The sequence below is a fragment of the Oncorhynchus nerka genome, unplaced genomic scaffold (genome assembly GCF_034236695.1).
Source record: "Oncorhynchus nerka isolate Pitt River unplaced genomic scaffold, Oner_Uvic_2.0 unplaced_scaffold_962, whole genome shotgun sequence".
In the NCBI taxonomy this organism is placed as follows: Eukaryota; Metazoa; Chordata; class Actinopteri; order Salmoniformes; family Salmonidae; genus Oncorhynchus; species Oncorhynchus nerka.
The window spans coordinates 185,691-254,810 of NW_027040353.1; the positions used below are offsets into that span (position 1 = coordinate 185,691).

Genomic DNA, 69,120 nt, shown 5'->3' on the forward strand with positions numbered 1-69,120 from the left:
GTACCCGGTGTTCGCGGGTCCGACAGTCAAGCAACCTGCTATCTGCCAATCACGGGAATGCCTGGAATGTTCTGATGCCGGGCATCCTGGTGGTTGGCGGAGTGGCGGGAGGGGGTTGGGCATTGGAAGTTAAGACCAGGTTCAGCCTTTGTTCTTCTCTCTTACATCTGGGCTTCACAAGAGAAGGTCACGGTTGGATTGTGGGTTATCTATTTGGCGTGTGCTACGGCCCAAACAGTAGCCTGTGTAAAGTTGGTTCAATAAACCGTCAATTCGCAAAAAGCTCAGGCCTCTGTCTGGACAATTGTTCATTTATGATCTAGTCAGGTCATTACATTGGTGTCAGAAGTAAAAACGTTGATACAAGTTAGCCAGCTAGCTAGCTGACTTATGTGGCTAGCTACCGTAGGTGAGAACGGGATTGAAAATGCTTCGAGGGAATCCGAAAGTGAAGGTGGAGGTAGGGGACGATTATGGCCAAGGAGGTGCGTGTGAATGGACGTCGGGGGTTCTGTCTGAGGAGATCGCCAGGGCGTCGGAGCGCAGAGGCCGCTTGAGGGAGGACGTTAGAGTGATGGTGGCTGAAGCGGGCATGAGTGCTTCGCCGAGTTTATTTCGCGGATTCTGGTGGGCGGACCGGTGGCGACGCTGACGCGGCGTGACGAGGAATCTGGGGCTCAGGATGTAAACAAACATGGCGGCGCCCAGTTCCCGGCTGCGTCCGTATCTGTTAAGACCCCGAAGTATTCCGGCAAGGCGGATTGGGAAGCTTTTCATGCTCAGTTTGAACTGTTAGCTCATTTTAGGGGGTGGTCGGATGAAGAAAGGGCACTGCAGTTGGCTTTATGCCTCACGGATGAAGCTCTGTCCTGTTTGATATTGATTAGCCCCGAGGACAGGCATGATTATGGTGCTCTAGTGGGAGCACTGAGGAGGCGCTATGGACAGTGTGTACAGCCCGGGCTACTGCGCTCCGAACTGAGGAATAGACGCAGGCAGCCTGGAGAGCCTCTACGGGTGCTAGCTAATGACATTGAGAGCCTCTCTCGGCGGGCATATGCTCACATGCCCCCTCCGTGCAGAGCGAGCTAGCACGGGACCAGTTCATACAGGCGCTCTCCCTACGGAGCTGCGCATACAGACCCAGCTGGCTCATCCTGAGTCATTGCAGACAGCCTTGGAGATGGCTTTGGAGAGGGAGCTGGTGTGGGCTGGGGCTTCAGCTGGGGCTTTGGTGGGGGTGCAGGGAGACACACCCTCTGTGCGAGCTGGGGGCAGAGCAGCCCGGAGCCGGAAAAGCCTGCTTGGGTGGCCGAAATGACAGAACTCATTCGGGCTGTGTCGCTACAGGCGGCACGAAACACAAGCCCTGGTCCCAGGGTCTGCTGGGGTTGTGGCCAGCCAGGCCATCTGCGCCGAGATTGCCCCATGTCCCCCAGAGCTCAGGGAAACGGCTCGGGGTCCGCATAGACCGGGTAGTGCGGACCCCTTGCTTTCTATCCCAACCACCATCATCTTCAGGAGGAGCCCACCGGCACAGACGGGGAAGCAAGGCTCCACTTCCCCCAGAAGCAGACGAGGGCAAGCGGAGGGAGCCTGTTGTTGTGGTGGGCCGGACCTGTGTTGGGGACTTTTGTCATGTCCCTGTCACTGTGGAGGGGGTGCCCTGCTCCGCCCTGGTGGACACTGGGTCCACAGTAACCCTGGTGAGGCCAGATATTGTGCCAGGTTGGACTCAGTGTGAGCCTACAACTGTGCAGCTCCGCACAGTCACAGGTGAGCTGGCACCCATGAAAGGGAAGGGAATAATGACTCTGACAGTAGGGGGCAGGACTGTGCGTCATCCTGTGTGGGTGGCGGCTGTGCAGGACCCTTGTATCCTGGGGTTGGACTTTCTTAGGAGCACAGGCTGCCAGTTAGACCTAAATAGGGGCACACTGAGCTTCCAGGGAGGGACGGAAGTCACCATGGCCCCCCCTAATGTCACATTCACTCAACCCAACAAACCCTTTACTCCAACAGTTAAAGCAGCAGAGACTCATGGCTGCGCCCCCTCCCCCACAGCTGTGTGTGACTTTTCCCCAGTCCCCCTGTCACCTACGGCGGTGTGTTACATTCCCCAGCTACCTCCATGACACAGCCCTCTGTGAGCCCGGGCCGCACCCCCCAGCCCAGCTACCCCAGATGGGAGAGGAGAGGACACTGTCTGCAGTGAGGGAGATATGGGGAGGAACTGTGTTGGTCTTGACCCTGAGCAGCAGGAACGGTTGTGGCAGTTGCTGTTTGAATTCAGAGACAGCTTTGCGTTGAGTGAGGAAGAGGTGGGTCAGACTCTTCTGGTGCAGCATGAGATCGACACAGGTGATGCTCGACCCATCAAGATGCGTCCCCGCCGTATCCCGCTGGCACGCCAGGAGGCGGCAGACAAGGCTGTGTTGGAGATGCAGCGGGCAGACTTCATTGAGCCCTCAGACAGCCCCTGGGCGGCGCCAGTCGTCATGGTTCCGAAGAAGGGGGCAAGCTGAGGTTCTGTGCGGACTACAGGCGGCTGAATGAGGTAACCAGGAAGGACTCATACCCCATACCACGATCGATGAGTCGCTGGACCTGGTTAGGGGTCCTCCTGGTTCTCCTCACTAGACCTCCGCAGTGGCTACTGGCAGGTGCCCCTCTCCCCAGAGGCCAGAGCCAAAACTGCGTTCTCCACTAACAGAGGACACTGGCAGTTCAAGGTCCTGTGCTTTGGCCTGTGCAACGCTCCAGCTACTTTTGAGCGTTTGATGGACAGGGTGCTGGATGGCATCCCCGACAGCAGTGTCTGGTATACCTCGATGACATCCTGGCCCATGGCAGCTCCTTCCAGTCAGCCCTGGGGCGCTACGGCGTGTGCTGGAGAGGGTGGCTGCCGCAGGTCTGAAGCTCCACCCGAGAAGTGCCACTTCATGAGGAGAGAGGTGTCCTTCTTGGGCCACCGAGTGGGGAAGGAGGGGATCAGCACCATGGAGGACAAGGTAGGGGCTGTCAGAGACTGGCCCACCCCACCGACCAGCGTCAGCTGAAGAGCTTCCTGGGCCTGGCCTCGTACTACAGGAGGTTTGTACGGGGCTTCTCAAGCATTGCTGCTCCACTGAACCGCCTGCTGCCGAAGGACAAGGCTTTCACTTGGACAGTGGAGTGTGAGGAGGCGTTCAACACCCTCAAACGTGCACTGATCGAGGCCCCGTGCTTGCCCCTGACCTCACCTTGCCCTTTATCCTGGACACAGACGCGAGCAATGTGGGCATGGGTGGGGTGCTGGCCCAGGTGGGGCCAGAGGGGGGGAGAGAGTGGTGGCGTACTTCAGCAAAACATTTGACAAACATGAGCGCCGCTACTGTGTCACCCGGCGGGAGCTCTTGGCTGTTGTGGCTTCCGTCAAACACTTCAAGTACTACCTGGGTGGTCTGCCCTTTACTGTAAGGACTGACCACTCTGCTCTCCAGTGGCTCATGTCTTTCAGAGAGCCAGAGGGGCAGGTGGCACGCTGGTTGGAGGAGCTTCAGCCGTATGACTTCACGGTGGTGCACAGGGCAGGGGCACGCCACTCCAACGCCGACGCCATGTCCCGTCGGCCCTGTACTGCAGACGGCTGCCGCCACTGTGAATGGAGAGAGGGACGGGGGAGAGAGAGCTGCGGGCAGAGGAGGGTGTCTGTGCCACAGTGTGTCGGGCGAGCGGGCCTGTCTGCTGTGAGCTGCAGACTGTCGACGTGGCTGAATGGCGGCAGCAGCAGGACGGGACACAGACCTACAGCCAGTGCTACAGTGGGTAGAGGAGCAGGTGAGGCCACCATGGGAAGAGGTGACAGCGCTCTCACTCGCGACCAAAGGGTTGTGGTCAAGTTTGAGAGACTGCGGCTGGCTGATGGCGTGCTACAGCGGGCATGGAAGGAGTCAGCTACGGGAGAGGAGAGGTGGCAGGTGGTGGTCCCAAAAGCATTGCGGGAGGCTGTGCTCCAGAGTACTCATGGGGGTGGGGACTGGACACTTTGGGGTCACAAAACACTGCGCCGTCTCCGTCAGGGCTTCTACTGGGGGCAGCACAAGAGGGATGTGGAGGACTTTTGTCGCCGCTGTGACAACTGCACAGCGAGAAAGGGCCCCAGGCCGCTCTCATGCTCAGCTCCAACAGTTCCCAGTGGGGGCTCCCATGGAGAGGGTGGGAGTGGATGTAGTTGGGCCGTTCCCCACCACAGACAGTGGAAACCGCTGGGTGCTCACGGCCATGGACTATTTCACAAAATGGCCCGAGGCCTATGCTCTGCCTGACCAGGAGGCAGAGACCATCGTCGACGCCCTGACAGCGGGGATGTTCAGCAGGTTTGGAGCTGCAGAGTCCATCCACAGCGACCAAGGCAGAAACTTTGAGTCCCGTGTGTTCGCCACCATGTGTGAGAGGCTGGGTATGCACAAGACCCGCACTACTCCTCTCCATCCTCAAAGTGATGGCCTTGTGGAGCGCTTCAACAAAACGCTTGGACAGCAGCTGGCCATCGTCTCTTCCAAACACCAGCGTGACTGGGACAAGCACCTGCCTATGGTCCTCATGGCATGCCGCTCCGCTGTCCAAGACTCCACCTCCTGCACGCCTGCCCTCCTCATGCTGGGGAGAGATCCGCACCCTGCGGAGATGGCGTTTGGTCGGCCCCTGGATAGCCCTCATGTTCCTCCGGGCCGGAGTATGCCCGGAGACTCCAGGACCGCCTGGAGACAGCCCACACCTTCGCCAGAGAGCAGCTGGTGAATGCAGGTGTGAGGCAGAAAAAGGAACTATGACGTGCACACCCGGGGAAGGCACTTTGTGGCTGGGGAGCTGGTCTGGGTCTACAGCCCCTAAGGAAAAAGGCAGATGCCCCAAGTTGGACAGTCACTGGGTGGGACCCTGCAGTGTCCTGGAGAGGGTAGGGAGGTTGTGTACGGGTGCAGCTTCCTCCCAGGGGAGAAAGGTGGCACTGCACCGGGACAGGTTAGCCCCATACAGAGGGGCCTCTTCTCCCCAAACCCCAGGAACCCCCACAATTCCCCTCTCTGGCAATGACATTCTCCAGGCACCCACCCTCAGGTGCCGCAGACAAGGCTCCAGACAGCCCACTCCCCCCCTCTCCCCCCCCTGTGTCACCGCGTGGTTCCCCAGAACCACGGACTGTATTACCCGTTCCCGCTTCCTTGTCCCCCATATCCCTGCCTTCATCCCCTGGTTCCCAGAGGGGCACTCTGCGACCATCACGGCCACGCAGGCAAAGGAGACCTCCGGGTCGCTTCAGAGACTTTGTTTGTTCCCTCGGGGACGAGGGACTTTGTGGTGGGGGGGCTGTGTAGCGACCCGCACAGACAGCTGTGTGTTATGTGCTAGGCTAGGAGGTGGTTGTGTTGTACTGACCAGTACCCGGTGTTCGCGGGGTCCGACATGTCAAGCAACCTGCTATCTGCCAATCACGGGAATGCCTGGAATGTTCTGATGCCGGGCATCCTGGTGGTTGGCGGAGTGGCGTGGAGGGGGGGTTGGGCATTGGAAGTTAAGACCAGGTTCAGCCTTTGTTCTCTCTCTCTTACATCTGGGCTTCACAAGAGAAGGTCACGGTTGGATTGTGGGTTATCTATTTGGCGTGTGCTACGGCCCAAACAGTAGCCTGTGTAAAGTTGGTTCAATAAACCGTCAATTCGCAAGCTCAGGCCTCTGTCTGGACAATTGTTCATTTATGATCTAGTCAGGTCATTACAATATGAACAAAGATGATGTTTCACTTTTTCTAATGTTGGGGTCACTCTAGGGGGAAAAAATCAGTTAAAGGGTTTTCTCTGTTGTTAAACATAGCGGTGGGTCATTTTTGACCCTTAGGACAACACAAGGGTTAAATCAGCTTGAAAATATATGGCAAGACTTGAGAATGACTGCTAGCAATGATCAACGACCAACTTGTCAGAACTTGAAGAATAATTCAAATTATAATGAGCAAATATCATACAATCCAGGTGTGCAAAACTCTTCAAGATTTACCCAGAAGAATCACAGCTGTGATGGCTGCCAAAGGTAACTATACAATGTAGTTACCCAGGGGTGTGAATACCTTTTAAATTAGATATTTCTATATTTGATTTTCGATAGAAGTGAGAAAAAAATCTAAAAACATGTTTTCACTTTGTTGTTATGAGGACATGCAACATGTTATGTAGATGGGTGAGCTTTTTTTCATTCAAGCAATTTTGATTTCAGTCTGTAACACAACAAAATGTGGATAAAGTCAAGGGGTATGTCTGCTTTCTGAAGGCAATATAGCTACGTGCACAGACACAACAGAGACGAAATACTTCCTTCAAGCTAGCTAACCAGTGTGGCTAGTTATAATTAATTCACATGGGATTAGCTAAACTGTGTTCGAATATCCATACTGTATACTACATACTTAATGAGTATATGCTACATACTATATACTATTAGTTAATTTGAGTATTCTGTAAACTAACGGAATCCTTTCAGGTGAGCGGGCTATGCCTGTCTTCCAGAAGTTGATACTGTTGCTATGCAACCTCTTGCCAGCTTGTTAGCATAACAAATTACTAGCTAGACATTTTACGAAGGGTGTGTTCGCAAATTAAATCTGGAGTTCGCTCTGGGAGTTTGTAAATTCAGAGTCAGATTGACTCTGTTTGTAAATTCAGAGCGTTGTCAGATTGACTGTTTGTAAATTCAGAGCGTTGTCAGATTGACTGTTTGTAAATTCAGAGCGTTGTCAGATTGACTCTGTTTGTAAATTCAGAGCGTTGTCAGATTGACTGTTTGTAAATTCAGAGCGTTTAGAGGGCACACTAGACACTCTGGTGGAGGATTAGAGTTGATGCGAGCGTTCTGACTTCACAACTGCAGTCAAACACCCAAGCTAACAGGCTAACATTGGCTAGCTACTTCCACACATCACTCTGACCATATTACATGCCCTAGCAGAGCTCGTTAGGCGGTTTTCATATTTTCGTTGGTGACTGTAACTGTGCTACTTTAATTGCACTTTTTTCCCCCAACGTTTACTGACACCTGCCATGTTGAGTGTTTGTAAATTCACCAGTTATTCTGGGCTCTGGCACACTCAGACGAGTGCTCTTGAAATCAGAGTAGATATTTAGGAACGCACCAAATTAACAATGTTCATTTAGAATGCACAATGACTATAGCACTTAGCTAAGCTAAGAATGCATTGAATAATCAAGTCAATAAACGCTGGCTAGTTAGTTAGATAGCGTATAGTTAATATACTGCCTGACAAGTTCAATGTATTAGTAGCCAACTAACGTTAGGTAGCTAGCTAACATACCGGTACATACTGCTGTAATGATATGCTATGAGGTTCGTAAGGATAGCGTAGCTAACAAATTGTCAGCCAAAATAACATGTAACTTATTTGAAAAGGTGTTACTTTATTACATTTCTTAACATTTGTCATTTTAGTTTAAGGAATTTATTTGTATCCACTCTCGTCGCACTTGGGCTGCATACTTTCCGCCATTTTCTTCATATCCGAAAGGGTGGTGAAGCCACGCCCATTTCCTGAAGAATTGTATTATGGGCCCAAAAAGTACAGAAATAGTGTCCATTGCGTATATACTTCGTATTTTTGTGAATGTAGCACTACATACGGGAACTTTTGGCATACTACCTATATTCATACTATGACCAATAAGCATAGTACATACTCAATTTACATCACAAATAGTATGGTTAGTGAGGTTGGTATGAGTATTACCTTAGTATCCTTATGCACTATATGATCCAGATTGTAGTATAGAAACTGATACAGACATACAAACAGACAGACAGAACTCACCTGAGAGGAGACAGCAAGAGATAACATGGATTATCTTCATTCTGGACAGTTACTCCTCAGTTACTATACTGTTGAAGTTACTTTACTATCACAGTTACTATACTGTTAAAGTTACTTTACTATCACAGTTACTATACTGTTAAAGTTACTTTACTATCACAATTACTATACTGTTAAAGTTACTTTACTGTTAAAGTTACTTTACTATTACAGTTACTATACTGTTAAAGTTACTTTACTACCACAGTTACTATATTGTTAAAGTTACTTTACTATTACAGTTACTATACTGTTAAAGTTACTTTACTACCACAGTTACTATACTGTTGAAGTTACTTTACTATACTACCAGCTAGTTCAAGTCCACAACAGCTTGTCTGTCAGCTACTCATCTATTTGACAGCAGGGTGTTTCTGAAATGCTCTTTCTTCCCCGACTCCTCTCTCTCTCTTCCTTTCTCTCGCTCTCTCTTCTTCTCTCTCTCTCTCTCTCGCTCTCTCTTCTTCTCTCTCTCTCTCTCTCTCTCTCTCTCTCTCTCTCTCGCTCTCTCTTCTTCTCTCTCTCTCTCTCTCTTCTTCTCTCTCTCTCTCTCTCTCTCTCTCTCTCTTCTTCTCTCTCTCTCTCTTCTTCTCTCTCTCTCTTCTCTCTCTCTCTCTCTCTCTCTTCTCTCTCTCTTCTCTCTCTCTCTCTCTTCTTCTCTCTCTCTCTCTCTTCTTCTCTATCTCTCTCTCTCTCTTTCTCTCAATGTCAGAGATATGATGGAGGTAGTAATGATTGTTGTGAAGAGGGGTGGGCATTAGCCTACACATCCTGTTGATTTCCATGTAGTGACCTCAGTGTCTGCAGGTCTTTATGTGCTGCAGAGGGAAACTGGTTCAAACCGGCCGGAGGTTAGACTTCTAAACCACCAGAGAACTCAGCTATCTGTGGTGACTAAGTTTTAAAACTGTCATCTTCTCTGTTCTAAAGTTACCATGTTTATTTCATCAGAGGAGGAACACATTGTTGAGATGATGACAATATAAAGTATCCATCAATATATTTTATGACATTTAATTGATCCAAATACAGTCATTGTAAATGATCAACTCTACAGATGAGTTTCTGAACAGAAGAAACATCCCTCCTCTACAACCCAACTCCCCCTTAATGAATGATGTCATCACATAACAGACAAGCTACTGAGATCTCAGTAAACCAACAGAACGACCTCCATATCGCCCCCTACAGTATGTTATCAGTACTGATGAATAAACATACTGTAATCTCGTCTCTCTCTCTCTATTGATCTAAGGGGACGAGGTTACAGTCTAATAAACTACGTGTTTCAACTCAGTCAATTCAGAAGTGAAATTCCATTCATGAATTGAAAAGTCCACATGGAAAATGATGGTCATCAATGATAAATTGAATTGTGATTATTTTAATGAATTGAATTGAATTCTATTCAATTGGACCCCAGCTCTGGTAACGATAACACTTCAGGTGACCTCTTCTCTTCAGAATACAGACCATAGAATTACATATTAGAACTTAATTACATAATATAACTTCATTACATATTCAAATGTAATTCCAACGATAGTCAGATGTTAATAGGATCTCTGTGCTACAGAGTCTATCAGGAGTCAGTAGTTGTGATACTGTTGAGGTTCTGGTCCGATGTTTAGAGTCGAGTGCTGAAAAGGTTGATTGGTAGAGGGCGGGGTCATGAGCAATGCAGTCTGGGTCAGCGGTAGACACGGGCGGCTGAGGGGCCACTGCATTGTGGGTGGAAGTTACATTTTCTTCATCCTCACCACCTTACTCATCATAACCTTTGAGACAGTGAGGAGAATCATGTCTGTTACCATTAGGTGAAGACAGAAACACACACACGCACCAACACACACTCTCTCTCTCACCTCTTCAGTGCTTCCTGTGTCTGCATTAGGCCTGCTAGAGATTGACCCTGTGAAACACACAATAGACTGTATATTATAACTATGTGTGTGTGTGTGTGTGTGTGTGTGTGTGTGTGATATTGAAGGCATCTCACCTAGAGCTTTTCTGCTTTGCCAGCGTCTGTAGAATATGAGGGGGATGACAGCGTTTTTTTACATCAGTAATTTTTCAATACTCTTTCCACCCCTGGTGTTTGGTTAGTAATTGGTTAGTGATTGATTAGTGATTGATTAGTCCAGTCTAACTGGCTGAAAACAGAACTCATCTGAGAGGATGCAGCAGGTGACAACATGGAGGATCATTGTTCTGACTCCCATGGAATCTACTCCCAAGACTCACACCACAGCACACTTCCTGCAATACTACAAATAATCAGATCACTTTAACTACAAAAATACACCAACTGTAAACTCTAAAGTACACCTACTGTAAACTCTAAAGTACACCTACTGTAAACTCTAAAGTACACCTACTGTAAACTCTAAAGTACACCTACTGTAAACTCTAAAGTACACCTACTGTAAACTCTAAAGTACACCTACTGTAAACTCTAAAGTACACCTACTGTAAACTCTAAAGTACACCTACTGTAAACTCTAAAGTACACCTACTGTAAACTCTAAAGTACACCTACTGTAAACTCTAAAGTACACCAACTGTAAACTCTAAAGTACACCTACTGTAAACTCTAAAGTACACCTACTGTAACCTCTAAAGTACACCTACTGTAAACTCTAAAGTACACCTACTGTAAACTCTAAAGTACACCAACTGTAAACTCTAAAGTACACCTACTGTAAACTCTAAAGTACACCTACTGTAAACTCTAAAGTACACCTACTGTAAACTCTAAAGTACACCTACTGTAAACTCTAAAGTACACCTACTGTAAACTCTAAAGTACACCTACTGTAAACTCTAAAGTACACCAACTGTAAACTCTAAAGTACACCTACTGTAAACTCTAAAGTACACCTACTGTAAACTCTAAAGTACACCTACTGTAAACTCTAAAGTACACCTACTGTAAACTCTAAAGTACACCTACTGTAAACTCTAAAGTACACCAACTGTAAACTCTAAAGTACACATACTGTAAACTCTAAAGTACACCTACTGTAAACTCTAAAGTACACCAACTGTAAACTCTAAAGTACACCTACTGTAAACTCTAAAGTACACCTACTGTAAACTCTAAAGTACACCTACTGTAAACTCTAAAGTACACCAACTGTAAACTCTAAAGTACACCTACTGTAAACTCTAAAGTACACCTACTGTAAACTCTAAAGTACACCAACTGTAAACTCTAAAGTACACCAACTGTAAACTCTAAAGTACACCCACTGTAAACTCTAAAGTACACCAACTGTAAACTCTAAAGTACACCAACTGTAAACTCTAAAGTACACCAACTGTAAACTCTAAAGTACACCCACTGTAAACTCTAAAGTACACCAACTGTAAACTCTAAAGTACACCAACTGTAAACTCTAAAGTACACCAACTGTAAACTCTAAAGTACACCAACTGTAAACTCTAAAGTACACCTACTGTAAACTCTAAAGTACACCTACTGTAAACTCTAACGTACACCTACTGTAAACTCTAAAGTACACCAACTGTAAACTCTAACGTACACCTACGTAAACTCTAACGTACACCTACTGTAAACTCTAACGTACACCTACTGTAAACTCTAACGTACACCTACTGTAAACTCTAACGTACACCAACTGTAAACTCTAAAGTACACCAACTGTAAACTCTAAAGTACACCTACTGTAAACTCTAAAGTACACCTACTGTAAACTCTAACGTACACCTACTGTAAACTCTAAAGTACACCAACTGTAAACTCTAACGTACACCTACTGTAAACTCTAACGTACACCTACTGTAAACTCTAACGTACACCTACTGTAAACTCTAACGTACACCTACTGTAAACTCTAACGTACACCAACTGTAAACTCTAACGTACACCTACTGTAAACTCTAACGTACACCAACTGTAAACTCTAACGTACACCTACTGTAAACTCTAAAGTACACCTACTGTAAACTCTAACGTACACCTACTGTAAACTCTAACGTACACCTACTGTAAACTCTAACGTACACCTACTGTAAACTCTAAAGTACACCTACTGTAAACTCTAACGTACACCTACTGTAAACTCTAACGTACACCTACTGTAAACTCTAAAGTACACCTACTGTAAACTCTAACGTACACCTACTGTAAACTCTAACGTACACCTACTGTAAACTCTAACGTACACCTACTGTAAACTCTAACGTACACCAACTGTAAACTCTAACGTACACCAACTGTAAACTCTAACGTACACCTACTGTAAACTCTAACGTACACCTACTGTAAACTCTAAAGTACACCTACTGTAAACTCTAACGTACACCTACTGTAAACTCTAACGTACACCTACTGTAAACTCTAACGTACACCTACTGTAAACTCTAAAGTACACCTACTGTTACCACAATAGCAATCTCGTTTAACCCAGAAATAAATGGGTGTAATTTGGTATCTCTTCTCTCTCTCTCTTTCTCTCGTTATTTTCTGCCTCATCTGTTGTCACATACATATGCGCAGTAACAGACACACACACGCGCACACGCACACACACACAGTCATGAGCTAATTTAGAAAGGAAGTATTTTTCAGGGCACCAGTGTCTGTGTTCGTTGTTGGGTGATATTCGTGAGTTGTGGTACACAGTGTTTTTATCAGTTTGGTTGACATGACCCAGTCTGCTGATAGCATCACAGGTCTGACTGTCATTAACAGAGGCTTTGCCTTGAATGGTGCCCTCTTCCTTACATACTGTATGGGCCTTGGTCTAAAGGGCTCGGGTCTAATATAGTGCACTATGTAGGGAATAGGACTCTGAGCTCAAAGTAGCAAAGGAAGTATAGGGAATAGGGCCCAGTGTCTGTGTGCACTATATAGGGAATATTCTGGTCAAAAGTAGTGCACTATATAGGGTTTGCCATTTGGGATGACGCCTGCCTGATAGCATCACATGGGACTGTCATTAAAGAGCAGAACAGTTGAAACTGCTTTGCCTGAATACTGCCCTCTAGTACTGTATGGGCCTTGGATTAATAGTCACATACTGCACTATGTAGGGAATAGGATCTTCCCTAGGGCACTATATAGCAAAGTAGCTGTCACTATATTTAGCCCTGGTCAAAAGTAGTGCACTATATAGAATAGGATGCCATTTGGGATAACTCTGGGGGCGGCAAAGCTGTTTGTGCTGAATACTGCCTCCTAGTGGATTAATAGTCACAACTGATCCACATTATCACCAAAGATCAGCTGTCACTTTTTTTAGTTAAGTAGCCAGAATATCATAATCTGTATGAGTCATCATCATCATCGCCACCTTCCTCACCACTCTCACCTGCTGTAGTAGCTGACATGTATACAGTGTTGAGTCATCAGCATACATAGACACAGGCTGCACACACACTGCTGTAGTAGCTGACGTGTATATAGTGTTGAGTCATCAGCATACATAGACACAGGCTGCACACACACTGCTGTAGTAGCTGACGTGTATATAGTGTTGAGTCATCAGCATACATAGACACAGGCTGCACACACACTGTAGTAGCTGACGTGTATATAGTGTTGAGTCATCAGCATACATAGACACAGGCTGCACACACACTGCTGTAGTAGCTGACGTGTATATAGTGTTGAGTCATCAGCATACATAGACACAGGCTGCTGTAGTAGCTGACGTGTATATAGTGTTGAGTCATCAGCATACATAGACACAGGCTGCACACACACTGCTGTAGTAGCTGACGTGTATATAGTGTTGAGTCATCAGCATACATAGACACAGGCTGCACACACACTGCTGTAGTAGCTGACGTGTACATAGTGTTGAGTCATCAGATACATAGACATCTTTCTACATCCTGTGTATAGCAAACTGTTCAGATCCATTTATCATAAGAAACACTGTTCAGAAATTTATTTACCTATAGCAAACTGTTATTACAAATGTATAGCAAATCATACAAAAATACATCCAAAATGTATAGAAAACTGTTCAGAAATATAATACATACATGACAAATGTATAGCAAACTGTTCAGAAATATAATAGATACATGACAAATGTATAGCAAACTGTTCAGAAATATAATACATACATGACAAATGTATAGCAAACTAAGTCTGGCTGTAGTTTTAGAAGATTCTGTCCAGGGTTAACGTTTTTCTTAAAAGTATTCCTTGAATATAAACTACATGATTTAAATATAAAACTAGTTCCTGTTTTGAAGGAGAAATAATGGTCCCTATATTGAGGTGAGGGATCTTCCATTTCAATGCATAAATAATTACACAGCAAAAGTTGATATTCTTTGCTCAATTAAACAGCTTTATATGAGTTTCTGGATAGTTCTCACTTACTGCATCAACAACAGGTGGCAACGATACATGTTGGGTATAATACTGAGTAAAGAGGAATGCTATGGGTTTAACATGAAAGCCTATATCTCCCATGGTTACTGTCCTAACAGTTACACCATACATATTCCCCAATCTAACAGTTACACCATACATAGTACCCAATCTAACAGTTACACCATACATATTCCCCAATCTAACAGTTACACCATACATAGTACCCAATCTAACAGTTACACCATACATATTCCCCAATCTAACAGTTACACCATACATAGTACCCAATCTAACAGTTACACCATACATAGTACCCAATCTAACAGTTACACCATACATAGTACCCAATCTAACAGTTACACCATACATAGTACCCAATCTAACAGTTACACCATACATAGTACCCAATCTAACAGTTACCCAATCTAACAGTTACATAGTACCCAATCTAACAGTTACACCATACATAGTTACACCATACCCAATCTAACAGTTACACCATACATAGTACCCAATCTAACAATTACACCATACATAGTACCCAATCTAACAGTTACACCATACATAGTACCCAATCTAACAGTTACACCATACATAGCCCAGATCCTACAGCAAGTCATACGTTCCAAACCATTTCTGTACATAAAGTTCACCTAGTTAGCTAACTCATACACACTAGCCGAAACACACAGCTCTCACTCACACTTCCCTCCACCCTGTTATTGTAGGCATCCTGGAAAAGTAAAGACCATTCAAGCATAGAAATGGAATCAGCATTGACTTGAATGGGAAGGTCCGTTCTATAGATTATATTTCTATACATTCCAATAGCGTTGTTTCTCTTCTAAACCAATGACTACTGGTATTATCACACTATGGGCATTATCACACTATGGGCATTATCACACTACGGGCATTATCACGCTACGGGCATTATCACGCTATGGGCATTATCACACTATGGGCATTATCACACTATGGGCATTATCACACTACGGGCATTATCACACTACGGGCATTATCACACTACGGGCATTATCACACTACGGGCATTATCACACTACGGGCATTATCACACTATGGGCATTATCACACTATGGGCATTATCACACTATGGGTATTGATCAGTGATCAGTGGCAATACTTTCTATTGATTTGATCAGAATCCAAAACCATGAAAACAACCCATGATACCTAAACCCCTAGAATAGATACATGAAAACAACCCATGATACCTAAACCCCTAGAATAGATACATGGCAGCAGAGGTCCAGAGTGACAGTTTCCTCAGTTCACTAGTGGTTCTGAAGTGGACTCACGAGGTCCAGAGTGACAGTTTCCTCAGTTCACTAGTGGTTCTGAAGTGGACTCACGAGGTCCAGAGTGACAGTTTCCTCAACTAAAGGTCAAGAGACACCGTAACGAAAGTTGGCCGTGCGCAGTAGGTCACCTGATGGGTGTCGTTTAACGATGGCGATTCAACACAGAATCGTCTGGAAAGGAACAGAAAATGGCGTTGATAAACGTTCTTTGGTCGATAGGGAGGACAGCCACATGTTGCCTTTCACTGTTCGTCTGCTCCGTCCGTTTTGTCCTGAAGACGTTCATAGTTTATAGCCATCAGGACTAGGATGGAAGCACCTGTGCGATGGTCTCCTTGGCACTCTGACTCAGTCTCTCCGGAAACGCAACCTCGTACTCCACCAGCAGGTCACCGCGGCGATCGGGCCGCTTGGGCAGAGGAAGCCCCTCCCCCGTGATGCGGCGTTTCATCCCAGGACGCACCACGTCCCCTGTCGTCACGGTTACTGTCCTGCCGTCCAACGTGGGGGCGATGACCGTGCAGCCGCACAGCGCCTGAAGAGGGGGGGGGGGGGAAGAGAGAGAGAGAGTGAGAGAGAGAGCGAGAGAGAGAGAGAAGAGGGGGCGGAGAGAGAGAAGAGGGGGCGGAGAGAGAGAAGGGGGAAGGGAGAGAGAGAAGAGGGGAGGAGAGAGAGGAAGAGGGGGAGGAGAGAGAGAAGAGGGGCGGAGAGAGAGAAGAGGGGCGGAGAGAGAGAAGAGGGGCGAGAGAGAAGAGGGGGCGGAGAGAGAAGAGGGGGGCGGGAGAGGCGGAGAGAGAGAAGAGGGGGCGGAGAGAGAAGAGGGGGGGAGAGAGAGAAGAGGGGGCGGAGAGAGAAGAGGGGGGGAGAGAGAGAAAGGGGGGAGAGAGAAGAGGGGAGAGAGATGTTACACTTCATCACTCTAGTCTACATACAAACAGTTGTCTGTAGGTTCAAGAATGAGTCATTCTAAGTGCTATCAATTTGTTTAGCGAGCACTTGGAGAGGATCGTGTAAAAATAAAGTATGTTTAGTTGAGTTAAAGTTCAGACCACTCTGCCTTACCTCTCTGAGGGAGACCTTGGCGGGGTAAACGATGTCAGAGCCGTCTCGCCGGAACACCGGGTGTGGCTTATCCTTGACCACGAACACCACGTCTGCCGGGATGTTAGTCGGCGTCTCGTCCCCCTCTTTAGGGAAGGTGACCTTCGTCCCCTCCTTCCATCCCTTCTTTATCTCCACCTCCAGGATCTTGTCCTCCATCCGGAGGGTCCGTCTGTCTGCGTTCAGCCGCTTGTGGGATATCTTCATTCTCTTAGTGCAGCCTGAGAGCACCTTTACAAAAGACCACCATGGAAACCAGGCTTTATGGTGTTATCCTACACAACTTTTTACATTTACATTTACATTTAAGTCATTTAGCAGACGCTCTTATCCAGAGCGACTTACAAATTGGTGCGTTCACCAATTTTTAAATTGTATGATGTGCTGTGTGTATATGGATACCTTGAATGGTCAAATAACATAAGTCAACCAACCAACCTCCTCTAAGGTTACCCTGAGGTCGTGGAGCACGGGTGGGTCCTGGTGCTTCTCAACCATCTGCCCCCCCATCCCCCCTCCCCCCATCCCTGTGCTGAAGGAACGGGGAACCCCCATGCCACCGCCCCCCATCCCGAAACGGGCGAAGGGATCGTCAGTGTCCATGTTGTCCCCGTCTGGGCCCCCACCGTTTCGGGGGAAGAACTGGTCGAAGGGGCTCCGGCCCCCGAAGAACTCGGCGAAGATGGCGTGGGGGTCGCCTTGGAAGGAGTAGCTGAAACTAGGGCCCCCGGGAACACCCCCTCCTCCTGGGGAGCCTCCTCCTTTCAACCCTGGAGAGGAGAGGGAGGAAGGGAGGGGGGGAAGGGGGAGGAGAGAGAGAGAGAGAGTTAAACATTTGTGGCTTTGGTCCAGACTTCTTTCAATATATGTTTTGTAAACATTTCCTATGTGCAGATGCACCCATGGTTGTGGAAACAATGAGTCTGTGTGGAGGGCTAGATGGGAGGAACGCTCTGTGTGTAGGGCTAGATGGGAGGAACGCTGTGTGTGGAGGGCTAGATGGGAGGAACGCTCTGTGTGTAGGGCTAGATGGGAGGAACGCTGTGTGTGGAGGGCTAGATGGGAGGAACGCTGTGTGTGTAGGGCTAGATGGGAGGAACGCTGTGTGTGTAGGGCTAGATGGGAGGAACGCTGTGTGTGGAGGGCTAGATGGGAGGAACGCTGTGTGTGTAGGGCTAGATGGGAGGAACGCTGTGTGTGTAGGGCTAGATGGGAGGAACGCTGTGTGTGTAGGGCTAGATGGGAGGAACGCTGTGTGTGTAGGGCTAGATGGGAGGAACGCTGTGTGTGTAGGGCTAGATGGGAGGAACGCTGTGTGTGTAGGGCTAGATGGGAGGAACGCTCTGTGTGTAGGGCTAGATGGGAGGAACGCTCTGTGTGTAGGGCTAGATGGGAGGAACGCTCTGTGTGTAGGGCTAGATGGGAGGAACGCTCTGTGTGTAGGGCTAGATGGGAGGAACGCTCTGTGTGGAGGGCTAGATGGGAGGAACGCTCTGTGTGGAGGGCTAGATGGGAGGAACGCTCTGTGTGTAGGGCTAGATGGGAGGAACGCTCTGTGTGTAGGGCTAGATGGGAGGAACGCTCTGTGTGTGGAGGGCTCTGTGTGTAGAGATAGGGAGGAACGCTCTGTGTGTAGAGATAGAAGGAGGGCTGTGTGTAGGAGATAAGACGGAGGAAGATAGAAGGGAGGAACGCTCTGTGTGTAGAGATAGAAGGGAGGAAGGCTCTGTGTGTAGAGATAGAAGGGAGGAAGGCTCTGTGTGTAGAGATAGAAGGGAGGAACGCTCTGTGTGTAGAGATAGAAGGGAGGAACGCTCTGTGTGTAGAGATAGAAGGGAGGAATGTGTAGGGCTAGAGGGACGGGAGGAACGCTCTGTGTGTAGAGATAGAAGGGAGGAACGCTCTGTGTGTAGAGATAGAAGGGAGGAACGCTCTGTGTGTGTGTAGTGTAGAGATAGAAGGAGGAACGCTCTGTGTGTAGAGATAGAAGGGAGGAACGCTCTGTGTAGAGATAGGAAGGGAGGAACGCTCTGTGTAGGAGGCGGGAGGAACGCTCTGTGTGTAGGGCTAGACGGGGAGGAACGCTCTGTGTGTAGGGCTCTGTGTAGAGATAGAAGGGAGGAACGCTGTGTGTGTAGAAGGGAGGGCTAGAAGGGAGGAACGCTCTGTGTGTAGGGCTAGACGGGAGGAACGCTCTGTGTGTAGGGCTAGACGGGAGGAACGCTCTGTGTGTAGGGCTAGACGGGAGGAACGCTCTGTGTGTAGGGCTAGACGGGAGGAACGCTCTGTGTGGAGGGCTAGACGGGAGGAACGCTCTGTGTGTAGGGATAGAGGGGCTAGGGCTAGACGGGAGGAACGCTCTGTGTGGAGGGCTAGACGGGAGGAACGCTCTGTGTGGAGGGCTAGACGGGAGGAACGCTCTGTGTGGAGGGCTAGACGGGAGGAACGCTCTGTGTGGAGGGCTAGACGGGAGGAACGCTCTGTGTGGAGGGCTAGACGGGAGGAACGCTCTGTGTGGAGGGCTAGACGGGAGGAACGCTCTGTGTGGAGGGCTAGACGGGAGGAACGCTCTGTGTGGAGGGCTAGATGGGAGGAACGCTCTGTGTGGAGGGCTAGATGGGAGGAACGCTCTGTGTGGAGGCTAGTGGGAGGAACGCTAGAAGGGAGGAACGCTCTGTGTGGAGGGCTAGATGGGAGGAACGCTCTGTGTGGGGACGCTCTGTGTGGAGGGCTAGATGGGAGGAACGCTCTGTGTGGAGGGAGATGGGAGAACGGGAGGAACGCTCTGTGTGGAGGGCTAGAGAGATGGAGGGCTAGATGGGAGGAACGCTCTGTGTGTAGGATAGAGGAGGAACGCTCTGTGTGTAGAGATAGAAGGGAGGAACGCTCTGTGTGTAGAGATAGAAGGGAGGAACGCTCTGTGTGTAGAGATAGAAGGGAGGAACGCTCTGTGTGTAGAGATAGAAGGGAGGAACACTGTGTGTAGGGCTAGAAGGGAGCAACGCTCTGTGTGTAGAGATAGAAGGGAGCAACGCTCTGTGTGTAGAGATAGAAGGGAGGAACACTGTGTGTAGAGATAGAAGGGAGGAACACTGTGTGTAGAGATAGAAGGGAGGAACGCTCTGTGTGTAGAGATAGAAGGGAGGAACACTGTGTGTAGAGATAGAAGGGAGGAACACTGTGTGTAGGGCTAGAAGGGAGGAACGCTCTGTGTGTAGGGCTAGAAGGGAGGAACACTGTGTGTATAGATAGAAGGGAGGCTGCCTCATAATAATGGCCAGAACAGAGCAAATGGAACGGCATCAGACACCTGGAAACAATGTGTCTGATGTATTTGATACCATTCCACCACTTCCGCTCCAGTCATAACCATGAGCCCATCCTCCCCAATTAAGGTGCCACCACCCTCCTGTGGTCTACAGTGTCTGTTGCTATACACGGAATGATGCAGCTTGACCATTGAGTTATCTAGACTGGTCTTTAAAGACAACTGATAAGAACACAGCAGCACCGTTGTAACCTAGTGTAACAGTATAATTTTAGTCCGTCCCCTCTGGGACCCTCTGCACACATCAACAACAGTCACCACAAAGCATCGCTACCCATCGCTCCAGAAAAGCCGCGGCCCTTGCAGAGCAAGGAACCACTACTTCAAGGTCTCAGAGCAAGTGACGTCACCGATTGAAACGCTATTAGCGCGCACCACCGCTAACTAGCTAGCCATTTCACATACACAGCCACACTATCTGTCGTTTGAGAAACTTGCTGACAGGCCAGCGCCAAACTGTCAAAGTCAAACTCTCCGCCCCGCGGTGACGTCAGCGCCCGAACCTTCCAGTAGTGGGCGCGCACCTCTCCCTCGCCGCTCCGCTCTTGGCGTGCAGTGTTATTGTATCTATCCGTTTTTTCCCCCTCCTCCATTCTTATGATTGTGCTGCAAGGGATTCTTGTTGGAACTCGCGAATCCCTTGCAGCACAATCATAAGAATGGAGAATGGGGGAAAACTGATAGATGCGATAAACCTGCTGTCTTGCCCTTTCTCGTTATAAAATATAGCTCACATAGGCTAAGAAATGTAGGCTTATAAACTGTTGCTCACACAGGCCGAGGAGGGAAGGTTTATGAGCTATTGCTTGGTTTGTTATAAGCATATAGCGTTTGTTTTTGGAACTTCTGTGGCCCAAAGCGTTAGAACACTAGAAATACAACGATTTCAGCAACACTGAAGAATAGTAGATTATCAGAGGAAAAGAGGCAGGTTCTTGAGACAGATCTTGAAATGCCTTTTCGCCGTAATACTCATCCAAATGTCCAGCGACAATGATTCAGCTTTACATCTTTATAATCGCAGCTTTGAAATCGTTTCCGATAGGCCTCCCTAACTAAAAGTACTTCGGAAAACAACGTGTATTTATTCATCACTTTTAATAATAACAAGTTGTGTCTGGTCAATAGAACACGTACCTTCTTCACCGAATCGGTCGTAAATGTCCTTTTTCTTTGGGTCGCTCAGAACGTCATAAGCTTCAGCTATTTCTTTAAACTTGTCCTCGGCTTTGGGAGACTTGTTTTTATCCGGGTGGTAACGCAGAGCCTGCTTGCGATAAGCCTTCTTGATCTCGTCCTCCGTCGCCCCTTTCTGTATGCCCAGAACATTATAGTAGTCTTTACCCATTTTCACCATGTAGCTGTCGGTGTGTTAATTCCGAATAACTGCGAGAAATAGTTTAAAGCTCCCTTGCTTGAGCCTGTGCTGACTGCCAATCAGATTCGCACAAGGTAGACGGGTAGTTCTCTTTAAATGCGCTGGTCCGGTTGCAGGTAGTATATCTATGGAATGGTATATAAACGTATTAAAACCTAACCTGAACTGTACACTTACTGTTGAAGAACGCTACCGTTCTGCCAGCTCCGCTTGGGACCCATTCTAGTTTATACCCGCGCAGAAAGTTCGAGAATTTTCTAGCAGCATCAGGAAGAGTCTGAACGCAGTTCAACTCCTATCGGACGAAAGTTCCTGGGACCGATCACGCCTAACAGAGCGTCACTGAGTTTGACAGTTCGACAGGACACGCCTCTGTGGTCGAGCCGAAACTCAACCCATTATTTTTATTTCTACTTTGCACATTCTTCCATTGCAAATCTACCATTCCAGTGTTTTACTTGCTATATTGTATTTACTTTGCCACCATGGCCTTTTTTTTTACTCACATCGTATATAGACTTGTTTATACTCACTGGATGTATCAAACGATTCGTGTTAGTGAACAGAATGTTTCACAATGTGTCTGCAAACTGCGCAGAGGAAAACCTATATGGATCCCCTGAACAAAACTGATTCCCTCATAATGTGGTTTGTCTGTCGCGTTTGTTGGAACTATAGGTGTAGTCCTCGCTATGCTTCAGGTTTATAGGTACTATGCGTTAGGTTGAGCCCTGTCCTTTCTCTATTTAAATAATGACGTTATTTCAACTTTTACTAGCCTCTTCTTGGTCAAATTCCCACAAAGAGGTCCAGGCCTGTCCTTGGCAAACAGCCTTGCTGCTTTTGAAAACCATCGCTGACACATTATGCCCAATATAACAGTCAGTAATCTACGAAGTCAAATAGCTCATCTGTAAAGTCAGTATGTAGCTTGTCCCTGGTGTTGATAATGTAAGATTTACTAATATAATCACCCGCTAATACAATTTACCCCGCATCTCCCATTTGTCCAAACGAATCACTCCATTTTTGAATCTACTCCCCCATTGGCTACAGTACGGGAAGTACGGCATATCTACTTAGCTTTCCGACCCATTGATTGGACGCGATATTAAATAGGTAACCATTGGACTTCCCAATCATTGGACCAATTGGGTACCTGAAAGCCATCACTGCTTCCTCTTGCTCTGATTGGAAGGCACGACCCGTCGCTCACCTTGGATGAGAGCGAGCACAAACTGCCAAGATGAAGCATTACGAGGTAAGATAGTATCCGTTGTAACTCGAAACCTTTCATCGGGATTCTGTACATTATATTTCTAGCTGTTTCATTACCGGTGTTGTAAGATTGTCAGTTCGTTTCCCGACGGTCAGATTTAGGATGGTAGGAAACGCTGGAGAACAGAGACGAGCTCACGCGGATGTCAAAGCCTCCAGCCCGGGTGGTGTGGTGTGCTTGTGGACTCTCTGGTCGAAGTTGTAGTCTACTTGCCTGCAATTCACATATCATGGACATAGTCTATCACTTCTACTTTCACAATAAACAGAAAACCAACCAACCAAACAGATGGGTTACTGGTTTATGTATCTATTTACCAGTCGTTGTTTTCTCACAATGCATAAACTAGGCTGTGCCACCGCTGGTGGATTGGAACGCTGAAGAGTTCTTATCTCGGCATTGTTGCTTCATTGCGGGGCAGCGAGACTATCATTGCAGGTGAACAGTCAAGTGCGCAACAAATCGAACCTTGTGGGGAGTGTCGTGTCGTACAATAATGTAGCCTCTTGGGTAGAAGTGTTGACCGTTACACTACTTTACTGTATGAACATAAGAGGCCACTGCGTCTCATATCAGACTGACTGACAGTCTGTTGATTTGTTGATCTGCATATAGGAGAGTAAAGTGATGACACAACTAGGCCTAGCTTAAATCTAAACTCCTATTGCACATAGCCTCGTCGACTTTTCGTTTTCCAATCACAAATACGAGACAAAGTTATATGGTGAGCAAGAAAGGCTGCAAAGATGTATATTTAATCATATCAAAGCCCACTGGTTACTGTGTTAAATTCATAGCAAACAGGCAATAATGGCAGTTACTATGTCCTCTGAAACACATGACCACCTTCACTCTCATGGCTGTATAGGCAGACAGATCCATAGACATTTACCTCTACATGTGTTGTGTCCTTGTGGCTCTCAGACCCAACACACACAGATCTAGGAGCAGATTAACCCCCACTAAACCTAACCTTAGCCATTTGGGGGTAATCGCATACAACCTGATTTTTATATCAGTGTCTAGAGGGGAGTTAATCCTCCTACAGTCAGATTTTAAAACCGCTTTCTAGACTGCAGGCGAGCTAGCTACAGCAGGTGTTGTCATGGCTACCAGGACTGAAGCTACCGTGTGCCGACCAAACCCAATGGACAGGATGTGAAGGAGCCAGTTTGGGGAGTTGTGTAGAGTTAAAGTGCCCCGACCAGTGGGTTCCCGCCCCTCCCCATGTCTCCTCCCCATGTCTCCTCCCCATGTCTCCTCCTCCTCGTACAAGATATTTCAACTCATTTACATTACATTTAAGTCATTTAGCAGACGCTCTTATCCAGAGCGACTTACAAATTGGTGCTTTCACCTTATGACATCCAGTGGAACAGTAGTGCATCTAAATCTTTTAAGGGGGGTGAGAAGGATTACTTTATCCTATCCTAGGTATTCGATCCAATACTTTGAGAGTTTGCCCTCTAGCCTATCTAGAGTTGTAGATGGGTTAACGTTTGCAGCTATTGGACTATTCCATTGGTCTGTGTTAAAGCCAGTAAAGCTCAGTCAAGCAAATGATATATTTGAAATAGTACTTCAACCCAGGTCTGTCTGATGCCTCTCTGCACTGGGAGGTTTTCATTCCATGAACGTTTTCTCTTTCTAATGTAGTAATTGAGGGACAGAACAGCTATAAAGGAGCTGGGAGCCGCTCGCCTGCTACAATGTAACCCCGTGTTCTGCCAGAAAGGTCCAGAACTCTTGGAGGCCGTGGTAAAGCTAACATACCAGCAGGCTACAGTAATATCTAGATTAGTCTGCAGGAAGCCCAATATAGACATGTTATTGCACTGGTAAGAGGTGCATTTGACTATAGAATAAATGTTGGGCCCGTATCAATGCGTCATTGGCCATCAGGGAAGGATTGCTAACAATCAACCAGATCACTGTCTGCATTACTGTCTGCATTCATCTTGAATCCAAATGATCTCCAATGAATACATTCATCACAACACAAAATCACTGCTGATGTAGTTATATCACATATCCACAAGGTGGAGGCAAAGCACTGTAATAGTAAATATAGACCAAGGCATGACACCTGTTGCCTCGCTGCACTGACAACACACATTGGGTGAAGATGGACACTCAATCCACCATACCACAGATCTAGGATCAGATTACCATACGCACAATGCTAATATTAACCATTCGGGTGGTAGAATATACCTGACTGTAGATCAGTTGCTAGTCCACTACATCATCATCAGGTCTGTCTATAGAGAACGTTGTGCTAAGCTCACAGTGCATTTCTGTGCTTAAACAACCAGTAAATAACATTAATCATTAACACTGACCTGTGTGTCAGTGAGAAGAACGGTGTGGAGATGCCAGGAGCCAGAGTCCAGTAGACTGGAGATACACCGTCTGTCAACCTGTAGAGAGGGAGGGGACCTATTAGTGCACTATAATGAGCTGGAGTGTTCTACGAATCCCTCTGTTTCTGTCAACCTGTAGAGAGGGAGGGAACCTATTAGTGCACTATAATGAGCTGGAGTGTTCTACGAATCCCTCTGTTTCTGTCAACCTGTAGAGAGGGAGGGAACCTATTAGTGCACTATAATGAGCTGGAGTGTTCTACGAATCCCTCTGTTTCTGTCAACCTGTAGAGAGGGAGGGAACCTATTAGTGCACTATAATGAGCTGGAGTGTTCTACGAATCCCTCTGTTTCTGTCAACCTGTAGAGAGGGAGGGAACCTATTAGTGCACTATAATGAGCTGGAGTGTTCTACGAATCCCTCTGTTTCTGTCAACCTGTAGAGAAGGAGGGAACCTATTAGTGCACTATAATGAGCTGGAGTGTTCTACGAATCCCTCTGTTTCTGTCAACCTGTAGAGAGGGAGGGAACCTATTAGTGCACTATAATGAGCTGGAGTGTTCTACGAATCCCTCTGTCTTCCCCACTCAGTCATGGCAGCACAGCACTCCTCCAACCTGCACTACTACCTGGGTCTTGAATTTAGCTAGTTCCAATGCTGTCCTACTCTAGAGCTCCACGTTTTACCCCACGTTTTACCCCAGCCCTACCATAACACTACCCTAACACTACCACAACACTACCCCAGCCCTACCATAACACTACCATAACACTACTCCAGCCCTACCATAACACTACCATAACACTACCATAACACTACCATAACACTACCCCAGCCCTACCATAACACTACCATAACACTACCATAACACTACCATAACACTACCATAACACTACCATAACACTACCATAACACTACCATAACACTACCCCAGCCCTACCATAACACTACCATAACACTACTCCAGCCCTACCATAACACTACCATAACACTACCATAACACTACCCCAGCCCTACCATAACACTACCATAACACTACCATAACACTACCATAACACTACCATAACACTACCATAACACTACCATAACACTACCATAACACTACCCCAGCCCTACCATAACACTACCATAACACTACTCCAGCCCTACCATAACACTACCATAACACTACCATAACACTACCATAACACTACCATAACACTACCATAACACTACCATAACACTACCATAACACTACCATAACACTACCATAACACTACCATAACACTACCATAACACTACCATAACACTACCATAACACTACCCATAACACTACCAACACTACCATAACACTACCATAACACTACCATAACACATAACACTACCATAACACTACTCCAGCCCTACCATAACACTACCATAACACTACCCCAGCCCTACCATAACACTACCATAACACTACCATAACACTACCATAACACTACCATAACACTACCATAACACTACCATAACACTACCATAACACTACCCCAGCCCTACCATAACACTACCATAACACTACCATAACACTACCATAACACTACCATAACACTACCATAACAGCCCTACCATAACACTACCATAACACTACCATAACACTACCATAACACTACCATAACACTACTCCAGCCCTACCATAACACTACCATAACACTACCATAACACTACCCCAGCCCTACCATAACACTACCCCAGCCCTACCATAACACTACCCCAACACTACCATAACACTACCATAACACTACTCCAGCCCTACCATAACACTACCATAACACTACTCCAGCCCTACCATAACACTACCATAACACTACCCCAGCCCTACCATAACACTACCCCAACACTACCATAACACTACCATAACACTACCATAACACTACCCCAACACTACCATAACACTACCATAACACTACCATAACACTACCATAACACTACCATAACACTACCATAACACTACCATAACACTACCATAACACTACCCCAGCCCTACCATAACACTACCATAACACTACTCCAGCCCTACCATAACACTACCATAACACTACTCCAGCCCTACCATAACACTACCATAACACTACTCCAGCCCTACCATAACACTACCCCAACACTACCATAACACTACCATAACACTACTCCAGCCCTACCATAACACTACCCCAACACTACCATAACACTACCATAACACTACTCCAGCCCTACCATAACACTACCCCAGCCCTACCATAACACACTACCCCAGCCCTACCATAACACTACCATAACACTACCATAACACTACCACAACACTACCATAACACTACCATAACACTACCATAACACTACCACAACACTACCATAACACTACCATAACACTACCACAACACTACCCCAGCCCTACCATAACACTACCATAACACTACCCCAGCCCTACCATAACACTACCATAACACTACTCCAGCCCTACCATAACACTACCCCAGCCCTACCATAACACACTACCCCAGCCCTACCATAACACTACCCCAGCCCTACCATAACACTACCATAACACTACCATAACACTACCATAACATATAGACTGGGGTAGATGGAATGGGGGGGTTTAAATAGCTAGAGAAATCCTAGCCATGTCTGGCTTGGTGTGTGTGGACTACAAAGCATCATTTTATGGGCAGTTCTACAGTATTAGAATTGCGTAGACTCAGATTTTTCACTTTAAAATGTATATCAAACAAAAACAATTGATTTCACAGTTTATAAAACCATACAACTCTACAGAGCCTTGCAAAAGTATTCACCCCCTGGCGGTTTTCCTATTTTGTTGCCTTACAACCTGTAATTTTAAATAGATTTTTATTTGGATTTCATGTAATGGAAATACACAAAATAGTCCAAATTGGTGAAGTGAAATTTAAAAAATTACTTGTTTAAAAAAAAATCCAAAATGTAAAAGTGTTGTGTGTGTGTGTGTGTGTGTGTGTGTGTGTATATATATGTATTCACCCCCTCTGCTATGAAGCCCCTAAATAAGACCTGGTGCAACTAATTACCTTCAGAAGTCACATAATTAATTTAATCAAGTCTACTTGTGTGCAATCTAAGTGTCACATGATCTCAGTGTGTGTATGTGTGTGTATATATATATATATATATATCTGTTCTGAAAGGTCCCAGAGTCTGCAACACCACTAAGGGGCGGCACCATCAAGACCAGGGTTCTCTCCAAACAGGTCAGGGACAAAGTGGTTTAGAAGTACAGATCAGGGTTGGGTTCTAAAAAAAAATATCCAAAACTTTGAACATCCCACGGAGCACCATTAAATCCATTATTAACAAATTGAAAGAATATGGCACCACAACAAACCTGCCGAGAGAGGGCCGCCCACCAAAACTCACAGACCAGGCAAGTAGGGCATTAACCAGAGAGGCAACAAAGAGACCAAAGATAACCCTGAAGGAGCTGCAAAGCCCCACAGCAGAGATTGTAGTATCTGTCCATAGGACCACTTTAAGCTGTACACCCCACAGAGAGGGGCTTCATGGAAGAGTGGCCACAAGAAAATAAGCAAACACATTTGACGTTCCCCAAAAAGGCATGTGGGAGACTCCCAAACATATGGAAGAAGGTCCTCTGGTCAGATGAAACTAAATGGAGCTTTTTGGCCATCAAGGAAAACGCTATGTCTGGCGCAAACCCACCACCTCTCGTCACTCTGAGAACACACACTTCCACAAGGCTCTGGATGCACAAGGACTCTACTTTGACTCATTTACACAGTAAATAAAATAAGTATTTGCTGGAAAAACTGTACATATGCAAAGTTTGGTAACAGAATTGGAGTAAAATCTCCCTGAGTTGTAAACACTGTATCTGCACAGTTCTTCCTGTAAAGGTGTTTTGTCAAATGTTCTGACATTTGTAAAAGTGGTCCTTTGTGCATCGTGTTCTATGGTTTGTTATCTTTGAGATCAATGGTTTTTGTTTGGATGTGAGGGTTAAGGGTATAGGGTGACGCTTCCCGGACATTATTGGAGGGCTTGAACGGAGGAGAAATCCCCTAACTAAGCCATGAGGGGAGGGGGAGGGAGGGTGTGGAGGTGATGAGGGCAGGGGGAGGGTTGCTTACGCAGAGCTTTTTATTTAGCTGTGGGGGCTGACGACACATACTTCCTTCTAGACTGGGGAGGGGGTGCTCCAGGGTATCTTAGTGGGGGGGGGTTCAAAATCAACTCAACACAGGAATGCATCAACTTTTCTTACTGTTCTATAAACTTTGCTCCCTGCTGTACATGACTTCACAGGGGAGCAGGGCTGTGTGGGGGTGGGGTTAAATAAAGCTACCAGCGTGCCAGGGAGGAAGGAATGAGAGGGGGGGGGGGGTGACAGAATGATAGAAAGGAGGGAGGGATGGGAGGGAAAACGACAGAGCGAACGAGGGGGAGAGATTTATTTCCACAGCTGAAACCAGGCGCCCCCGTTCTCCTCTCTCTGTTCAAACTGAGGGACTTGAGAAAACTGTATTTTTCCAGACAAAGGGGTTAAATAGAGAGGCTAGTGGTGGAGGAGTGTGGATATGGATTCCGTAGTACTAGAGGGGGCTACCCACAAAAAGGCTGGTCCGGGGAGTGTCCCAGGGGTGCCTGCACCCCCCGTTAAACGGCCCAAAGCTAAGAAGGCTAAGAAAGCTGTGGTTTTCTTTGAGGTGGAGATTCTGGATGCCAAGACCAAGGACAAACTCTGCTTCCTGGACAAGGTAAGACCTCTTCACAAATACTGTGTGTGTGTGTGTGTGTGGGGGGGGCACACGTCTATATCTGTGTGTGTACGTCTATCTGTGTGTGTCTCTGTGTTTAATAGTGCAACAGGTGCAGGCTAGATAGGACTATTAGTCTAATGTAGGACATCCACTGTACTCAGGTCAGAAGTGCTGTCTGTCTGAGCCCAGTCAGTCTGTATAGTGCTGTCTGTCTGTCTGAGCCCAGTTAGTCTGTATAGTGCTGTGTAGCTCCAGGTGCAACCTGAAGTAGTTAAGCCTTGTCTGAGCAAGAACGGCCCATCGTGATCAGTACTACCTAGGACTGTAGTGAACTATCGTTCTTATGGCTTAGAGGTTAAAACTCCTCTCTATTAGCATGGTGTTATAGACTGATGGGTAAATGACAGGTGTAACATCTAGCTAGGTTTATCATGGTGTTATAGACTGATGGTTAAATGACAGGTGTAACACCTAGCTAGGTTTATCATGGTGTTATAGACTGATGGTTAAATGACAGGTGTAACACCTAGCTAGGTTTAGCATGGTGTTATAGACTGATGGTTAAATGACAGGTGTAACATCTAGCTAGGTTTATCATGGTGTTATAGACTGATGGTTAAATGACAGGTGTAACACCTAGCTAGGTTTATCATGGTGTTATAGACTGATGGTTAAATGACAGGTGTAACATCTAGCTAGGTTTATCATGGTGTTATAGACTGATGGTTAGATGACAGGTGTAACACCTAGCTAGGTTTATCATGGTGTTATAGACTGATGGTTAGATGACAGGTGTAACATCTAGCTAGGTTTATCATGGTGTTATAGACTGATGGTTAGATGACAGGTGTAACACCTAGCTAGGTTTATCATGGTGTTATAGACTGATGGTTAAATGACAGGTGTAACATCTAGCTAGGTTTATCATGGTGTTATAGACTGATGGTTAAATGACAGTTTATCATGGTGTTATAGACTGATGGTGACAGGTGTAACATCTAGCTAGGTTTATCATGGTGTTATAGACTGATGGTTAAATGACAGGTGTAACACCTAGCTAGGTTTATCATGGTGTTATAGACTGATGGTTAAATGACAGGTGTAACACCTAGCTAGGTTTATCATGGTGTTATAGACTGATGGTTAAATGACAGGTGTAACACCTAGCTAGGTTTATCATGGTGTTATAGACTGATGGTTAAATGACAGGTGTAACATCTAGCTAGGTTTATCATGGTGTTATAGACTGATGGTTAAATGACAGGTGTAACATCTAGCTAGGTTTATCATGGTGTTATAGACTGATGGTTAAATGACAGGTGTAACACCTAGCTAGGTTTATCATGGTGTTATAGACTGATGGTTAAATGACAGGTGTAACATCTAGCTAGGTTTATCATGGTGTTATAGACTGATGGGTAAATGACAGGTGTAACACCTAGCTAGGTTTATCATGGTGTTATAGACTGATGGTTAAATGACAGGTGTAACATCTAGCTAGGTTTATCATGGTGTTATAGACTGATGGTTAGATGACAGGTGTAACACCTAGCTAGGTTTATCATGGTGTTATAGACTGATGGTTAAATGACAGGTGTAACATCTAGCTAGGTTTATCATGGTGTTATAGACTGATGGGTAAATGACAGGTGTAACATCTAGCTAGGTTTATCATGGTGTTATAGACTGATGGTTAGATGACAGGTGTAACATCTAGCTAGGTTTATCATGGTGTTATAGACTGATGGGTAAATGACAGGTGTAACATCCTAGGTTTATCATGGTTTATAGACATGGTAATGTTATAGACTGATGGTTAAATGACAGGTGTAACATCTAGCTAGGTTTATCATGGTGTTATAGACTGATGGGTAAATGACAGGTGTAACATCTAGCCAGGTTTATCATGGTGTTTAGATGATGGTAAATGACAGGTGTAACATCTAGCTAGTTTATCATGGTGTTATAGACTGATGGGTAAATGACAGGTGTAACATCTAGCTAGGTTTATCATGGTGTTATAGGTTTAATAGCACTGTATTAGGTTCTGTATGGTGTTAGTGTGATATTAGTAGGGCATACAGGAGCTGCAAGGTATCAGGTCACGTCCTCGCAGGATTACCACTGCTCTGAGACCTGTTCTCAGCTTAACACAGTTTCCATGGCCACGTCATCCCCCACTTTAGACTGCGGCCCCTGAAAATAGAGATTCCTGAAGTAGGGCTTTGATGTGGGAGTGAGTATTTGATTTGGTTATTTGAATTTTATATTGGTGGAGTTGAATAGAGTTATTCTAATCTGATCAAGTAAATGATCTTGAACGCCTGGGGTGAAGTCATAAAGAGACTAGAATGTCTGTGAGAAACCTGTGATGTCACAAGTAGACTATAATCTCTTGAAGACCTCACCTCTGTGATGTCATAAAGATGAAATAATGTCTGGAGAATACTTTTGTGATTTTATAAAGAGTAGAATCTATGGGAAAGACCTCTGATGTCATGAAGACACTAGAACATCTTGAGACCTCCAATGTCATAAATAGAATCTCTGATGTCATGAGAGTAGAATATCTGGGGAAGACCTGTGATGTCATAAGTAGACTAGAATGTCTGGAGAGGAACTTGGTGATGTCACAGACAAATACAGTAGTAGTAGAATGTTGTCAGGAAGCCAAAAAGAATGGAGCAGCCTCGTGGGGAGTCCAGTGTTTAGAACCTTTCAGTTTGACTGTTGTGACCCACCTTCAATACAGTCTTTGTACAAACACCTAGACCTTATCAACGAGCCAGTAAGGACTGTCCGTTGTTCCTCTGCCCGGCGATTAGTATTGGCTATAGTGGCCCATGGCTGGGCAGAACCATCCAGTCCCTGCTGACTGGAGTTAGGGGGGTATGTGAGGGTTAAGCCCCCAGGATGAGGCAGTCTGGCTGGGGGAACAGGGTTCAGCACAAGCCCCTCAACCTCCAGACTTGTCATCAATCTGGGAGTGGCCGCTGTTAAATGGTTGTGTGTGGGTCTTTTGTCAGTTTGTCTTTGTGGGATTGTTGTTGCGGTGTGGCTTTGACTGTGTGTGTGTGTTTTGGCGCTGTATGTGTCTGTTATATTTATGCCGTGTGTGTGTGTGTGGTGATAATGCCAGCTGTTTGATACTCAGTACCCAGGGGGTGTGGCCAGAGCTAGAGCTAAATTTACTGGTAATCACATGAAAGGGCAATGAGGAGGAGGGGGGGGAGGGGTGTATCCCACTCATCTCTCTTGATTTGCAGGTTGAGCCAAATGCCACTATTGGGGAGATCAAGTCTATGTTCCACAAAAGCCGTGAGTACAACCTTAGATTGACATTACACAGCAGCACATTCTACTACAATTAAATTCACTTCAATATACAGTATTTCAAATAGATAAAGCTAAAGAGTTTACCCCCTGTTGTCTGTGTGTCTGTCTTCTTTCTCTGTCTGTCCCTCTACCTGTCTGGTCTCCCTCTACCTGTCTGGTCTCCCTCTACCTGTCTGGTCTCCCTCTACCTGTCTGGTCTCCCTCTCCTGTCTGGTCTCCTCTACCTGTCTGGTCTCCCTCTACCTGTCTGGTCTCCTCTACCTGTCTGGTCTCCCCTCTACCTGTCTGGTCTCCTCCCGCCCTGTCCGTCTGTCTCAGATCCTCAATGGTACGCAGCCAGACAGTCCATCCGTCTAGACCCAAGTAAGTCTAACTCCAAACCAGTCTTCTGCTGTTCAGTCTGTATGAAGACTATGTTTATCTATAGTAGTGATGGTAGCAGGCTGGTACAGGACAGTGTTGATATCTATAGTATAGTAGTGATGGTAGCAGGCTGGTACAGGACAGTGTTGATATCTATAGTATAGTAGTGATGGTAGCAGGCTGCTAGAGGACAGTGTTGATATCTATAGTATAGTAGTGATGGTAGCAGGCTGCTAGAGGACAGTGTTGATATCTATAGTATAGTAGTGATGGTAGCAGGCTGGTACAGGACAGTGTTGATATCTATAGTATAGTAGTGATGGTAGCAGGCTGGTACAGGACAGTGTTGATATCCATAGCATAGCAGCGATGGCAGCAGGCTGCTAGAGGACAGTGTTGATATCTATAGTATAGTAGTGATGGTAACAGGCCGGCTGGTACAGGACAGTGTTGATATCCATAGCATAGCAGTGATGGTAGCAGGCTGCTAGAGGACAGTGTTGATATCTATAGTATAGTAGTGATGGTAACAGGCTGGTACAGGACAGTGTTGATATCTATAGTATAGTAGTGATGGTAGCAGGCTGGTAGAGGACAGTGTTGATATCTATAGTAGTGATGGTAGCAGGCTGGTAGAGGACAGTGTTGATATCTATAGTATAGTAGTGATGGTAGCAGGCTGGTACAGGACAGTGTTGATATCTATAGTAGTGATGGTAGCAGGCTGGTACAGGACAGTGTTGATATCTATAGTATAGTAGTGATGGTAGCAGGCTGCTAGAGGACAGTGTTGATATCTATAGTATAGTAGTGATGGTACAGGACAGTGTTGATATCTATAGTATAGTAGTGATGGTAGCAGGCTGGTACAGGACAGTGTTGATATCTATAGTATAGTAGTGATGGTACGGGACAGTGTTGATATCTATAGTATAGTAGTGATGGTAGCAGGCTGGTACAGGACAGTGTTGATATCTATAGTATAGTAGTGATGGTAGCAGGCTGGTACAGGACAGTGTTGATATCTATAGTATAGTAGTGATGGTAGCAGGCTGGTATAGGACAGTGTTGATATCTATAGTATAGTAGTGATGGTAGCAGGCTGGTAGAGAACAGTGTTGATATCTATAGTAGTGATGGTAGCAGGCTGGTAGAGGACAGTGTTGATATCTATAGTAGTGATGGTAGCAGGCTGGTAGAGGACAGTGTTGATATCTATAGTATAGTAGTGATGGTAGCAGGCTGGTACAGGACAGTGTTGATATCTATAGTATAGTAGTGATGGTAGCAGGCTAGTACAGGACAGTGTTGATATCTATAGTATAGTAGTGATGGTAGCAGGCTGATATCCAGAGACAGTGTTGATATCCATAGTATAGTAGTGATGGTAGCAGGCTGCTAGAGGACAGTGTTGATATCCATAGCATAGTAGTGATGGTAGCAGGCACAGAGGACAGTGTTGATATCCATAGCATAGCAGTGATGGTAGCAGGCTGCCAGAGGACAGTGTTGATATCCATAGTAGTGATGGTAGCAGGCTAGCAGGACAGTGTTTATATCCATATAGCAGTGATGGTAGCAGGCTGGTACAGGACAGTGTTGATATCTATAGTATAGTAGTGATGGCAGCAGGCTGGTGACAGGACAGTGTTGATATCTATAGTATAGTAGTGATGGTAGCAGGCTGCTAGAGGACAGTGTTGATATCCATAGCATAGTAGTGATGGTAGCAGGCTGCTAGCCAGGACAGTGTTGATATCTATAGTATAGTAGTGATGGCAGCAGGCTGCTAGAGGACAGTGTTGATATCTATAGTATAGTAGTGATGGTAGCAGGCCAGATGACAGTGTTGATATCTATAGTAGTGATGGTAGCAGGCTGGTACAGGACAGTGCTGATATCTATAGTATAGCAGTGATGGTAGCAGGCTGGTACAGGACAGTGTTGATATCCATAGCATAGCAGTGATGGCAGCAGGCTGGTACAGTGACAGTGTTGATATCCATAGCATAGCAGCGATGGTAACAGGCTGGTACAGGACAGTGCTGATATCCATAGCATAGCAGCGATGGCAGCAGGCTGCCAGAGGACAGTGTTGATTATCCATAGCATAGCAGCGATGGCAAAGGCATATGGTATATGACAGTGTTGATATCCATAGCATAGCAGTGATGGCAGTTATAGGCTGGTAGAGGACAGTGTGTTGATATCCATAGTAGTGATGGTAGCAGGCTGGTAGAGGACAGTGTTGATATCCATAGCATAGCAGTGATGGTAGCAGGTGGTACATTATGACAGTGCTGATATCCTATAGCAGTGATGGTAGCAGGCTGGTACAGGACAGTGTTGATATCTATAGCATAGTAGTGATGGTAGCAGGGGTGCCAGAGGACAGTGTTGATATCTATAGTATAGTAGTGATGGTACAGGACAGTGTTGATATCTATAGTATAGCAGTGATGGCAGCAGGCTGGTACAGGACAGTGTTGATATCCATAGTATAGCAGTGATGGTACAGATGACAGTGTTGATATCTATAGTATAGTAGTGATGGTAGCAGGCTGGTACAGGACAGTGTTGATATCTATAGTATAGTAGTGATGGTAGCAGGCTGGTACAGGACAGTGTTGATATCTATAGTATAGTAGTGATGGTAGCAGGCTGGTACAGGACAGTGTTGATATCTATAGTATAGTAGTGATGGTAGCAGGCTGGTAGAGAACAGTGTTGATATCTATAGTAGTGATGGTAGCAGGCTGGTAGAGAACAGTGTTGATATCTATAGTAGTGATGGTAGCAGGCTGGTAGAGGACAGTGTTGATATCTATAGTAGTGATGGTAGCAGGCTGGTAGAGGACAGTGTTGATATCTATAGTATAGTAGTGATGGTAGCAGGCTGGTACAGGACAGTGTTGATATCTATAGTATAGTAGTGATGGTAGCAGGCTAGTACAGGACAGTGTTGATATCTATAGTATAGTAGTGATGGTAGCAGGCTGCTAGAGGACAGTGTTGATATCTATAGTATAGTAGTGATGGCAGCAGGCTGCTAGGAGGACAGTGTTGATATCTATAGTATAGTAGTGATGGTAGCAGGCTGATATCCAGAGGACAGTGTTGATATCTATAGTATAGTAGTGATGGCAGCAGGCTGCCAGAGGACAGTGTTGATATCCATAGCAGTGACGGCAGCAGGCTACAGGACAGTGTTTATATCTATAGCATATTAGTGATGGTAGCAGGCTGGTACATGACAGCAGCGATATCTATAGTATAGTAGTGATGGTAGCAGGCTAGTACAGGACAGTGTTGATATCTATAGTATAGTAGTGATGGTAGCAGGCTGCTAGAGGACAGTGTTGATATCTATAGTATAGTAGTGATGGTAGCAGGCTGCTAGAGGACAGTGTTGATATCTATAGTATAGTAGTGATGGTAGCAGGCTGCTAGAGGACAGTGTTGATATTCATAGTATAGTAGTGATGGTAGCAGGCCTGCTAGAGGACAGTGTTGATATCTATAGTAGTGATGGTAGCATATTGGCACAGGACAGTGTTGATATCTATAGTATAGTAGTGATGGTAGCAGGCTGGTACAGGACAGTGTTGATATCTATAGTATAGTAGTGATGGTAGCAGGCTAGTACAGGACAGTGTTGATATCTATAGTATAGTAGTGATGGTAGCAGGCTGCTAGAGGACAGTGTTGATATCTATAGTATAGTAGTGATGGTAGCAGGCTGGTACAGGACAGTGTTGATATCTATAGTATAGTAGTGATGGTAGCAGGCTGCTAGAGGACAGTGTTGATATCTGTAGTATAGTAGTGATGGTAGCAGGCTGCTAGAGGACAGTGTTGATATCTATAGTAGTGATGGTAGCAGGCTGGTACAGGACAGTGTTGATATCTAGTATAGTAGTGATGGTAGCAGGCTGGTACAGGACAGTGTTGATATCTATAGTATAGTAGTGCTGGTAGCAGGCTGGTACAGGACATTGTTGATATCTATAGTAGTGATGGTAGTAGGCTGGTACAGGACAGTTGATATCTATAGTATAGTAGTGATGGTAGCAGGCTGCTAGAGGACAGTGTTGATATCTATAGTATAGTAGTGATGGTAGCAGGCTGCTAGAGGACAGTGTTGATATCTATAGTAGTGATGGTAGCAGGCTGGTAGAGGACAGTGTTGATATCTATAGTATAGTAGTGATGGTAGCAGGCTGGTATAGGACAGTGTTGATATCTATAGTATAGTAGTGATGGTAACAGGCTGCTAGAGGACAGTGTTGATATCTATAGTATAGTAGTGATGGTAGCAGGCTGCTAGAGGACAGTGTTGATATCTATAGTAGTGACGGTAGCAGGCTGGTACAGGACAGTGTTGATATCTATAGTAGTGATGGTAGCAGGCTGGTACAGGACAGTGTTGAGATCTATAGTAGTGATGGTAGCAGGCTGGTACAGGACAGTGTTGATATCTATAGTATAGTAGTGATGGTAGCAGGCTAGTACAGGACAGTGTTGATATCTATAGTATAGTAGTGATGGTAGCAGGCTGCTAGAGGACAGTGTTGATATCTATAGTATAGTAGTGATGGTAGCAGGCTGGTACAGGACAGTGTTGATATCTTTAGTATAGTAGTGATGGTAGCAGGCTAGTACAGGACAGTGTTGATATCTATAGTATAGTAGTGATGGTAGCAGGCTTCTAGAGGACAGGCGATATCCATAGCATAGCAGCGATGGCAGCATAGCAGCGACGGCAGAGGTATATGCTGGATATCCATAAAGCATAGCAGCGATGGCAGCTATATCGGCAGATGACAAAGTGCTGATATCCATAGCATAGCAGCGATGGCAGCAGGCCGGCAGAGGACAAAGCGTCGATATCCATAGCATAGCAGCGATGGCAGCAGGCCGCCAGAGGACAAAGGGCTGATATCCATAGCAGCGATGGCAGCGAGCACTGATTATCCATAGCATAGCAGTGATTTTTATATCGCAGTCCATATACAGCAGGATGGCAGCTATATCGTCAGCTATGACTGCGCCGATTATCCATAGCATAGCAGCGATGGCAGCAGTACCGCCAGATGACGCGCTGATATCCATAGCATAGCAGTGATGGCAGCAGGCACCGACAGCGCTGATATCCATAGCATAGCAGATGATGGCAGCATATCGGCAAGATGACAGCGCTCGATATCCATAGCATAGCAGCGACGGCAGCAGCATGATCATCATAGCATATAGCACGGCAGCATAATGGCACACATTATTGATATCCATAGCATAGCAGCGACGGCAGCAGGTCGGGCAGATGACCGAGCGCTGATATCCATAGTGCGATGGCGTTATACGCCAGATTGACAGCGTTGATATCCATAGCCTTAGCAGCGACGGTTAGTACCGGTACAAAGCGCTGATATCCATAGCATAGCAGTGATGGCAGCATATGGCATGATGATCAGTGCTTGATATCCATAGCATAGCAGCGATGGCAGCAGGTGGCACAGTGACGGGTGCAGCCGATATCCAGCATAGCAGCGATGGCAGCAGGCCGCGCTGGCGACAAAGCGCTGATATCCATAGCAGTGACGGATGGCGTTATACCGCCAGGAGGACAGCGCTGACATCCATAGCATAGTGATGGCAGCAGGCACTGGCAAGATGACCAAAGTGCTGACATCCATAGCATAGCAGCGGATGGTAGCATATACAGGACAGCGTTGATATCCATAAAGTACAGCAGCGACGGCAGCATCGGGCGCTATGACAGTGCGCTGATTATCCATAGTATAGCAGCGACGGCAGCAGGTCAGGCAATGATGGACAGCAGCTGATATCCATAGCATAGCAGTGATGGCAGCTATATCGGCAGTATGACAAGGCCGATATCCATAGCATAGAGCGGGACAGCTATACCGGCATTATGACAGCAGCTGACATCCATAGCATAGCAGCGACGGCAGCAAGGTCTGCATTACTATCAGCGTTGATATCCATAGCATAGGCAGCGATGCAGAGCATCGCCAGACATCAGCATCGATATCCAGGCATGGCAGCTGGCGTACCGGGCCACGATCGAGCGTCGATCATCCATAGCATAGCAGCGGACGGCAGCTATATCGGCAATACGATCGCGTTTGATATCCATAGCATAGCAGGATGGCAGCTATGGTCAATTATGACAGCAGTGATATCCATAGCATAGCAGCGATGGCAGCATATCGCCAGTATGATCAGCAGTTGATATCCAGCATAGCAGCGATGGCAGCAGGCCGGCGGTTATGACAGCGCTGATTATCCATAGCATAGCAGCGACGGCGTTAAGGTCACAGATGACGCGGTCGATATCCATAGCATAGCAGCGATGGCAGCAGTATGGGTACAGTGACAGTGCTGATATCCATAGCATAGCAGCGATGGTAGTTATACTGGCACAGATTGACAGGTTGATATCCATAGTATGGAGAAAGATGGTAGCAATGGACAACAGGACATAGCATAGCTGATATCCATTTTCATAGCAGTGATGGCAGCATAGGTCCATATATGACGCGCCGATATCCATAGCAGCGACGGCAGTGATGGTTGTTAGATGGGCACAGACGACCAGCGCTGATATCCATAGCATAGCAGCGACGGCAGCAGGCATATGACAGCGCCGACATCCATAGCATAGCAGCGATGGCACATATCGGCAATATGACAGCGGATATCCATAGCATAGCAGTGATGGCAGCATATCGGCACATATTGACGCTGACATCCATAGCATAGCAGTGATGCAGCAGCGACAGGACAGTGCTGATATCCATAGCATAGCAGTGATGGCAGCACAGCGGCAGATGACAGCGTTTGATATCCATAGCATAGCAGTGATGGCAGCAGCATCGGCAATATGACAAAGCGGCTGATATCCATAGCATAGCAGTGACGGCATATTGGCACGGGCGACGAGCGCTTGACATCCATAGCATAGCAGCGATGGCAGCATACTGGCACAGACCAGCGCCGATTAATCCATAGCATAGCAGTGATGGCTATACCGCCAATATCAGTGCCGTTGATATCCATAGCATAGCAGCGACGGCAGCATACCGCCAGATGACAAAGCGCCGATATCCATAGCAGTGACGGCAGCATACCGGCAGATGACAGCGCCGATATCCATAGCATAGCAGCGATGGCAGCATATCGGCAATATGACAGCGCCGATTATCCATAGCATAGCAGCGACGGCAGCATACCGGCAATATGACCAGCGCCGATTATCCATAGCATAGCAGCGATGGCAATATCGGGTCATGACAGCGCTCGATATCCATAGCATAGCAGCGACGTTGGCATACCGGCAGATGACACAGCGCTGATATCCATAGCATAGATGGCAGCAGCTATACCGGCACGACAGCGCTTGATATCCATAGCACAGCAGCGATGGCAGCATATCAGCAATATGACAGCGCTGATATCCATAGCATAGCAGCGGATGGCAGTTATACGGGCACATGACAGGCTGATATCCATAGCATAGCAGCGATGGCAGCAGGCCGGGCATATGACAGCGCTGATATCCATAGCATAGCAGCGATGGCAGCAGGCCGGCAGTATTATGACAGCGCTGATATCCATAGCATAGCAGTGATGGCAGCAGGTCGGCAGTAGTGCCTGATATCCATAGCATAGCAGCGATTTGCAGCTATACGTCATTGCGACCGCGCTCGATATCCATAGCATAGCAGCGACGGCAGTTATACCGGCACCGGACAGCGCTTCGATATCCATAGCATAGCAGCGATGGCAGCATATCGCCAGAGGACCAGTTATTGACATCCATAGCATAGCAGCGACGGCAGCATAATGGCAACAGACGACAGCGTCGATATCCATAGCATAGCAGTGATTGGCAGCATCATAAATATGACAGCGCTGATATCCATAGCATAGCAGCGATGGCAGCAGGCATGACGGCAATATGACAGCGTCGGATATCCATAGCATAGCAGTGATGGCAGCACACAGATGATCAGCGCCGATATCCATAGCAGCGATGCGAGTATTATGATGGCAGCTATACGCCAGTGACCAGCGCCGATATCCATAGCATAGCAGCGGCAGCATAACGGCAGATGACAGGTTGATATCCATAGCATAGCAGCGATGGCATTAGCAGGCATTATGACAGCGATTGATATCCATAGCATAGCAGCGATGGCAGCAGGCTGGCTAGATGACAGCGCTGGATATCCATAGCATAGCAGCGATTGGTAGCATATCAACCGACATGAAGTTGATATCCATAGCATAGCAGTGACGGCAGCTAGCAGGCCGCATAGCAGTGATGGCAGCATTCCGCACCGGGACAGCGTTGATATCCATAGCATAGCAGCGATGGCAGCAGGTCTGGCAACATGACAGCGTCGATATCCATAGCATAGCAGCGATGGGCAGCTATACCGGTCATAATGACAGCGCCGATTATCCATAGCATAGCAGTGATGGCAGCTATATCGGCCAGATGACAAAGCGCCTGATATCCATAGCATAGCAGCGATGGCAGTTATATCAAGCCAGATGACAGCAAGTTGATATCCATAGCATAGCAGCGATGGCAGCATATCAGCAACATGACAGCGCCGATATCCATAGCATAGCAGCGACGGCAGCAGGCTCGGCAATATGACAGCATCGATTATCCATAGCATAGCAGTGATGGCAGCATATCGGTATGACAAAGCGCTGATATCCATAGCATAGCAGCGATGGCAGCATACGGTCAGGCGATCAGCGCTTGATATCCATAGCATAGCAGCGACGGCAGCATACGGGGTATGACCGCGCGCCGATTATCCCATAGCAGCGACGGCAGCAGGTCGGCAGAGGACGCGCGCCGATTATCCATAGCATAGCAGGATGGCAGCTACGGCAATATGACAAAGGCTGATATCCATAGCATAGCAGCGACGGCAACAGGTCAATATGATGGTATCCATAGTATTAGCAGCGATGGCAGCATACGTCCAGATGACAGCGCTGATATCCATAGCATAGCAGTGATGGCAGCTATATCGGTCAATATGACAGCGTTGATATCCATAGCATAGCAGTGACGGCAGCAGGTACGGCACAGCGACAGCATTGATTCATATCCATAGCATAGCAGCGATGGCAGCTATACGGCCAGATGACAAGCGCGCGATATCCATAGCATAGCAGCGACGGCAGCATATCGGCAATATGACGAGCGCTGATATCCATAGCATAGCAGTGATGGCAGCAGGCTGGCAATATGACAGGCTCGATATCCATAGCATAGCAGCGATGGCAGCATACCGGCAAATATGACAGCGCTGGATATCCATAGCATAGCAGCGACGGCAGCTATACCGCCAGATGACACTCGCTGATATCCATAGCATAGCAGTGATGGCAGCATACCGGGTAGGCAATATGACAGGTTGATATCCATAGCATAGCAGCAGGATGGCAGCAGGCACAGTCAGGTGGACTGACAGCAAGGAGTCATTGATATCCATAGCATAGCAGGATGGCAGATGGCAGTCATCATATCCTAGCATAGCCGACGGCATGATGGGCAGGACAGCAAGGAGCCGATATCCATAGCATAGCAGTGATGGCAGCAGATATCAGCAATATGACACGCTCGATATCCACAGCAGCAGCGATGGCAGATATACAAACGCCAGATGACAGCGCCGATATCCATAGCATAGCAGGACGGCAGCAGCACTGTGGCATCAGATGACATCGGTTGATATCCATAGCATAGCAGCGATGGCAGCAGGTAGAGTCATTATGACAACCACCGATTACCATCCTGAGTGATGGCAGCATAGCCGGCAAATATGATCTCCGCCACGGGTCAGCATCCACCCAGGTGACGCGCCGATATCCATAGCATAGCAGTGACGGCAGCAGGGCCGGCAGAATATGACAGCGCCGATTATCCATAGCATAGCAGCGACGGCAGTTATACCGGCAATATGACAGCTGGGCCGATTATCCATAGCATAGCAGTGATGGCAGCAGTACGGCAAGGTTATGACAAAAGCGCCTCTGATATCCATAGCATAGCAGCGATGGCAGCTATACCGGAAACTAGGGACAGAGGCCGCCTTATCCATAGCATAGCAGCGATGGTTATATCGGCAGCCCATGACAGCAGCTGATATCCATAGCATAGCAGCGAGGCTGGCAGCAATATGATCAAATTTGGCACTAGTGACAGTGGGCTGATATCCATAGCATAGCAGCGATGGCAGCATACCGGCAGATAGCGCATGGATATCCATAGCATAGCAGTTTCGATGGCAGCAGGTTCGGAAAATATGACTCGAAAAGGTCTTGATATCCAAAGCATAGCAGTGATGGCAGCATCGGCAGTTTGATTTGAGACACTGCTAAGATTATCCATAGCATAGCAGCGATGGCAAATATATCTGGTCCGAGTTTATGACAGAAAGTTTGATATCCATAGCATAGCAGTGACGGCAGCAGGCAATTTTGGGGCACCATGTTTCATGACAGCAGCTGATATCCATAGCATAGCAGCGATGGCAGCAGGTCGGCACAGGACAGCGTTGATATCCATAGCATAGCAGCGATGGCAGCAGGAACACCAGATATGACAGTTGATATCCATAGCATAGCAGCGATGGCAGCTGATATCTTTCCGACAGATGACTAGCAGGCCAGACATCCATAGCATAGCAGCGACGGCAGCAGGTCAAGGATGAAGCGCTGATATCCATAGCATAGCAGCGATGGCAGCATAATGGCATGACAGCGCCGATATCCATAGCATAGCAGTGACGGCAGCTAGGCCGGCAGGTCATGACAGATGATATCCATAGCAGTGATGGCATCCACAGCATAGCAGCGATCCGGCATAGCAGTGATGGTCATCGGCACATGACAGGTTGATATCCATAGCATAGCAGCGATGGCAGCAGGTCGGCACATGACAGCGCTGATATCCATAGCATAGCAGCGATGGCAGCATATCGGCAAGTGACAGCGCTGATATCCATAGCATAGCAGCGATGGCAGCAGGTCGGCACATGATAGAAAATGTTGATATCCATAGCAGTGATGGCAACAGGCCGGCAATATGACAGCAGCCGATATCCATAGCATAGCAGCGATGGCAGCATATCGGCATTATGAAAAAAGCGCTGATATCCATAGCATAGCAGCGATGGCAGCATACCGGCACGATGACGTGCGCCGATATCCATAGCATAGCAGTGACGGCAGCATATCGGCAATATGACAGCGCGCCGATATCCATAGCATAGCAGCGACGGCAGCATACCGGCATATGACAGCGTTGATATCCATAGCATAGCGGATGGCAGCATATCGGCATATGACAGCGCTCGATATCCATAGCATAGCAGCGATGGCAACATATCGGGCACAGGACAGCTGATATCCATAGCATAGCAGCGACGGCAGCATACCGCCAGATGACAAAAGCCGATATCCATAGCATAGCAGCGACGGCAGCTATACCGGCATTATGACAAAGCGTTGATATCCATAGCATAGAGCGATGGCAGCAGGTCGGCACAGACAGCGCTGATATCCATAGCAGCGATGGCAGCAGGTCGGCATATGACAGTGTTGATATCCATAGCATAGCAGCGATGGCAGCAGGTGGCACAGCATGACAGGCTGATATCCATAGCATAGCAGTGATGGCAGCATATCGGCAATATGACAGCGCTGATATCCATAGCATAGCAGTGATGGCAGCATACCGGGCATATGACAGCGCTGATATCATAGCATAGCAGTGATGGCAGCAGGCCGCCATTATGACAGCGCTGATATCCATAGCATAGCAGCGATGGCAGCATACGCCGTCAATATGACAAAGGCTGATATCCATAGCATAGCAGCGACGGCAGCTATGGCACAGACAGGATATCCATAGCATAGCAGAGACAGTGAGGACAGTTGATATCCATAGCATAGCAGCGATGGCAGTTATACTGGATGATTGCGGGCTGATATCCATAGCATAGCAGCGATGGCATACGGCATACAGGACAGCTGATATCCATAGCAGTGATGGCAGCATCGGTACAGATGACAGCTGATATCCATAGCATAGCAGCGATGGCAGCATACCGGCAATATGACAGCGCCGATATCCATAGCATAGCAGCGATGGCAATTATATCGGCAATATGACAGCGCTGATATCCATAGCATAGCAGCGATTGGCAAATCGGCATATTATGACAGGCTGATATCCATAGCATAGCAGTGATGGCAGCAGGTCCAGCAAATATGACAGCGCTGATATCCATAGCATAGCAGTGACGGCAGCATATCGGCAGAGGACAGCGCTGATATCCATAGCATAGCAGTGATGGCAGCTATAGGCGTATGACAAGTTGCTGATATCATAGCATAGCAGTGACGGCAGCAGGCCATTATGACAGCGCCGATATCCATAGCATAGCAGCGATGCAGCAGCAGGCGCTGGCGACAGCGCTGATATCCATAGCATAGCAGCGATGGCAGTCATATCGCCAGATGACAAAGCGCTCGATATCCATAGCATAGCAGCGGATGGCAGCATACGGCAATGGATGACAAGCTTGATATCCATAGCATAGCAGCGATGGCAGCATTGGCAATATGACAGCGCTGATATCCATAGCATAGCAGCGGATGCAGCAGGCCGGCAATATGACAGCGCTGATATCCATAGCATAGCAGTGATGGCAGCAGGCCGGTTATGACAGCGCTGATATCCATAGCATAGCAGCGACGGCAGCATACCGGCATTATGACAGCGGCTGATATCCATAGCATAGCAGTGATGGCAGCATATCGGCACATATGACAGCAAGCGCTGATATCCATAGCATAGCAGCGATGGCAGCAGGTCCGGCAATATGACGTGCGCTCGATATCCATAGCATAGCAGCGATGGCAGCAGGTACGGCAATATGACAGCCGATATCCATAGCATAGCAGGATGGCAGCAGGTCTGGCGACAGATGACAGCGCTGATATCCATAGCATAGCAGCGGATGGCAGCATACGGCAATATGACAGTGCTGATATCCATAGCATAGCAGCGATGGCAGCAGGTACCGGCATTATGACAGCGCTGATATCCATAGCATAGCAGCGGATGGCAGCTATATGCATCCATGAGCAGCAGCGTCTGACATCCATAGCATAGCAGCGACGGGTTATACCGGCGATGACAGCATCTGATATCCATAGCATAGCAGCGCATCGGCGTCATGACAGACAGTGCTGATATCCATAGCATAGCAGCGATTGATCACCGGCAAATATGACAGCGCCGATTATCCATAGCATAGCAGCGACGGCAGCACGGCACGGCATGGAGGACAGTGGCTGACATCCATAGCATAGCAGCGACGGCAGCATATCGGCAAGATGACCAGCGCTGATATCCATAGCATAGCAGCGATGGCAGTTAGATACGGGCAGATGACAGCGTCAGATATCCATAGCATAGCAGCGACGGCACAGTCGCATTGATGTAGCAGCGATATCCATAGCATAGCAGCGACGGCAGATTAATTCATAGCACAGCAGCGACGGCATAGAGCAAGCGCCGATATCCATAGCATAGCAGCGATGGCAGCATGTTATACCGGTGACAGCGCTCGATATCCATAGCATAGCAGCGATGGCAGCATATCGTCATGACGAGCGCTGATATCCATAGCATAGCAGGATGGCAGCATACGGATATCCATAGCATGACATAGCGCCGATATCCATAGCATAGCAGCGACGGCAGCAGACGGGGCCATCGATGAGCATAGCAGCGACGGCGATATCCATAGCATAGCAGCGACGGCAGTTATATCGGGCGCTGGCGACAGCGCCGATTATCCATAGCATAGCAGCGATGGCAGCATATGGCAGCAGGCTGATAATCCATAGCATAGCAGTGATGCAGCAGGTCGGGCAATATGACAGCAGGCTGATATCCATAGCATAGCAGCGATGGCAGCAGTACTGGCAATATGACAGGCTGATATCCATAGCATAGCAGTGATGGCAGCATATCCATGACAGCGCTGATATCCATAGCATAGCAGCGATGGCAGTTATGGGCATTATGACAAGGCTGATATCCATAGCATAGCAGTGACGGCAGCAGGTCACATGACAAGCGTTGATATCCATAGCATAGCAGTGATGGCAGCTAGGTCGGCAATATGACAGCTGATATCCATAGCATAGCAGCGATGGCAGCATATGGCGATATCCATAGCAACAGCAGTGACAGGACAGCGCTGATATCCATAGCATAGCAGCGATGGCAGCATCGGCAGAGACAGCTCTGATATCCATAGCATAGCAGCGATGGCAGCTATATCGGGCGTCATGACAGCGCTCGATATCCATAGCATAGCAGGATGGCAGCTATACCGGCATATGACAAAGCGCTGATATCCATAGTGATGGCAGCATGGCAGATGCAGTGGTCGATATCCATAGCATGATGGCAGCAGGTCACAGTGTTATGTGCTGATATCCATAATAGCAGTGATGGCAGCAGGTCAAGTACATGACAGCGCTGATATCCATAGCATAGCAGTGATGGCAGCATATCGGCAATATGACTGCGCTGATATCCATAGCATAGCAGTGATGGCAGCATACATGGCATATATGACAGAAGGCTGATATCCATAGCATAGCAGTGATATCCATAGCCAGATGAGGGGCTGATATCCATAGCATAGCAGCGATGGCAGCATATGGCACATATGGAAAGCTGATATCCATAGCATAGCAGTGATGGCAGCAGGCCGGCAACATGACAGCAGCTGATATCCATAGCATAGCAGCGATGGCAGACTGGCAGATGACAGTGCTGATATCCATAGCATAGCAGTGATGGCAGCATACCGGCACATGACAGCGCTGATATCCATAGCATAGCAGTGATGGCATATATCGGTACATTATGACAGGCTGATATCCATAGCATAGCAGCGATGGCAGCAGGTCAAGTCACTATGACAAAGGCGATATCCATAGCATAGCAGCGATGGCAGCATACTGGCAATATGACAGCGCTGATATCCATAGCATAGCAGCGATGGCAGTGGTATGGCAATATGACAGCGCTGATATCCATAGCATAGCAGCGATGGCATACGGCACATGACAGTGCTGGATATCCATAGCATAGCAGTGATGGCAGCAGGTCGGCAATATGACAGGTTGATATCCATAGCATAGCAGTGATGGCAGTACCGGCACAGGACAGTGATGATATCCATAGCATAGCAGTGATGCAGCAGGTCATAGCGGGCCGATATCCATAGCATAGCAGCGATGGCAGGATTATGACAGTGCTGATATCCATAGCATAGCAGTGATGGCAGCATCAAATATGACAAAGGCTGATATCCATAGCATAGCAGTGATGGCAGCATATCATATCGGCAGCATATGACAGCGCCGATATCCATAGCACAGCAGTGATGGCAGCAGGTCGGCAATATGACAAAGCGCTGATATCCATAGCATAGCAGCGATGGCAAAGGTCACATGGCTGATATCCATAGCATAGCAGCGTGGCAGCATATGGCAATATGACGCTGATATCCATAGCATAGCAGCGACGGCAGCAGGCCGTCACAGGACAGCGTCAGATATCCATAGCATAGCAGTGATGGCAGCATACACAGATGACAGTGCTGATATCCATAGCATAGCATGGATTTGGCAGCAGGTCAGGACAGTGCTGATATCCATAGCATATCCATAGCATAGCAGTAGACATCCATGGCAGCAGCGTCATTATACCGGGCATATGACAAAGCGATTGATATCCATAGCAGCGACGGCAATACGGCAAATGACAGTGCTGATATCCATAGCAGTGATGGCAGCAGGCTGGCACATGACAAGCAGCTGATATCCATAGCATAGCAGCGATGGCAGCAGGCCGGCTGATATGCGGGCGATATCCATAGCATAGCATGATGGCAGCATACTGGCAATATGACAGCGCGATTATCCATAGCATAGCAGCGATGGCAGTTAGGCCGGCATTGGCGACAGCGTCGATATCCCATAGCAGCGATGGCAGCATACCGGTCAATATGACAAGGCTGATTATCCATAGCATAGCAGCGGATGGCAGCAGGTGATTGACAGCGCTGATATCCATAGCATAGCAGCGACGGCAGCATATCGGCGCAGCGATGACATCGGTCATCCACAGCCAGCATAGCAGCGACGGCAGCTATACCGGCCAGACAGACACATCCGCATACATCAGCATAGCAGTGATATCCGATTTGGCATACGGCATAGGACAGCGGCTGATATCCATAGCATAGCAGCGATGGCAGCAGGTCATAGGACCATAGCTGATATCCATAGCATAGCAGCGACGGCAGCTATATCGGCAGATATGACAAGCGTCAGATATCCATAGCATAGCAGCGATGGCAGCATACCGGCAAATATGACAGCGGCCGATATCCATAGCAGCGAGCAGCAGGCCGGCAGCAGGACAGGGCTGATATCCATAGCATAGCAGCGATGGCAGCATATGGACAGCGCGCTGATATCCATAGCATAGCAGCGATGGCAGCCATACCGGCACAGACTGACAGCGCTCGATATCCATAGCATAGCAGCGGATGGCAGCATATGGCACCGATGACAGCGCCGATATCCATAGCATAGCAGCGATGGCAGCAGGTGGCACATGACAGCGCCGATATCCATAGCATAGCAGTGATGGCAGCAGGTCGGCAAATATGACAGTGGATATCCATAGCATAGCAGCGATGGCAGCAGGTCACATTATGACGCGCTTCGATATCCATAGCATAGCAGTGATGGCAGCATATCGTCACATGACAGCGCTGATATCCATAGCATAGCAGTGATGGCAGCAGTCGCCAGATGACAGCGCTGATATCCATAGCATAGCAGTGATGGCAGCAGGCCATGCACAAATGACAGGGCTCGATATCCATAGCATAGCAGCGATGGCAGCATATCGGCACGACAAAGTGCTGATATCCATAGCATAGCAGCGGATGGCAGTTATAGGTCACTATGACGAAAGCGTTGATATCCATAGCATAGCAGCGGATGGCAGCAGGTCATTATGACCGCGCGCCCGATATCCATAGCATAGCAGTGATGGCAGCAGGCCGGCAATATGACCAGCGTTCGATATCCATAGCATAGCAGCGATGGCAGCATATCGGGCAATATGACAGCGCTGATATCCATAGCATAGCAGCGGATCATGGCTATGACAGCATTGATATCCATAGCATAGCAGCGACGGGTATATACCGCCAATATGACAGGCCGATATCCATAGCATAGCAGTGACGGCAGCATATCGCCAGATGACAGCGCTGATATCCATAGCATAGCAGTGATGGCAGCATAAATGGGCAATATGAGCGCTCGATGATCCATAGCGCCAGCAGGGACGGCAGCATACCGGCAGGACAGCGTTGACATCCATAGCATAGCATGATTTGCAGCAGGTCACATGACAAGGCTGATATCCATAGCATAGCAGCGATGGCAGCATCGGCAATATGACAGCGTCGATATCCATAGCATAGCAGCGACGGCAGTTTATCGGCAGATGAGACGCGCCGATATCCATAGCATAGCAGCGATTATATCGGCACATCAGCGTCGATTATTCATCCAGCATAGCAGCGATGGCAGCGGCAATCAGCACAGATGACAAAGCGCGTCGATTATCCATAGCATAGCAGCGACGGCAGCATATCGGCATTATGACAGCGTCGATATCCATAGCATAGCAGCGACGGCAGCAGGTCGGCACATGACAGCGCTTCGATATCCATAGCATAGCAGCGATGGCAGTTGATATCGGCAATATGACAAGCGCTGATATCCATAGCATAGCAGCGATGGGCAGCATATCGGCAATATGACAGCGTCGATATCCATAGCATAGCAGCGATGGCAGCATATCGGCAATATGACAGCGCTCGATATCCATAGCATAGCACGGATGGCAGCGGCACATGACAGGGCCGATATCCATAGCATAGCAGCGATGGCAGCATAGGCACAGGACGAATGGGCCGATATCCATATATAGCAGACGGCAGCATACCGGCAATATGACAGCAAGGCTGGATATCCATAGCATAGCAGTGATGGCAGCATATGGCAATATGACAGGCCGATATCCATAGCATAGCAGCGATGGCAGCATATCGGCACATGGACAAAGCGTCGAGCGCGATATCCATAGCATAGCAGCGATGGCAGTTATACCGGCAATATGACAGGGCCGATATCCATAGCATAGCAGCGATGGGCAGGTCATATCGGCGACATGACTGATGATCCATAGCATAGCAGCGATGGCAGTTATATCGGCAAATGACAGCGCTCGATATCCATAGCATAGCAGCGATGGCAGCATAATCGGCATATGACAGCGCTGATATCCATAGCATAGCAGCGATGGCAGCATATCGGCAAATATGACAGCGCCGATATCCACAGCATAGCAGTGATGGCAGCATAACCGCCAGATGACGACGCGCCGATATCCATAGCATAGCAGCGATGGCAGTTATATCGGCAACAGGACAGCGCCGATATCCATAGCATAGCAGTGACGGCAGCAGGTCGGCATTATGACAGCGCTCGGATATCCATAGCATAGTGATGGCAGCATATCGGCATATGACAGCGCTGATATCCATAGCATAGCAGCGATGGCAGCAGGTCGATAAATATGACAGCGCGATATCCATAGCATAGCAGCGATGGCAGCAGGTTCGGCATTGCGACAAGGCTGATATCCATAGCATAGCAGCGATGGCAGCATATCGGCATAGCGACAAGCGCTGATATCCATAGCATAGCAGTGATGGCAGCAGGTCGGCAGATGACAAGCGCTGATATCCATAGCATAGCAGCGACGGCAGCTATACGGTCATACATGACAAAGCGCCGATATCCATAGCATAGCAGCGATGGCAGCATATCGGCAATATGACCGCGCCGACATCCATAGCATAGCAGCGATTTGGCAGCTATACCGGCGATATGACAGCGTCGATATCCATAGCATAGCAGCGACGGCAGCATATCGGCACGATGACAGGCCGATTATCCATAGCATAGCAGCGACGGCAGCATATCGGCACATGACAGCGCTGATATCCATAGCATAGCAGCGATGGCAGACACGGCATTATGACATAGCGCTCGATATCCATAGCATAGCAGCGATGTTAGCTATCGGCACATGATGACAGCGCTGATATCCATAGCATAGCAGTGATGGCAGCAGGTCGGCCATTGATGACGCGCGTCGATTATCCATAGCATAGCAGCGATGGCAGCATATCGGGTTATGACAAAGCGCTGATATCCATAGCATAGCAGCGGATGGCAGCAGCATTACCGGCACATGACAGCGCTGATATCCATAGCATAGCAGCGATGGCAGCATACCGGCATTATGACAGCGTCGTCGATATCCATAGCATAGCAGCGGATGGCAGCATATCGGCAATATGACAGCGCCGATATCCATAGCATAGCAGCGATTTGCAGTTATACCGGGCGTTGACATCCATAGCATAGCAGGTGGCAGCAGCACGCGCAATATGACATTGCGGCTCGATATCCATAGCATAGCAGCGATGGCAGCAGGTCATGACAGCGGATATCCATAGCATAGCAGCGATGGCAGCAGGTGGTACAGACATTGATATCCATAGCATAGCAGCGATGGCAGCATATCGGCAAGGACAGCGCTCGATATCCATAGCATAGCAGCGATGGCAGCATACTGGCAATATGACAGCGCTGATATCCATAGCATAGCAGCGACGGCAGCATAGGCCGGCAATATGACAGCGTCGATTATCCATAGCATAGCAGCGACGGCAGCATACCGGCAATATGACTGGTGGGCTGATATCCATAGCATAGCAGCGGATGGCAGCGGTACCGGTTGGCGACAAAGCGCTGATATCCATAGCATAGCAGCGGATGGCAGCATATGATGACGACGACGCGCTGATATCCATAGCATAGCAGCGACGGCAATATCGGCAATATGACCGTCGAGCGCCGATATCCATAGCATAGCAGCGATGGCAGTTATACCGGCACAGCGACAGCGCCGATATCCATAGCATAGCAGCGACGGCAGCATATCGGCATATGCAGCGTTGACATCCATAGCATAGCAGCGCGGCAGCATATATCGGCGATGACAGCGTCAGATTAATCCATAGCATAGCAGGACGGCAGCATACCGGCACTCAGTGACCAAGCGTCGGATATCCATAGCATAGCAGCGACGGCAGCTATACCGGTCATATGCGACACGCTCGGATATCCCATAGCAGCGATGGCAGCATACCGCCAGATGGATACACGCGCTCGATTATCCATAGCATAGCAGCGATGGTCGTTATACCGGCACAGTGACAGCGCTGATATCCATAGCATAGCAGTGATGTTGGCAGGTCATACCGGCGACTATGATTGCGTCGATATCCATAGCATAGCAGCGATTTGGCAGCATATCGCATTATGATCAGCGTTCGATTATCCATAGCATAGCAGCGACGGCAAATCATATGGTTTATGACCGGTGACATCCATAGCATAGCAGCGACGGCAGTATATACCGCCAGATGACAAGTGTCAGATATCCATAGCATAGCAGCGACGGCAGCATTCGCGTATGTTATGACAGCGCTGATATCCATAGCATAGCAGCGATGGCAGTTGGCGGCCGGCTGATATCCATAGCATAGCACGACGGTGACAGCGCTCGATATCCATAGCATAGCAGCGATGGCAGCAGGTCACGCCAGATGACAGCTGGTTGATATCCATAGCATAGCAGCGCGACGGCAGCATAGGTCATATGACAGGACAGTGCTGATATCCATAGCATAGCAGTGATGGCAGCATACATGGCGGCATTATGACAGCGTTGATATCCATAGCATAGCAGCGACGGCAGCTATACCGCCAGATGACGCGCTCGATATCCATAGCACAGCAGCGACGGCAGCATATCGGCGATATCCATAGCATAGCAGTGATGGCAGCGTCGGCAATATGACAGGCTCGATTATCCATAGCATAGCAGCGATGGCAGCATATCGCCAGATGACAGCGCTGATATCCATAGCATAGCAGCGGATGGCAGCATATCGGCACAGGACAGCGTTGATATCCATAGCATAGCAGCGATGGCAGCACCGCCACAGATGACGGCGCTGATATCCATAGCATAGCAGCGACGGTCAGATATCCATATGACAGCGCTGATTAATCCATAGCATAGCAGCGATGGCAGTTATCGGCAACAGACCAAAGCGCCGATTATCCATAGCATAGCAGCGATGGCAGCTATCCATCGGATGGCAGCAGGCGACAGCGTCGATATCCATAGCATAGCAGCGATGGCAGCATACCGTCACAGGATCAGCGCTGATATCCATAGCATAGCAGCGATGGCAGCTATACGGCTGGATCAGTACATCCATAGCATAGCATCAGCGCTCGATATCCATAGCATAGCAGCGATTGGCAGGCACGACATCGGCATCCATAGCATAGCAGCGATGGCAGCGCCGACATCCACAGCACAGCAGCGATGGCAGCTGATATCCGGCAGATGACAGCGCCGATATCCATAGCATAGCAGCGGATGGCAGCACCGGCGACAGCGCTGATATCATAGCATAGCAGCGATTTGGCAGCATATCGGCAACATGACAGCGCTGATATCCATAGCATAGCAGCGACGGCAGTTATACGGCAAATATGACTACTGGCCGGATATCCATAGCATAGCAGCGACGGCAGCATATCGGCAGATGCGACAGCGCTGATATCCATAGCATAGCAGCGATGGCAGCAGGTCGGCAATATGACAGCGTATTGATATCCATAGCATAGCAGCGATGGCAGTTATACTGGCACATGACAGCGTTGGATATCCATAGCATAGCAGCGGATGGCAGCATTGGCACATGACATTGATATCCATAGCATAGCAGCGACGGCAGCAGGCCGGCACGGATGACCAGCGCTGATATCCATAGCATAGCAGTGATGGCAGCAGTGCACATGACAGCGCTGATTATCCATAGCATAGCAGCGGATGGCAGCAGTTAGATGATCAAAGGCCGATATCCATAGCATAGCAGCGGATGGATATACCGGCATATGACATAGCAGTGATGGCAGGCCGGTTATGACAGTGCTGATATCCATAGCATAGCAGCGATGGCAAGCTAGGTCAGCATTATGATTAAGCGCTGATATCCATAGCATAGCAGCGATGGCAGCATATCGTCATTATGACAAGACAGTGATATCCATAGCATAGCAGCGATGGCAGCATACCAGCATATGACAAAGGCCGATATCCATAGCATAGCAGCGATGGCAACAGGCCAGGCTTGATATCCATAGCATAGCAGCGATGGTGGCAGCATAACAGATGACCAGTCTGATTATCCATAGCATAGCAGCGATGGCAGCATATCGGCACATGACAGCGTTTGACATCCATAGCATAGCAGGATTGGCAACAGGTCATAAATATGAGACAGCGCTGACATCCATAGCATAGCAGCGATGGCAGCAGGTCGGCCAGGCGACAGCGCTGATATCCATAGCATAGCAGCGGATGGCAGCATATCGCCATTATGACAGCGCCGGATATCCATAGCATAGCAGCGGATGGCAGGACGGCGCCAGCGCTGATTATCATAGCATAGCAGCGATGGCAGCAAACATGACGACAGCGTTGATATCCATAGCATAGCAGTGACGGGCAGCATATCGGCCAGATGACGAAAGGCTGATATCCATAGCATAGCAGCGATGGCAGCTAACAGGCGATATGACAGCGCTGATATCCATAGCATAGCAGTGACGGCAGCAGGCCGACATCCATAGCATCGATGGGCAAGATGACAGGGCCGATATCCATAGCATAGCAGCGGATGGCAGCAGGTGGCAGATGACAGGCTGATATCCATAGCATAGCAGCGATGGCAGCATATCACATCGCGGGGCCGACATCCATAGCACAGCAGCGACGGCAGCTATACGGGCATATGACAGCGCTGATATCCATAGCATAGCAGCGATGGCAGCAGGCGCCACAATGACAAAGCGCTGACATCCATAGCATAGCAGCGATGGCAGCTATACCGGCAACATGACAGGGCCGATATCCATAGCATAGCAGCGATGGCAGCATACTGGCAATATGACAGGGCTGATATCCATAGCATAGCAGCGATGGCAGCATACGGCATTATGACACAGCGCTGATATCCATAGCATAGCAGCGATGGCAGCAGGTCATACATGACAGGCTGATTATCCATAGCATAGCAGCGGATGGCAGCAGGTCAAATATGACAGTGCTGATATCCATAGCATAGCAGCGATGGCAGCAGGTCGGCATATGACAGGCTGATATCCATAGCATAGCAGCGATGGCAGCAGGTACCGGTCATAGATGACAGCGCTGATATCCATAGCATAGCAGCGGATGGCAGCATTGGCAGGACAAAGTTATTGACATCCATAGCACAGCAGCGATGGCAGCAGTACGTCATTATGATATAGCATAGCAGCGATTGATATCCATAGCACAGCAAAGATAGCAGCGGATGCGCAGCAAGCTTCGATATCCATAGGGGATGGCAGCAGGTCATACTGGCGACAGGCTGATATCCATAGCATAGCAGTGATTACTGGCACAGCAGCTGATATCCATAGCCAGTGACGGCGTTAAGTACGTCGCGACGATTAATCCATAGCATAGCAGCGGACGGCAGCTATATCGGCAATATGACAGCGCCGGATATCCATAGCATAGCAGATGGATGGTACTGGCGCTGCGACTGTGCAGTTGATATCCATAGCATAGCAGTGACGGCAGCTATATGACAAGCGTCGATTATCCATAGCATAGCAGCGATGGCACAACCGCCAATATGACAAAGCGCTCGACATCCATAGCATAGCAGCGACGGCGTTATACCGGCAATATGACAAAGCGTTGATATCCATAGCATAGCAGCGATGGCAGCTATATCGGCTAGATGATCAAAGGCCGATTATCCATAGCATAGCAGCGACGGCAACATAATGGCGACTGACAGCGCTGACATCCATAGCATAGCAGCGACAGCAGTTATCGGGCACGATATGACGTCGCTGACATCCATAGCAGCAGCAGCGATGGCAGGTCAATTATGACGTGTTGACATCCATAGTATAGCAGTGATGGCAGCAGGGCCTGGACAGACAGGCTGATATTCAGTATAGCAGTGATGGTAGCATCACAGAGGACAGTGTTGATATCTATAGCATAGCAGTGATGGTAGCAGGCTGGTACAGGACAGTGTTGATATCTATAGTATAGTAGTGATGGTAGCAGGCTGGTACAGGACAGTGTTGATATCTATAGTATAGTAGTGATGGTAGCAGGCTGGTACAGGACAGTGTTGATAAGGTATGGTAATCATGCAACTTGTTTCAGGGGCTGTTATTAATCAGAATTATCTCGATTATATTCATCCATCTGTCGGAGGGTAAGTCTCTAAAGGATGAGGGATGTTCTGCAGCATCTCTCCTGTGGGAACCACGGCAAGCGGCCTTCTACTTCCGAGACCTGGGAGCTCAAATCAGCTGGGTGACCGTGAGTACACACAGGCACACGCATTACACACACAGGCACACGCATACCACACACACAGGCACACGATACCACACACACAGGCACACGCATACCACTACAGGCACACGCATACCACACACAGGCACACGCATACCACACACAGGCACACCCGCATACCAGGCAGGCACACCCGCATACCACACACACAGGCACACGCATACCACACACACAGGCACACTCATACCACACACACAGGCACACACTCCATACCACACAGGCACACACTCATACCCACAGGGCATACCACACACAGGCACACGCATACCACACACACAGGCACACGCTCATACCACACACACAGGCACACGCTCATACCACAGGCACACGCTCATACCACACAGGGTTGATGAATGATCCGGAGCTCTGACACAACAGGGTTGGCGAAGGATCCGGAGCCTGACACAACGGGGTTGACGAATGATCGGACTCTGACACAACAGGGTTGATGAATGATCCAGAGCTGACACAACAGGGTTGACGAATGATCCAGAGCTGACACAACAGGGTTGACGAATGATCGGAGCTCTGACAACAGGGTTGACCGATGATCCGGGCTCTGACACAACAGGGTTGACTGATGATCAGGCTCTGACCTGGGGTTGATGAATGATCCGGGCTCTGACACAACAGGGTTGATGAATGATCCGGGCTCTGACACAGCACAGGGGTTGATGAATGATCGGAGCTCTGACACAACAGGGTTGATGAATGATCCGGGACTCTGACACAACAGGGTTGATGAATGATCCAGAGCTCTGACACAGCAGGGTTGATGAATGATCCAGAGCTCTGACACAACAGGGTTGATGAATGATCCAGAGCTGGACTATTATGCTGAACAAAAATATAAATGCAACAATTTCAATATTTTCCTCGTTACAGTTGACGAGAAATCAGTCAATTGAAATAGGTCTCTGATTGTCTCTCAGTGTTTCTGACAGAGTATGGTGGTCCTCTCCTCCTCTACCCTAATGTCTACTTCCGTGTTCCCTTCATCCTTCCAAATGTGATTCACCACACCAGCAAGCACTGGGTCCGTACAGTGAGTCTCTATCTCACACACACACACACACACACACTGGAGTCGTGCAGACGACTGTATGTCTGTATCTGGTGGAACTGCAATGAGCCGCTTGTTAGATGTGAATCATATTTGTCTGCTAGTTAAACTCTAGTTCATCAGGCTACGAATGGTAGGAATAAGGACAACCATTGTCTTTGGTTTCTATGGTGAGTATCTGGTGCATGTTGGGTAATGTAGTTTTGTGTGATCCCAGTCTAGCCTGTATGTGTCACTCCGTCCATTACCTGAGAGACTCCTGGAGACCCTGTTTGTCCATCGTTTCTCCCACGGGACCATGCCGTTACGCAACATCTTCAAGGTGACACACACACTGACGGCGCACACACTGACGGTACACACACACGCATTCATAACACACACACACTGACGCATGGACACACACACACTGACGCATGCACACACACACACACTGACGCATGCACACACACACACTGACGCATGCACACACACACACTGGCGCATGCACACACACACACATTCATAACACACACTGACACGCGCACACATACACTGGCGCATGCACACACACACACATTCATAACACACACACTGACACTGTGCACACACTACACTGACGCATGCACACACACACACATTCATAACACACACACTGACATGCAGCACACATACACTGACGCATGCACACACACACACATTCATAACACACACACTGACACGCGCACACATACACTGACGCATGCACACACGCATTCATAACACAGTTCACTGTGTCTCTTTCTCTGTCTGCACACCACAGCCTTAGTTGCCCTCTTACCTCATCGTGATGGTGTATCACCTTACACATACCTCATCTAGGGAACCCTAGCCTGTCTCTTCAACCCAGAGTGCCTGAGACTCTGCTGAGAGATTCTGGGGTCATCTCACACTGTGGTCCGCATCTAATTGGCTCCTATTTCCTATGTAATGCTACCATTGATCAGGGCCCATATGACTCTGGTCAAAAGTAGTGCACTATATAGTGGATAGGGTAATGGGCCCTGGTTAAAAGGTAGTGCAGTATCAAATTCTGGTTATTTGTGTGATAAGAAGTGTGTTCTGTATTCCTGTGTTTCCCGAACACCACTACTGGGGGCTTTGCTTTGCCTGGATGGCCTACTATGTTAACCCTCTATATGCACCACCTGAGTGAGTGCATTACTATATTGACATACCACTATACTACAGTGATATATTCACTATATTAACCACCCCTAGTGGTCGCATGACAAACACCCACTGTGTGCGCCCACCCTGGTGGTGCGGCTCACTGTATTATGCCCCTAGTGAGTGTGTATGTGACACCATCTGCTGTACCACCTGGGTGAGGTGCGGCTGCTATATTATCCACCCTGGTGGTGCGGCTGCTATATTGTACCCTCTATATGCACCTGAACAGGTGCGGCTGCTGCCTCTGTATGCCACCGCCACAGGTGGTGCGGCTGCTATGGTGATACCCCTCAGTGATCTTATTCTTATATTGACATCACTCTGTATACACCACCCCTGGTGGTGCGGCTGCTATCAATTGAGCCACCCCTCTGTATGCACCTGCCCCTGAGTGGTGCATTACTAATGTTCAAACTCCCACTGTCCTCATTACCTGGTGGTGCGGCTACTATGTGTCATACTATATGCCTCACCTGGTGGTGCGCTGCTATGTTAAACTTGCCCTGGTGGGTGCGGTTACTATATTAACCACCACTATATGCACCTAATTGAGTGCGCGCTCTCTGTGTCACCCCTAGTGGTATGCTGCTATGGTGTACCCGCTATGCACCACCTGGTGGTACGCTACTATATTAACCACCACTATATACACCTGGTGGTCAGTGTAATTATCACCCTCTATATGCACCACCCTAGTGAGTGCGCTATATATTAACCAACCTCTGCCTTACCACCCCTAATTGGTACGGCTATAAATTAACCACCCGCTATACACCACCTAGTGAGTGCGCTATATATTAACTACCCCTAATTAGTGTAGCTGCTATATTATACCCTCATATGCACCACCCTGTCAATCAATGGCATTCTTATATGCTGCTCCACCCTTGTTGTGTATGTCAAACATGCCTCTCTGGGTGGAAAATGCACATGTTTCACCCACAGGTGGTGCGCTGCCTATGTTAATATATCACATATGCACCGCCATGGTGGTGTTGCTGCTATGATAATACCTAAGTGGGTGTGCTGCTATATTGTGCACTCCCTAGTGGTGCTGCTATATTAACCACCCCCTAGTGGTGTGCTACTATATTCAACCTTCCTGGTGGTGCGCTGCTATGTTAACCTGCCCTCCTTATGCCACCCCATGGTGGTGCGCTGCTATGTTGTGCCACCTGGAGTGGTGCGGCTGCTATGTTAATACTTATCTATATGCCACCTACTTTGGTGAATTAGCATTTGCTATGTTAACCAGCCCTGGTGGTGCGGCTGCTATGTTAACCACCCTCTGTATGCACCACCTGAGGTGAGTGCGTACTATGTTGCCGCCACTCTATATGCCACCTGGTAAAGGTAACGCTGCTATGTTAACCACTGCCTGGTGGTGCGGCTACACTATGTGCCACCCCTGGTGAGGTGCGGCTGCTATCTGGACCACCCTCTGTATGCACCGCCCTGATTGTTGTGCGCTATATATTGGCCACCTCTGTACCTGGTGGTGCGCTGCTAGTAACCACCACCTGGTGGAGTGCTATTGCTATGTTTGCCACCCTCTATATGCCACCTAGTAGAGTGCGCTGCTATGTTAACCACTACCTGGTGAGTGCTCATTTGCTATGTGTGCCCCTGGTGAGTGCTATTACTATGGACCGCCTCTGTATGCACCACCCTGGTGTTGTGCGGCTGCTATGAGACCACCTGGTGGTGCGGCTGCTATGTTAATACCCTAGTGGTGCGCTGCTATGTTAAACACCTAATTAGTGTATTCTCTATATTAACCCATCCCTCTGCTTATGCACTTACTTGTGGTGAGGTGCGGCTGCTATGTGTGCCACCTGGTGAGTACGCTGCTATGTAACCACCCTCTATATGCCACCCCTGAGTGAGTGCGTACTATATTAGCCACCTGGTAAGTGCGGCTACTATATTCAACCTGCCCTCTATATGCCTGCACCTAGGTGAGTGCGGCTACTATGTAACCACCACCTGGTGGTACGGCTACTATGTTTACCTGCCCTCTGTACACCACCTAGTGGAGTACGTACTATATGAACCGCCCTCTATATGCACACCACCCCTAGTGTGTGCGGCTACTATATTAACCACCCTCTATATACCACTGGTGATGCTGCTATATTAAACCTACCTAGTGGTATATTACTATATTTACCATACTCTATATACACCACCTAGTGAAGTGCGCTACTATGGTAACCACTACCTGGTGGTGCGGCTATGGCCACCCTGGTGGTGTGGCTGCTGTATGAGACCTCCACTATGCCACCTGGTGGTGCGCTGCTATATTAACCACCCTCTATATGCACCACCCCTAGTGGTACGCAGCTATGTTAACCAGCCTCTATATGCACCACCTGGTGGTGTGCTAGGATTGATACCATGTGCCTGGTGAGTGCTGACTGCTATGTCTTCACTTTCTCAGTCTGCTGTACCATTGACCTTATCTGTATGCACCGCCTGGTGGTGCTGTGTCTATTAGTATCTGTATGTACCACCTGGTGGGTTGTTAACAACTGTATTATTACCCACAGTTGGTTGTTAACACCTTTATAAATTGTGCACCCCCTGAGTGAGTGTCGGCTACTGATGTGGCCTCTTGTCCTGCCCCTAATTAGGTGCTGCTATATTAACCACCCTAGTGAGGTGTGCTGCTATGTTGTGCCCTGGTGGTGCGGCTACTATGTGTCATACCCTCTGTAATACTGCCCCATGGTGGTGCGGCTGCCTGGCCGCCACAATTGGTGTTAACTGTATTGTACCTAGTGGTGCTGCTATATTAATGCCCCTGGTGGGTGTTGGCTGCTATGTGGACATCACCCTCTGTAGCCACCGCCCCTGGTGTGTGCTGCTATGTGTACCCTCTATGTACTGCCACCTGGTGAGTGCGGCTACTATGATGTCACCACTGGTGATGTGTATTCCTATATTTTACCACTCTCTTTTACTGGCGGTGCGCTACTATATTAACCACCCCTGGTGGGTGCGGCTGCTATGTTGGCCACCCCCCTGAGTGGTGCGGCTGCTATGTGGACCACGCCTCTGTGCACCGCCCCTGGTGATGATTAACGTGCTATGTCCAGCGCCCTCTGGTGGGTGCGGCTGCCATGTTAGAGCGCCCCTGGTGAGGTGCGGCTGCTTATGTGTACAACCACCCTGGTGGGTACGCCACCCCCATGAGTGGCGCGGCCTACTATGTACAGCCACCCCCTGAGTGAGATGCGCTGCTATATTGCCACCCTGAGGCGGTGCGGCTGCTATATGCACCACCCACGAGTGGGTGCAGCTGCTATGATGAGCCACGGCCCTAGGTGGGGTGCGGCTGCTGTATTAACCGCACTCTGTATGCCACCTGGTGGTGCGGCTGCTATGTTAAGCCGGCCCCCTGGGTGAGTGCGGCTGCTATATTAACCTGCCCTCTATATGCACCACCTGGTGAGGTGCGTGCTACTATGTTGGCCACTTCCTGGGTGGTGCGGCTGCTATATTAACCACTCCTAATTAGTGCGCTGTATACCTCAGACCTCTATATGCCACCCTAGTGTGTGCGGCTGCTATATTAACCGCCTCTGTATGCCTGCCTGGTGGTGCTCGGCTGCTATCATTGGCCTGCCTGGTGGTGCATTTGCTGTATTTTGCTGCCCTCTATATGCACCTCCACCCACAGTAGGTGCGTGCTATGTTGTCACTGCCTGGTGGTGCGTGCTATGTTAATACCTGGTGGTGCGCTTCCTTCATGTGGTTACCTCTGTGCCTCTGATGTGCTGCTGTATGGACCACCCCTGGTGAGGTGCGGCTACTATATTAACCACCCCTAGTGGTGCGCTGCTATATTCAAACACCCCCCTAGTGGTACGCTGCTATATTAGCCACCCTCTATATACACCACCCCATAGTGGTGCGCTACTATGTTAACCTGCAGGTGGTGCGCTACTATGTTAACCTGCCCACTGTAGCCTGCCTGGTGGTGCGGCTGCCATGTGGCCACCTGGTGATGCGCTGCTATGTGTCACCTCTATATACACCACCTGGTGGTGCGTATCATTGGCCTGCACCTGGTGGTGCGGCTGCTATGTTGCCACCTCTGCCTATGCCTGGTGATGCGTACTATGTTGGCCACTACCCTGTGGTCTGTACTATGACAACCGCCCCTAGTGGTGCGGCTGCTATATGAGACCACCCTCTATACACCACCTAGTGGTGCGCTGCTATATTAACCTACCTGAGGTGGTGCGGCTGCTATGTTTACCACCCTCTATATGCCACCCTGGTAAAGTGCTGTCACTATATTGACACTACCTGGTGAGTGCGCTGCTATGTTGTACTTACAGGTAGTGGCTACTGAGATCACCCTCTATGCACCGCCCCTAGTGTGTGCGGCTACTATAGTAACCACCCACTCATATACCACCTGGTGGTGCGCTGCTATGTTCAACCTGCACCTGGTGAGTGCGCTGCTAGTACCCTCTGCACCCACCTGGTAAATGTGCTGGCTATATGATGTAACCTACACAGTGAGTGCGGCTACTGTAATCAACCACCCCTGGTAGTGCGCTGCTATATGAGACCACCACTCTGTACACTAAATGTATGCGCTACTATATGGACCACCCCCTGAGTGAGTGCGCTGCTATGTTAACCACCCTCTATATACCACCCCTAGTGAGTGCGCTACTATGTTAATACCCTGGTGGTGCGCTGCTATGTTAAACACCACCTGGTCAGTGCGGCTATATTTACCACCCTCTATATACACTACAGTGGTGCGGCTACCATGTTAACCACCCTGGTGGTGGCTGCATGGACTATATCTGTACTGCCCTGGTATTAGGCTGCTATGAACCACCCTGGTGGTGCGTACCTTTGTGTTGGCCACCCTAGTCAGTGCGGCTACTATGTTAAACACCCCTAGTGGTGCGTGCTATGTTAATACCCTCATATGCCACCATGGTGGTGCGGCTACTATGTTAACCACCACCTAGTGGTGCGGCTACTATGTGTATACCCTCTATATGCACCTGAGTGGTGCGGCTGCTATGTTAACCTGCCCCCTGAGTGAGTGCGCTGCTATGTAACCGCCACCTGGTGGTGCGCTGCTATGTTGCCACTCTGTATGCCCACTTCTGGTAAGGGTGCGGCTGCTGGTGACACTACCTGGTGGAGTGCGGCTGCTATGTTAGCCTGCCCCTGGTGGTGCGTACATGGACCGCCCTCTGTATGTGCCCGCCTGGGTGGTGCGGCTACTATATTAACCTGCACCTGGTGGTGCGGCTGCATGTTCTCACCTCTATATACACCACCACAGTAGAATGCTGGCTATATATTAGCCGCACCTGGTGGTGCGGCTGCTGTATTGGCCGCTGGTAGTGCGGCTGCTATGAATACACCTCTATATGCCACCCCTGGTGTGTGCGGCTGCTATGTTAACCCTCTTATATGCCACCTGGTAGTGCGGCTGCTATGTTAAGCCGCCTGCCACAATTGAGTCTTGGCCACTGTTGTGCCCCTGGTGGTGCGGCTGCTGTGAGACCACCATCTGTGCACCTGCCCCTGGTGTGCTGTATGTGAACCCACCTGGTGGTGCGCTGCTATGTTAACCTGCCCTCTATACACCACCCTAGTGATGTGGCCTACTATATTAACCACCCCCAGTGAGCGCGCTTACCATATTAAACACCCCTAGTGAGTACGCTTTCGCCATACTAACCACCCTTGTCTTTTCAGCAATCTATGGTGAGCAGCAGGTCAGGATTGCCCTCATCATCTTTCTGGTAAGACTCTCTCTGTTCTGTGCTACTGCTATAATGTACTATACTACTATGTGTACTCATCCTGTATACTATAGTAATAGAACAATATCATAGTAAATGGTTATTTAGTAGATGCCATCTTCTCAGTTCTGTCGGGTTGGCAGCTTCTTTCCATCCATAGTGGCCCATGGCGGAACCTCAGCCCACCAGGTCTAGCACTCCTATTGAATATGCAAACACTAGAACACATCAATCAGTTCAACATACACTGTTTTCTCTATGTGCTACAAAACAGTAGCCCACAATAATCTCTCTCCCTCGGTCTGTCTCCATCAGGATCTAAGACCAGGAAGATCCCCTACCCCACTAAGAACCCCTTCACCTGGATCTTCCTGCTGGTCTCCTGTCCCAACTACACCTATGAGGTGAGTCTTATTTTACCTTTATTTAACTAGGCAAGTCGGTTAAGAACAAATTCTTATTTTCAATGACGGCCTAGGAACAGTGGGTTAACTGCCTGTTCAGGGGCAGAACGACAGATTTTTACCTTGTCAGCTCGGGGGTTTGAACTTGCAACCTTCCGGTTACTAGTCCAACGCTCTAACCACTAGGCTAGTCCAGGCACAGATCTAGGATCAGCTTCCCCTCCACCAATCTTAACCATTAGTGTGGAAAATGCAAAGATCAACGTCTAGGGGCGACATCACCCTGTATTTAGTCCAGGGTGATGCTGCTCTCTGCTGGTTAGGAGGAACAGTGTGAATTATGTCTCTCTGTAGTAGTCAAACTCCATGGCCTACCTGGTAATGAAATAGTGTATAGGAAACGGGTTTGGATACCTGGTCAGTTATATAACTAAATGTATTCACATTTTAACCCTCTGTGAATCAGAGGTGCGGGGGCTGCCTTATTCAGCATCATTTAACTAGCCCCTCTGAATCAGAGGTGTGGGGAGTTGCCTTATTCAACATCCCTGTTATGATATGTGTGTAACACCATCTCTCCTCTCCTGTAGCCTGGGCTCGTGGTTCGGCTTCACCTTGATGACTCAGTGTCTGCCGGTGGCTTTCTTCACGGTGGGCTAAATCAGATGACGGTGTGGGCCAGGGGAAGCACCGCAGCTACCTGAAAGAGTTCCGGGACTACCCTCCCTTGGCTCAGCCCGTCTCCCCTTCGTCCTCTAGAAGACTGGAGACCACCCAAACCTACACTACACTGGACTGACCTGGAATGAGAGCCCTGCCTCTTCTTTCGCCGCCCATCCTCCCCTTCGTCCTCTAGAGAAGACTGGAGACCCACCCAAACCTACACTACACTGGACTGACCTGAATGAGAACCCTGCCCCCTTGACTACCCCCTACTCCTCCAATTAATAACACTTACCCCCAAAAAAAAAACATTTTGAGGAGACTGTCTTATACTATGCTTTCCCACACAGAAGTTTCTGCCTAACAATGCTCCTCAACCCACGTGATTGGCTATTGTTATTTTTCTTATCTGAGTGTTTAATAACCTGACTGACAGTCTGGCGTGGTCTCAAATGGTACAATTTCCACAGGGGCCTCGGGTCAAAAAGTAGTGTGCACTACATCAGGGCTAGGGAGCCATTCGGGATGTGACACAGTATCATAACAGCAGGCCAGGTCTATCTGCTCTGGGCTACTTTAGTTCGTTTTTACTCATGTGAAGAAGTATAACAATACCAAAGTCTTTGATCAGAAATGGGGAAATAAACCATGAGCTTTTTGGTCGTTTCATGATGTGGAGATCACTCATTCAGAAAGTTGATCTGATATAGACCTACTGTGCTACCTAGATAATACTAATACCTTAGTGCATCTCTGCAAGAATAGTTTGTGTAAATAGTGTGATCACGGTTAGGTGCGATGCCTCTCTGGATCATGGATCTTGCTGTGTGAAAGCCAGTCAGATGCCAATGGGAGGAGAGATCAGTGATCACTAATGGTGGTTGGGACCTGCAGTAAACATGCCTCAAATGGAGGGTCGCCATGTTGATGGGTTCAGTGCACGTGTCGGCAGTCAGTTGCTCTCTATCGCTCGCAGCCACGGATGCGAGTGCTGGATGATGGGTTCTCTTGCCTCTATGGGATCTGCGTTCACCTGGATCAGGTGTCATTGTAGGTGGGATGAAATGGGATGATGTGGGCATGGTGCCGGATCACAGCGTCTGGCAGTGGACTGGCAGAATCATCAGGTGGGGGTCAAGTCGATCGTTCAGACAGGTCAGATCTGGCAACGCAAGTGCGGCAGGTTCAGGTCGTGTCAGCCTTGAGGACGTGGAACAGTAAGATCGGCGATCTCTCTGATCCGGTGCAGCATGGGTTGAGCACTCAGGCAGTGCCGGCAGTCGGTTGTCGCCAAACGAGTGTGCCTGTCATTCCTGTCAAGTTCAGATGTTAGTCAGTTTTTTTCAGGGATCAGGGACGTCTGGTAAATAGAACGCCCGTTTTAGTCATTCCACCACAGGCCATCTTGCCTGGCTCGTGGGGCAGTCAACTGTAATGGATCAGTGCCAGTTGCATGGGTGTGGTGGACCACAGACAGTAACGTCAGAGTTCGGTTGAATCACAGTTATTGATGTAATAGAACGTTACCAAGAGAACAGTTTCAGAATAAGCGGCAGCTACGCGGGGTGATCTCGTTCACGCTGTCGGATAACTGATCAGTTCATACGATTCTGCCTGCTGTGGGTCAGCTGTATATTCTCTGTGTCGGATAGGCGGGCGTCAGGATCATGTCGTTGCTCCTCACGCCATGTCTCGGGATGTGGTGCGTCGCTAATCAGGTGTTCTCAAGC

At 48.3% G+C, this 69,120-nt stretch overlaps 1 protein-coding gene across 1 annotated transcript; it reads right to left on the reverse strand.

The window, feature by feature from the left end:
* Window positions 1-14,726: 14,726 nt before the first annotated feature.
* Window positions 14,727-21,548, reverse strand: LOC135570645 (dnaJ homolog subfamily B member 1-like). The gene is made up of 4 exons (XM_065016586.1): window positions 21,138-21,548; window positions 17,111-17,442; window positions 16,634-16,903; window positions 14,727-16,106 (listed from the first exon to the last, which is right to left on the reverse strand). The coding sequence occupies exons 1-4, from the start codon at window positions 21,355-21,357 to the stop codon at window positions 15,876-15,878; spliced, it is 1,053 nt and encodes a 350-aa protein (XP_064872658.1). The 5' UTR covers window positions 21,358-21,548; the 3' UTR covers window positions 14,727-15,875.
* Window positions 21,549-69,120: the final 47,572 nt, after the last annotated feature.

Coding starts and splice junctions, on each gene's coding strand:
- LOC135570645 (XM_065016586.1), bottom strand. CDS start 21,357: ATGGTGAAAATGGGTAAAGACTACTATAATGTTCTGGGCATACAGAAA. Junction 17,443..21,137: donor CGACCGATTCGGTGAAGAAG/GTACGTGTTCTA, acceptor TCTCCTCTCCAG/GGTTGAAAGGAGGAGGCTCC. Junction 16,904..17,110: donor TCAGGGTAACCTTAGAGGAG/GTTGGTTGGTTG, acceptor TCTTTTGTAAAG/GTGCTCTCAGGCTGCACTAA.